At 31.0% G+C, this 72,089-nt stretch overlaps 2 protein-coding genes across 3 annotated transcripts; one reads left to right on the top strand and one right to left on the bottom strand.

Annotated features, from left to right (window-relative positions):
* Positions 1-2,615: 2,615 nt before the first annotated feature.
* Positions 2,616-45,605, bottom strand: LOC100165514 (fibrillin-1). 2 transcript variants are annotated; one of them, XM_001945936.5, is made up of 53 exons: positions 44,695-45,605; positions 34,105-34,187; positions 31,886-32,551; positions 31,594-31,689; positions 29,323-29,517; positions 28,439-28,693; positions 28,126-28,284; positions 27,035-27,223; positions 26,787-26,909; positions 26,551-26,673; positions 25,739-25,990; positions 25,465-25,590; positions 25,156-25,371; positions 24,894-25,093; positions 24,620-24,800; positions 24,337-24,509; positions 24,143-24,278; positions 23,857-24,068; positions 23,646-23,796; positions 23,442-23,567; positions 23,235-23,360; positions 23,029-23,154; positions 22,712-22,793; positions 22,488-22,654; positions 22,227-22,417; positions 21,318-21,452; positions 20,793-20,970; positions 19,856-19,969; positions 19,638-19,772; positions 19,191-19,405; positions 18,900-19,038; positions 18,709-18,822; positions 17,986-18,144; positions 16,242-16,436; positions 16,033-16,161; positions 15,696-15,944; positions 14,506-14,651; positions 13,872-13,980; positions 13,621-13,785; positions 13,214-13,321; positions 12,816-13,108; positions 12,592-12,724; positions 12,094-12,339; positions 11,209-11,436; positions 10,611-10,736; positions 10,202-10,441; positions 7,967-8,235; positions 7,469-7,723; positions 6,655-6,795; positions 6,063-6,218; positions 5,334-5,423; positions 5,094-5,207; positions 2,616-4,045 (listed from the first exon to the last, which is right to left on the bottom strand). In XM_001945936.5, the coding sequence occupies exons 1-53, from the start codon at positions 44,838-44,840 to the stop codon at positions 3,824-3,826; spliced, it is 9,303 nt and encodes a 3,100-aa protein (XP_001945971.2). In that variant the 5' UTR covers positions 44,841-45,605; the 3' UTR covers positions 2,616-3,823. The 2 variants fall into 2 exon arrangements, with proteins under 2 accessions (XP_001945971.2, XP_016661154.1); XM_016805665.2 differs by lacking the exons at positions 28,126-28,284; positions 28,439-28,693; positions 29,323-29,517; ... (2 more) ...; positions 34,105-34,187; positions 44,695-45,605 and having other exon boundaries at positions 3,488-4,045; positions 27,019-27,146.
* A 2,095-nt stretch (positions 45,606-47,700) lies between these two features.
* Positions 47,701-57,088, top strand: LOC100570799. The gene is made up of 3 exons (XM_003245506.4): positions 47,701-47,885; positions 54,528-54,639; positions 56,533-57,088. The coding sequence occupies exons 2-3, from the start codon at positions 54,604-54,606 to the stop codon at positions 56,863-56,865; spliced, it is 369 nt and encodes a 122-aa protein (XP_003245554.1). The 5' UTR covers positions 47,701-47,885; positions 54,528-54,603; the 3' UTR covers positions 56,866-57,088.
* Positions 57,089-72,089: the final 15,001 nt, after the last annotated feature.

Consider the following 72,089-nt stretch of genomic DNA (forward strand, 5'->3'; position numbering starts at 1 on the left):
CTCATTCGTCCGTAGTGGTTGTCCATAGTGGTCCATTATTGTTGAGAATTCATTTTTTGTGCAAACTTTTGCGCTTTTAAGTGCACAGTATGTTACAACCACTCGTGCTGTGCAAGATTATACATCTCGTGTCGTTTTTTTTGTTGCCAATAATGATGCAATGCAACTCATACAAGACCTGTCCTCTACCCTCATAATAATTATGTACCTACACTATTACCTATAGCAAATTCGATTCATAATCAGATTTAAAGTTTAAAAAATGCGTGCAAAAACGTGCAGTTTTAGATAATATATTAGAATACGCGTTTTTAGGAACCGTGTGAAAATACGCTATGAACAGTTAGGTATTACTTATTATTATCGCATGATAATATCACATTATTGTAGATACGACGACACACGTATGCATCATAATATACCTATGGTAGGTGGTATTGTAATAATATTATATTATAATAAACGACAAATCGCAGCAGCCATAAGCATAATACAATAATATATTATTATATCTGCGTGTACCACATATTAATACGACCTACGTATCGTGTCTTACGACAATATAATATTACCTATATAACGCTGCACACGCGCGTATATACGTCTTATAAGCTATATTATAATATACGATATAATAATGGACGGCGGCGTCGGATTTTCGTCATCATTAATCTTACCGTTGTCAATGACCGTTTTATATTATTTCCACTGCAGCGGGCGACGGCTATTTGTCACCCGGACACATTATATATAAACGCACACACACCGTCGGGCCGGTCGCTATCGGTCCGGTACCTGGTATATAATATTATGTACACGGTCGTCGTTAATCACAAAAGTCGCGGGGACGATATGGTGATGATGATGATGATAATAATAATACGTCGTACGGTCAGGACGGTTACACCGAAGGCATTCATGTCCCCAGAACGGTGCACACGATATTGCTTACAACATTTGGACGCGCCGCTGCAGCAGTATATATTGTCTCGTCCGGTATAAAAATCAACGTTATAATAATATTATTGTCATTATACGTATAATAGGTCCGTACGGTAAAGGTATTATAGCCGGTAGCCGGTATAATAGTATAACGAACGGGCGCGGGAAATAAGTAATCCACCCCGAAACTCCCGATCGTTATTAATTATCATTTAATAACGCCCGTGTGATCGTATTCTATTATTATTATCATTATCATGCGTGTAACCGACGACGATGCCGCCGCTGCCGTGTTTACCTGGCAGGGTGGAAAAATTCTCAGCCGCCGAAATATCATCCTGCACGGGGAGGATGATGCCCGGACGGTGGACTTTACTAGATACAAAAATGTCACTCAACGACGCCGTAAACTATCTAGCTTAGTTTTGAAATTCGATCGGAAATCCTATCAACAAAAAATTCAAAATTAATTAAAATGTATAGTATAAAAGCCTAAGACCGGTGTCGCCAGCACATAGATATATTTTACAATAGCAATTTTAAGGATATTTTTTTATTTTTTATTTACTTTAGCGGTACTGTGGTAACGCACCTTTTTTTTGTACGTTGGTAGAACATTATTTTGCTCCTTGTAATTTCCGTATAGACATTTGCTCCATTTCTACTTATCGATTCGTGTGTTACCTGCAGTTTCCTTTGTTTTGTGAAAGTTTTAAGCTAGTTAAGGTTTGCTGTTTTAGAAAAATTCTGTTTTAGAACACGTACCTGAGTTTTAGAATACACACGATGTTTTTGTTCAGCCATATTCTACGAATATAATACCATTACAATTTACAATATTATACGCATTATACATAAATAACAATTATTTTCTATGATTTTGTAAGATATTACACATTATAACATTGTTCAAATTGTCTCACAAAGTTAGAACCAAATTATATATATTATATTAGTCATGAATATCAGTACTCGCATAGAGTTATTACCAGCTTTTTCTTTTGAGCCGTCGTCCACACACACATAATACCATAATGATACCGTCGAGTAAACTTCTTTGCCATACATTTTGTCCGTACCCATTAGTAATTCGATATTTTTAAATGAACACGAAATTTTTCCACTATTCAGAAAATTGGTTTGATGTTTATATACTTATTATAATACATTGCTATATTAATTGTACACTGTGTATTATTATAATAATATTGTTTCACGAAAATGATAATTTATCATTTTTAAATTGATAACCACTTGTTTGGTGTCAACCTTTTTCTTCATGATTTATGGTCAAAAGCTTTTAAACAAATATCGTAGCGAAGTAATATTATACTATCGCGAAATATTAATAACCTGGTAAATCATCGTTATTTTTTTACGATTAAAGTTTAGAGTTAAGTGCAGCGCACTCGGAAAGACTATAATACACATAGTGACATTATATTATACCAAGGTATAGGTATAGTATAAAACGTACGGTTAGGTTCACGTTTGTTTAAACGAAGATATAATAATAATAATTATTAAAATATATTTATAATTTAAGGTGCAATAACGTGTGTATTGCAGAGGACAGGCGAGTACGGACTAGTAATGTATTATCATAGAACAATAATGGTATTATGTCTTGGAACTTTCGCAAGTACCTATTATCGTTAAAAAAAATACAAGAGTTTTCAGTAAAACAATAGAATATTATTATCGCACTGTAATCTAAAATTATGTAAAACTGTAAAAGTGTGTTATGTCAATAAGCAGCTGACATAGGTATTAATAACGTATCTCAACGTACATAATATTAATAATTAAACATGGAAATGTACTATACATATGGTAATTTAAGGTTGGTTTTAATACGTTTTCATCTATAACTACACATAAATGATATAAATATTTTTATTACGCTACAATAATTATCGTACATATTTTATATTGATTACGACTAGTTTACATAAAATTAAACTATTTCTATGATAAAATGTCCTTAAATAATAATATTATGCACTATAGGTACCTAAAATATGTTATAAACGATAAATGTAATGTGGGTAAGACAACTTATAAAATATTACAATTACTATTATATGTTTAGTGTTAACGAAGACATTTATATACCTATAAAATAATATTATAATAGAATTTAATAATAAATTATAATAACACATACAATGGAAGTAACACAACGATTGAACACGAAATGAACGAAATTGTTACGATGATATACAAATTATATATACATTACGCATATTTTATAATATAATTATATGACTATGAATAATTACGATGTATCGTTATATATTTTAATAAAATTCAGAAATTTAAAATTATTCTAGGTAATCGACAAATTTTAGCCATTTTAAGTGCCTAACCGATATAATATAATATATATATATATATGTATATACTCTATATTTAAGCTACAGAGACACCTATATTAAAGCTTGTGAGAGATATTTTGATAAGCTTATCCATGGTAATACCCCTCATTTAAATCTAACCAGATAATAACTCAGTAAAATACACACATCAATAACGCTCTCAATCGTTTTTTTTTTTAAATTCGTTATCGTAATAATATAGAAAATAGAGATAGATACGAACTGTGTATCATAGCTAGTTACTTTTGGTTTCAAAAAATACTAGCTATATAATATAAAATATACTGATATCGTTTATGACTTAACGTTGAGCGAATAAATCTATATCGATCGGAATCTATAGTTAAGTGTTATAAATACTATAAGTAGGTAAAATAATATTGTGAATAAATAATGATAGCGCTGCAAGTTATGAATTTAATTAATTTTTTAACTGGTTATTATCTTGTCGGTTTGTATACATATTTCGATTTGAAACAAGTGAATAAAAACATTCGCAGGACTTAGTTTCCGGACACGATCAGTTTGACGTGCAAAATGGGAAGTTTCTGGCGTTCAGTTTGGCCGTCGACCGTGGTACGCTGACCGTCTATGGCCAAGTGATATTTGCCTGGTTTCCTGGGATTCCGCCGGAAGTGCAATCCCCAAATGCCTTTCGAGTTCCGTTTTATCCGAAACTTATTAGTCGAGTCACTAGTCGGCACCACGAAGTAACTGTAATTTTCCTGAAAATGAAAACGTGCGATGTAAATATTTTTATGAAAAAAACCCAATTGAAGTCTCCCGAACAGGTTTGGTGAATTCATCATCTGGTTTTCACATGTGATCTACAACGAAATATGACGTCACAGGTGTTAATTACTACGAGACCAAATGCGATGCCTCTCTTGTCACCCACACTGAGCACACATCGATATGTAAAAAATCCTTATGATAATCTATATGGTATAATATTATGTATCATCTGCAAGCGTCGCAGACTCGGACGTCATCTGATAGGTACGATGTGAACGGTTTTTTTCTTTTCTAAACGACACCTTTTGAATGGAAAGTCGAACCCCTAACCGACTACGTTTGTTATTGTTGTATTGTATATTTTGATTTAGATAATAATTAAGATTGCATCCTCATCTGATTCACTGTCACTGATCGGGGAGACTATTTTATGTTATATTGTAATACAGCCGTTGTCTAGGATTGCATTGCATCGCTTTGTTCGACGAGAGAAAAATTCCCCATTTTCTTGAATTTTGGGTGAGCAAATTACTTGGAGTAGGAGTTATTGATGGAATTATTAAACAGGTCAATAGGTGTATTCCCTGGTTTTTTTTATCGATCAATTTTCTGGAGATAGAAGTTGTGTATACAAGACAATAATTCTCAAAACCTTTTCTGTAAAGTGCTCTATAAATCATTTATTTAAAAAAAAATCATCTTTATGATAAATTATTGCTTCTGTATATCCAACCGTTGACAAAAATACTAATTTTGACACCCCTTAGCCCTTTTCAATTCCTTAGGGATCGTACTTCCAAATATTCCTTCTTAGTGTTTTCCTACAGTTTACTAACTACATTATATATATATTGACCTTTGAGTAACATGTTTATGTTTCTAAACCCAGCAGTTTAAGTTTATATATTATTATGTATAATCGTCGTAGAAGTATTTTATAGCTTATATTTTGCGTCATAATAATTACGGCTAGCCATAATTTGATGATTAATAATATTATAATTATTATGTTAAGAAGCAAAGTATTTCGACACTCACCTTTACCGCTGGAAGCAGTTTCAAAATACGAATGTTTCGTTTAGCATCGGACATTTTCATTCTGATTGTCTTGTGCACTCCGTCGTCCCGGTGGTGTCTGTGCCTGTGTATCTTCTATAAAACAAACGATACATCGTCGTTATCGGTATGTTTTACAATCGCGTACGATGATTATTCAATGATTATAGGTAAAAATTATTTTATTAAAAACTTAATGAAAATAATGTTACGGATACTTACCATTAGGCGATCATCGTTGTTGTCAGACGTAATGATTTCCGTCGATACGTTTGTCGTCCTCCTATGACGAAGTCTACCATCCCCATTTATCTGCATACACCATTACATAATAGACACATTAACGAGTGACTGAGTGAGTACATATATAAAAATATTATATAGGTATAGATAGTGATTATTCCATATTATAACCAGCTGCACCAATTTTTGTCGTCAAGTTAAGTGATTTTTCAAAAAAATAAACAACGTATTTGTATTAGGTACTTGTAGGTATAGGTAGTCAATTTTTGAAAAAAATCTAATTTTATTTAAGAATTTTTATTTTTATTATGTAATGGCAGACCATAATATTTTAATAAATTTAAATCCTGAAGCTGAATATTTTTCTAAAAAATTTTGTGTAAAAATAATATTCTATGGATATCGTTTATAGAAAAGTGTATTCGAGAATATAAAATTAGAGTTATGGTTTATGGTTTAAAGAAACAATGAACGGCCTATAAAAGATGTTTTTGGAAAAACGGAAGTTTATAGAAAAAACTATTGACTTACTAAAAACGGCAGCATAAAAATATTTATTAAATCACAAAGATCGACTGAGACAGTAGTTTAGCACGTCAGTTAAATTATCACTCTGCACTTTTCAGTATATATAATATATTATATATTTATATTCAATCGAAATGTGTTATAACTCGTAATAATAAATCAGTATAATTATTTGCATACCTTGCAGGAGAAACAGCCTTCGGTCGATATTATTTTTCCACCCGAGCTTTTGGGATACAACTCCGGTTCTATAGGAAAAGTAGGGATGTCGCCCAGATCTGGTGGTCCTATGTTGGAGCCAATAGTCAGCGGACTTATGGTAGACAGACAATGACCCTGCAACAACAAATGCGGGGGGTAAAAAAAATTATAATTTTTGGTAACGGATGATATCGGATATATTTTATAATTTACGATATTTTTTAGTTAAATATTATGTGTACCTATTATAATAGTAATTGTACTCGGTCCACTCGAGGTTACATTAAAAACTCGAATTGCCTATAATTTGGTTCAGGCGATTTAAGTGTGCTCGTATATTATCATTTTTTGTGCCACGGATATATTTTTTATGCGTAAAAAATACCCATGGTACACTTTATAAAAACCATTTTAGTTTTTAATAATTAATAATAAAGGTTGATAATAATGATATGGTTTGTCCACGCAGTATATAATATTAAACAACGTCGCGAAACGGAAAACCTTTCCGCGATAACCTCGAAGAACTCTCTGTGCATTATAGTGTACCTAATATTGTATATATATATACCTGACCAATCCTTTGGTAACCGGTGGGACATCCGCAGGAGAAACCACCCTGTCCATGTGGAGTGCAGCCGAACGCGCAAGGACTCCCGTAGCATCCTATGCCGCTGCCGCCGCCTCCGCCACCGCCTCCGATACCACCATGCTGTGAAACATTTAAATATTGATAATAATCATATTGTGCTATATACGGAAAAAGTTATGAGTTGACTTACTGGGCTGACAGCTATATTTGATCGCGTAAAAAAACATATATATAATATAATTATATTATATTATATATTATTAGACGATATGTTAGACCAGGTTAATGTGTATGAACATTTAGAGAACAATCTCTAATGTCCATGGGTACCTATGTGTTATCGATTTTACGGGTGCCAGGGCAACGTCATTGTGATAATATTTACACCAGCCGGATTTAAAATTTGGTTTCCGCCAAAGTGAAAGGGGGTCGGTCAGTATTCTTTTTAAAAGCTGGGTACGAATGTATACAAATCGGATACAAAAAAAAATAAACAATAAATATTATAAAATTAAGATGAGAATGATAACCTACGGAGACGGGATGACTAACCTAGAAAAAGCCCACTTTAGTTATTACGTATATACCTGGAGGTACCTATGACGATTATTTATGTCGAAATTGGCAAAAAATGCGCGGCATTAGAATATTGATTAAGTTTGTTAGAATATTGTCTGTGTAATTATATCCGTTATCCACTACTGAAACGCTTAAATGACGTAATAATTGTATACTTTACAGCTATATGGACATGAAAATCGTATTGCAGACGTATTGCTGACTTATATCGTACCTGCATTGACGACGGTCGGCCGTTACAACCCTGTAAGGCACCGCGCTGAGGGTCAAAGATCTGTCCATTGGCGCACACGCACTGATAGCCGCCTGGCGTGTTGATGCAGTTAAGGTGGGAGTCACAAGGTGAGTCGAGACACTCGTTGATGTCCACGCACTCGCCACGGTAGCCCGACTTCCGGAAACCCTTTGGACATCCGCAATTATTGTTACCGTTCACGCCGGAAGTACCGTTTTGACCGTTTTGAGCACTCTATGAAGACGAACAAAATTGTGTAGTAGAATAACATATTTTTATCATCGAAAATGGCGATGAAACAGCAATTTGTTCTTATTAAAATTAGAACCGTCTGCGAAATTATCGAATTTCACAATCACAGTCTAAGCCACTAAACTTTCCGTTTATAATAATAAATTATAGAGAAATCTTACTGGATTATGATCGATGTGACATACTATTATTTAATATAATAAAATAAAAATTAATCCATGGTACCTGATGATCGTGACACCCGTTGTTGTTATTGTTGTTGTTGTTGTTGTTGTTGTTGTTGTTGTTGTTACCGGGAACATTCTGGTTGCAGTCGAGCCCGAAGCACTCGTTCTGGTGATTTCTTGATTGTAATTGCTTTGGGTCCACGCAGCGAGTACCGGTGCTATCAAGCTTGTAGTGTTTTGGACACAGACACCTGTAACTTCCCAACGTGTTGACGCAATTGCCCGGCGACGGGCATAAGTTGGTTTCTTGCCGACACTCGTCGATGTCTACACGTGAACAAAGTCGTCGATCAAGTTAATCGTAAAATAATATAGTTATTATTATATATGAAAATATAAGTAGGTACTAGGTAGGTATAACATATAGTTTTTGACGTGCCTAAAGATATTTAGAAAAATTATAATACGCGCCTATTGAAAATATATAATAGGTATTACGCGATACGCATCTATCGGTCCATTACCAGCTCCTGCAAACTTACATATAGTTGGCTATGATGCCAACGTCATGTAAAACAAGCATGCATAACCCAGTGGCGTCATTTCAGTTTTTATTAGACTAGGTCAACTTTTCACGGCTTTTCCAAATCAAAATTTTTTTCACTCAGATTCTCGTAGCATAGTGCCATAGTGGTTAAGGGTGGTGGGGGTGTGGTAAATTAGCCGACTTAAGGTTGATATAAATACTAGACTGGGGCATATACCCAAGTTGCCCCATCCCAAATGACGCCACTGGCATAACCATGGTTCCAACTGTGAACTGGCATAATACGATGGGTTATAGACGTGATATTATGTGAGACGCCTCCGAATGTAAAGGGAATAGTATCACAGTAATACCAGTAATACCTAATACATTTAAATTTTAAATAAGACTATTTGATAATACCAAATAAATAAACAATATCATTTTTGAAGAAAATTGTAAAAGCGAGCGCTTTCTACCGGACAATTACAGCTAAAAACAGACTAACACATATTCGGCGAAGAAATGTCGCTAGATGGCGGCACACAATACTGTATTTTACGACATGATGTATTAAAACATAATTATTTCGAAATTATGATAATGCTAAATGGCCAATATTAATGGAAATTATTTTTTAGGCTACCTACACGTCAATAATTTTAGATGAAAATTTATAATTTATATTTTACGAATTTAATTAAGTTGATATTAATTGATTTAATGCTGATGCTCTTCAATAAAGTTCAATAAGTAAATTATCATACAAATTGCCAACCCGGTACCTATAAGTTATAGGTAATAATAATATTATACGGCAATGAATTAATAGTCTAATAAATAAATTAACAATTATTTATAATATTGTAAATTTTCATTTAAAAATGCGTAGGTATTAAAATAGTTATTTTATACCTTTATTTATAGTAATATTCTTTTCCCGAAGAAAAAAAAACTTAGTAAAATTATTATACAAAAAATATTTAATAATTAAAATTCATTATTTTCCTGAATTCAAATTTATAATTATATACATTTCTAAATTGTGTCCTTCAAAATTGTATTGTCTGTTACTAAAAATATGTACTTATATTATAATGAAAAAGTACGTTCAACGTCTACACTTGTTATCAGTGAATATTTCAAATAATTAAACGATTTGATGTTATAGGAAACCAAATGAACATTTCTATTTCCCGCCATTATATCAGAGTAAGTTTATAGTTTTATATATCCTTAATTTTTTTCTAAGACATATTTAAATTTATCTTCGATTATTTTCCTTCAGGACCTGGAATATATTGGCCAATAAATTGTTATTATCGATATAATATTAATAATATCAAGACATTTGTATCGTATGTACCTATCTATAATAGAACGCTTCTCTACTATTAGGAAAAACTAAAATTACCTAAAATTATCTAAGATATGATAGTTTGTATACCTATTTTATCACGTGAAGTATACAAAAATTCCAAAATCGTTGAAAATTGCAAAAAATTGCAATATAAAATTAAATAGGAAAGCAGTGATTTTTACAATTCGTTCGTAGATATTTAATCAAATTTGATTTATCTGATATCAATAAAAAGTTGCAATATCTATTGCCTACACCATGATCTATAATCTATACAAAATCTTAGGTGGCAGCGGTGTACTTTTTTATTTTTTTATAGTGCACTTTTGAGATTTCGTAGCACCTACACAAAGTGTGTCGTAGTGCAAACAAAAATAGCCACTGGTTGTATAATAAGTATGTAGTACCTGCACAGTGATCTCCGATCTGTCGGTAACCCGGTTGGCACCCACACTTGTACGACCCGTGAGTGTTGATGCACAATTGTTGGCAAATGTGTTGGCCAGTAGTGCACTCGTCCAGGTCCCGGCAAGTGGTGTTGTCGGGATTCAACAGGTATCCGGCGGGGCAGCCGCACGCGTAACCGCCTTCCAAATTCTGACACGACATTTCGCACGGCGACGGGTTGAGGAGGCATTCGTTTACATCTGCGACACATCATAATAATACACGGACATAAAGCATAATACGTGCAAGATTATAAACGTTACGATTTACATGTTGCAGGTCATAGTTCCAGTCCAAACCGGACTTGAACAAAAAAATTAATTTTTGACCTGTACCTGCTAGTTACAAGACAACAACGGATTTTCTTACCGTTGCAATGCGTTCCGGTGTGATCGACTTTGAACGCCTTGTTGCAACTACATCTGTACGATCCCAGCGTGTTTATACACCTACCGTTGGTGCACAAGTCTGGTAAAGTCTCGCATTCGTTAATGTCTGTAAAATATAAATCAGATTTATATAGAGCACACTGAAAGTAATAATATACCTATAGACATACATAATATTATTATGCAGCAAGTTCATTAAATTGCTTAAAACTCGTTAAGTTGACACTATAGAAGAAGAGTAAATTACGACTTACGAGGAAATCAGATACAATTGCCATATACTTTCGTCGTCTTCACTAAAATGAAATTTCAAATTTGACGTTTTATAAACGGCAATAAAAATATTTTAATATCAGAAACATATAATATATATTTGTAGGTATTTATACTTGATTTTTAATGAAAAAAGAAACGTTTTGCCTATTATTATTATTATTATCTTATTATAACTCGACTAAAATACAAAGTAATTATTAAGATTTTAACGTACTTTTAATATTGTCATTTGCCAACAATTTTGATACACAGACACCCGCAGTTATAATATTATGTTGTATGTCATCACCACAATAACTCACCTTGACCGTCGATCGTGTAACCAGATTCCAAGCACAGTTGTCTGAACGAATCCGAAGACGGAGACGGACATGGTTGACACTGAGGTCCCCAGGCGGCGGCCATCGAACAACAGCAGTCAGCTTTCGTCACGGATCTGTAGGCCACGGCGCCAGTGACGTTTCCGCCACCCACGTGATTGATACACCTGTTGTTCAGCAAATGTCTGTAGCAAAATCCGACTCTAGAATCTTATACACGGAATCGAAACGTTATTAATCAGCCCAACACACATTGTAATCGTATCACGGGTAAAGGACAATGTTATTATTAAAATTATTTTTATACAGGATGATTCACCAATTATCGCAGCTTTTATCCCGATTTAATGATTTCGTCCTTTAATTGAACGCGTTTATTAAAATTCAGATTTGTTTTTAATTTTACAACCTACGAGTATAATAATATGTTTTAATATAATATTTATGGTATAAAATTACTATATAAATTACTATTTTTTTTTCTATAGGATTTACCATATTATTGTATATATACTTTTTAGATATGGTATTGTGTTCAATAGATCCATAGACTATAGACTATGACAATTATAGCTACATAAAAAAAAAAATCGTATAAAAATAGAAGCTTTTTATTTGGAAAACAGGTTTGTATAAGATTAGACACTCGACACTCTTTAAATGACATTGAAAACGAATTATTTAATAAGGTGCTTAAAATAGTGTAATCATATATTGTATTGAATTTGAAAAATCAGAATCTAAATAAAAGTGAAAGGGTAAAATTGTGGCGAACATTTACTATCACAAGTGAATCGCCCTGTATAATATTATATAAGTAAGTACACACTAGAAATTGTATGCACATATTATTGTAAGTAAACTTACCTATGCACTGCTTTCCATCGTAACTTGTCTTGAACCCATCGTAGCAATCGCATTTGTACGAGCCCGGTTGGTTGACGCAATATCCGTTTTGGCACACGTTCGCGTTTTCAGCACACTCATTGATATCCCTGCATTCGTCCGAGCCGACTTGAGCGTAACCCTCGGGACAGATGCACGCAAAAGACCCGATCAGGTTCTTGCACGCGAATTTGCAATTGTTCGCCGGCGTCAAGCACTCGTCAACGTCTATATATTTAATAATTGTGAGTTGTTTTAAAATATAATATTATCGCGGTAGTATTTTTGAATTTTTGAATAAATTCTAATTCTAATTTTCAAATCAGTAGCATACTAGCATAGTAAAATAATTATTAAAAAGAAAATTAAAAAACGTCATACACATTAATATAGATACAACTCTCAGAACAAAGTCTTTATACATTTAGATATATATATATATATATATGTAGACATATAGGTCTTATTTTTATGATATACCTTGGCAGTGTCTACCGTCCGGCGCTAGGGCGTATCCGTATGGGCATATGCACCTAAACGATCCGGGAACGTTGTGACAACGGAAGGCGCACTGATTGGACATTTCCATACACTCGTTGACGTCTTCGCAGACCTTTGCGGAAGAGAAAAAAAACGAGAGTTTAACTTCGCTAGCTCGAATCGATGAGTAAAAAAGGATTGTAAAAAAACCGTTTGGTCATTACCTGGGTCGGTCCCGGCGCAAATCCGTCGGCACAGATGCATTCGAATCCACCCTGCAGGTTCGTACACGTCCCGTTACCACAAATGTTTACGTTTATCTTGCACTCGTTTTCGTCCATGCATTTTTTTCCAGTCGAATCCAAAACGTATCCGGTTGGGCACTCGCACCTGTAAGATCCATCCGTGTTTATGCATTCACCTCCGTCGCACGGGTTCGTCATGAAATCACATTCGTTCAGGTCTTCGCCCTTGTCCCCGCGACCAACGCCCTCCGGACACAATTTCGCGAACGCATCTATATACATCCGATTATACATTTAAACATAAACAATAATGATAATAATAATAATAATAATAATAATATATGACATTATGTTTAAATAAGAAAATCTATCTTTACCGCTTCCGGGTTTCGGGCACGCCGTGCAGAGCCTACCCCAACCGCCTCCCGCCGAACAACAGCACTCTTTCTCCGTGATCCTCTGTTTTCTGGGAGCCAAACAGTTACCTGTGGAACGCGATACAGTATAATATTATATATATTATTGTTAAATAACCGATGATTCATTCAAACCGAAATCCAGGAACGTAAGCAGACGAAAATACATTTCCGATAGTTTTCGGAAAAATGCTTTACAATAATATTCGTTATGATTTCAACATTATACAAACTTCTTCGTCAAAGCGAAATATTTAAAATGTATGGGATACACATTACTGCAGAGGGTGCTTTTTGATCAACCCCCTTCTGAATGTAATAGATTAATTTCAAGCCGTTACACCGATGTTAATACATATTATACTAACCAGACAAATATTTATCGAAACAGTGGTCTTGTCTGGTGTCTATACATTTCATGCCATTAGAGCTGAGCACGAAACCCTCGGGACAATCGCATATAACGCCGCCGTCTGTGTTCATACAAGTACCTCCATCACATATACCAGGCATTTCTTGACATTCATTGATGTCTTGAATAAAAAAAAAATTTATATAAGTAGATGTTAATAAATGTTGAAATGAAAAACGTAGATATAGTTATATATTTTGTGCTAACCGAGACACGAGTTTTTGGCGGCCGACAGTCGGTATCCGGGTGGACAGGTGCACAAAAACGATCCCATCAGATTTTGACATCTCCCCGGCTGGGGACAAGTATCCGGTATCTGAAATAATTTGACACAGATAAGAAATATATGTCATACAGATCATAATATTATGAAGATTTGTGATATAAAAAATTATTTATGTATAAAGTTTTTAAGTCTCACACCATAATTATTTTTTTGCATTGCATTAGAATATTATGTGGGCAGTATAATAGACTAATAGGTACAGTATCTGCACACTACCTACTATTATAATTCAATGTATGAAAATATATAGTACCTACCTATATATAATTAACATTATATGTCATTATACTATAAGTATAGGTATAGGTACTAATATTATACTTATTATACTATATATAATTAAAATCGTAAATATGGTGTGGTATATCGAAGAACCGAATAAAATAGCTCTACTGCAGGTTATAGTGTTGTAAATATAGGTACTATTGATGAACATATTATCACACGGGTAAACCTTAAAGTCACTATATTAAGTAATAACACACTATATTAGTACTATACAAACAAATAAACTCATATCACTTAAATAGAATAATATTTATGTGAAACAATTACCTCAGTACATTCATCGATATCCCTGCAATGTTGGCCGTCGGTCGAAAGTATATATCCAGAAATGCATTCACAGCTGAACCCACCCATAGTATTCTTACATCGACCATTTCTGCACAGGAACGGCATCATTCTACACTCGTCCACATCTACACGATAATACACAAATATCAACACAGTGTAAATAGAATAATGTATTCTACTGACTACTAATTATTTTTTTTTATTAAAAAATTGTTCAATATATTATTACATTTGTCTTCGATATTGTCATGAACGATTTCCATTTTATATAACAGGTATTATAATAAACACATAATATGGAAAAATTTCATGATATAGGTACCTATAATATAGTAAATTAATATTTTGAAATTCTGTTTTTACGTCAAAACGTTTGGAAATAGATCAATATCGTGTGAGATTACAAGAACCTAAAAATATGGTTCATGACCATTTGCATTGCAATGGCTTACTAGTCAATAATAAATTCTATGCTGAATATTAAACATAATATATGTATTATAATATTACCTATATAATATAATACTAGCTGAATTACCGCTGTTTTGCCCATGTGTAGTTTTTTGTGTATCTCGGTTTGAGTGTATCTCAAATCAGTGTCAGTGAACCTAGCTATTTGTTAAATAATTCGACCTAAATGGGCAATCGAAAGTCGTGGATCAGATGGTATATTGGTATATGCTCTAAACTACTCTCTAAACTTTTCTGAAGTTTCTAAAAACAGTTTTTGAGATTTTCGTCAAAATAAATTTAGTAGTTTTTGTGTATATAACGGCTACAAACATACATTTGGTTTATCAAAAATGGTTTCTTTAACAGCCATGAAAACACGACGATTTGATGCGTGCTTGTACCTAATCCGCCCGAGAAATGACTAATGGCAACCATTTGTAAATAAAAAAAAAATTTAAACTTCCACCGTTTATCACAAAATTCTTAACCCCTTTAAAATTTGAATTTTTAAAAATCTTTTCTGAGTGGGTCTTTACATCATATAAAACGAAACTATTGACCAAATTTCATACTTATAGCATCGGTAGTTCCAGCCGATGATGAATGAGTTAGTCAGTCAGGACGAGCTCTTTTATATACATATACAATATAGATTTGATCTATTTTATAGCATTGAGTATAATATTATAAACAATATTAATCTAGGCATATTATACCTATGCAATCGTTGTTATGACTGAGTTTGAACCCGTCGAAGCAGCTGCACTTGAACGATCCCACAGTATTAAGACAAGTGCCGTTGTTGCACACGTTCTGATGACGACTGCACTCGTCCACGTCCACGCACGTGTCGCGAGCCGCCGTGAGCGTATATCCGTTATGACAGGTGCACTGAAAACTCCCGTCCAAATTTGCGCATTCGCCGTCCCGACATATTCCATCCCGCTCGTAGCACTCGTCCACGTCTGCAGTTTGAGAAACCCGTCAACGTTATAATATTACCAATTTTCGTTTTTTAACTGCATGTCGGCAGACGCAACGACGACGACTTACCCACGCACTCTCTGGCGGTCGACCCGAGCTTGTACCCTTCGGGACACTGACACTCGAACGAACCGGGAGTGTTGACGCACTGAGAGATGCCCCTGCATGGAGCCGGAATGCGCAGACATTCGTTGTCGTCTGAAACAAAAAATTAAAAATGTTCTGTTAAGCGTCTCGCGGAAACCCTCGCCGTTAGCTCAATATAACGCCGCTCGCACCGATGCATTGATGGGAGTTGGCGTCGTACACGTATCCACCGTCGCACGAACAGTGGAAGCTTCCAGGGGTGTTCACGCACGATCCGTGATTGCACATGTTCGGCATCAGCGTGCACTCGTCGATTTCTTCGGTCCGGTTGGTCATCGGGTTCATGATCAAGCCCGGCCTCGACCCGCACAGTAATAGGTATTCCTCTTGAGAAAGACAGGAAAAAAACAAAGCGATAGTGTTAGAAAATTCCGAAGGTGGTGGTCGTACACTGGTTAATCGTAAACATAAATGTATATAAGGAATCGTTGACTTCTTAGCTTGGCGACTTGTCGACGTATTATTACAATAATATGATGTTAATATATTAACGAATTGTGTAGTTGAGATACCTGTATGACTGCCGACTGGTATGTATTATTATCTAAAGTATGTCATACAGTCTGTATGATACAGAGTTGATATTTTAAAAATGTAAAAAATTAATACACTGTACGTCACGTAGCATCAGTTTAAATTCAATGCTTGATCGTGACTAAATCGTTAAACGCATCGCGCATATTTGTATTTAAATATCATTATAATGTATCTATACTTAATGCCTGTATTTATAATTTAGTTGTTTGCTATTTAAGGCCCCTGCAAATGTGTCATTTTTAAGGAGTTCTGTTTAGGCAATTATTTCGTTTCTGCGATTACTGATCGTTTTAGCGTGTGTAGTAAATGATCATTAGTGTGTGTATACTCCCCTACCATCACCCGCGACCCATATCAATTTACAATATATTGTTATTTCTTATCTGGTTTGTGGTCACAGGCACGCAAATGCACAAGTCATGTTATGTCTATATCAAAATATTCAAAACCAATTTATGTACGTGTAATAGCCGTCGCACTGACAAAAATTAAGGTACTTCTAGTGGTTCGATTTAAAAAATGTAAAGATGTTTGTATTGGTAAACAAGTTTACTTTGCATCGGTCGGAGTACTTTTTCAATTTTAGAAAATTCTTGACGAGAATAAATATTTTACATTTTATAAATTTATAAATTTTTAGTATTGAATATATTCAAAAAAAATAAAAAAAAAATAAAAAATATGCTCCGACCGATGCAAAGTAGACTTGTTGACGAATTAAAACATTTTTTAAATCGAACCACTAAAAGTACTTTAATTTTTGTCAGTCGCTAAGGTCGTTTTGGTGAAAAAATAATAGGGTTTGCAGGGGCCTTAAAATATAGGTTTAATCATTTTCCTATGAGCAATTTTAACTGAATCATCTCTCGGTTTGTTAACATTCACGAAAATATTGATTATTTAATGTAAAAAATAATTTGAAATTGAACTTTAAAATAACGAAATTTTCGTTGAACCGATTTAACTCAAGTTTAATAAAATTATATGTTAACTTTCAACTTTGAGATTTAACCATATAAACAACTATCCATATAAATGGATCTTGTATCACTAATTTTTTCAGCACTGAATAATATACACATTTACGATTTATAGGCAATTCACCGATTAGGCAATTTGTTTTGATTAATATTTTTGAAATACGATTCTAAACTCTAAATAAATTGTTTAAATATTGTTTGATTCGTATGATTATCAACTATAATAATATGATACATTCAATTTATATCAAGTTAGTTTATACGTAATATTATGTATTTATGTAAGTTTTTAAGTGTTAAGAGAGCGGATGAGGTCCGTGCCAGAATAATACTGACCAGACATACATATAAGACTTACTGGTACTGGACGCCGGGCAAGGTTGACACGGCAGTCCCCAGGCTTGACCCATCGAACAACAGCAGATCATTCGAGTCTGACTGTTGGACATGGGCACTGAACATTGACCGTTCGTGTAATTCAAAAAGCAGTTGTCTTTCCGCATGTCCACGCATTCCTCTGCAAAACCGCGCAATAATCGGATGAGATAATATTATTATTACTTACTATATCGAACGAAAAACCAAAAAAGTCGAGTCAATTACCGAGTACATGGCGTATCTGGAGTAATATGTATAATATTATTATACACAAGACAATGTTATTTAATAAAAAAGGGTTTGGTGCAAGATCCGGGTATCTCCACTGTTAGAAATTGTTCAGGGCGATCATTTGAAAATTCATTATCTCATTTACTCCCATAGAAAATAATTAACGATATTTATGATAACTCCGAAAATTATAAGCGGTTTTACATGATTGTTGCACCTGGTTGTAGCTACTTCCTTCATAAATACGATTTCATAGAAAAGTCATATTCAAAAAAAGTGGAGATACCCGGTTCTTGCACTGGACCCTTATGGGTTTAAACGTGATTTCCATATAGAAGCGTAAACTCGTCCACATACGCCCTGTATACGGCTAAATACATATTATTATATATTTCGTGTCACAATATGATCGGATCATGACATAACAATTAAATTGATGATAATATAGTATGACAACGGTCAAGCCACGTACTTCCGTTAGGCAGGAGCATGTATCCGTCCGGACAAACGCAATGATATGTGCCGACTTCGTTCGAACAGAATCCCACGCCGCAGATTTCCGGGTTCTCGTTGCACTCATCCACGTCTAAAATAGTCAGGCAAAAACGGCATTAACTATACGAGTGCACAAGGTGCCCGATCAGCGTGTGCTTCTTACGTTACCATAACAGAATGTACTGGTGTTGTCGAGACGGTAACCTTCGTTGCACGAGCACATGTAACTCCCGAACGTGTTGGTACAGTGGCCGTTTGTGCACAGGTTGTCGTGTTCCTCGCACTCATTGACGTCTTCAAGTATCACCTGTTGCAGCGATGATTTAATAATTAATTTCAATGTAAGTATCCGAAATATGTGTTTACGAATAGTCTTTTTATAGGTTATATATATTATATATATAGCTAAGAGTATAATAATATAATATATAGGTATTTAATATTGTTATTATGATTTACCGTGGTCGGATTGGGCCTGTATCCCGTTCCTCCGGGACAGAGAGTCTTGTACTCTTCCGTTTCCACTTCCGGGCACGATTCACACCTGGAGCCCCAGGCCTTACCCACGGAACAGCAACACGTGGCCTTTGACACGGCCGATCCCATCTCGTGATGGCAGAGTCTCTGTCCACCTCGGTCTTCCACTTCCATATAGCAACGTCCTTCTCTCTTATCTACAATTTTCGACACATTTTTTTATTAACTAAGTGTATATAGTTTATAAAGTAAACATTATAATAATTCTAAGACATCGACTTCGGAACGATATCGAAATAATCCCTGCGTATTTACACAATATTTTTAATATTACTTAGTAATAAATAAAATTATCAGTTTATACGTTTTATAGAATTTATTCGTTCATCTGAAAGCAAAATATTTAAGACGAACAATAATATCACAAACCGACACACGCATTTCCGGCCGGAACTAGTTGATAATTGGGTGGGCATTTGCATGTGTAATTGCCTTCGTTATTGATGCATTCACCGTATAGACATGCCTGGGGACTTTCACACTCATTTACGTCGGTGCAATTTCCTATACGTGACATTTTTATAAAATATAATAATATGCTCGATATAATTTTAACTGAAAAAAATAACATTGAAAATAGATATTACCTCCCGTGTTGTCCAATTGGTATCCTCCACTGCACTCGCATCTAAACGTCCCGAATATGTTTTCACAATTACCATACACACACAGGTTATTGAACATGTGACATTCATTTATATCTATTAAAATATATATTTATTCTTTCATAATAATTAAAAAATAATACAATTAATGTATAGGCATATGGATCTAAGACTTATCAGCAGAAGCTTAGCTCTTAAAGGGCGCTGCATTACTATTAAAAAATGTATTGATTATTTTGTTATTGTTGCGATAAATTATATTGTATACATTTAAATATAAAATTCATTTATTTCGGTCTATTTTAAATAGTTCGAATAAAATATGACCATTTTCAAACAATAATGAATTAAATTTTACATATAAAAATTTAATTGTGAGGAATACTGTTATAGTACCTAATTTAAATATTTTTAAACCTTTTTGGAACATTTTATTTTTTATATTTTGATAATTTTTTAATATTTAATACTCATAAACCATTGGAATCAACGCAGCAACTAACAATATATAATCTTATACGTTTTTTTATAAGATATTTTTTTTTTTATAATCCATAGAATTTCTAATGCAAATTGTATGATTATAATATATAATATATAAAACATTATAATTAGCTAACGATACAAGAAAAAAATAAGACGATTGTAAATTGGCAAGACCATATTATAAACAAGACCCTATTCCAGGACTAGATACTGTCTATATTAAGTATACAAATATATTTAATCAAATGTAATAGTTTAAAATGCATAAAGTAATAACTAAGAATATTATGACTACTTTTAATAAACCATGTTATTCCTATAAGTATTCAAATACTATGTAGGTATACTCTAAATACTAAATTATTAAAAGCAAACATTTTTTTTTTAAAAATAGTTTACCTCATCATGCATACAGGCAATGTTAAACTCTTACCATTGCAAGATCTTTCATTTTTATCATCTGGATTAATAAATCCCATTTCACACTCGCATCTAAATGATCCTGGATAATTCAAACAGTGACCGTTCTCACATAGAGTCGAATCTTCAGTACATTCATCAATGTCTATACACGAGTAGCCATCTCCACGGAAACCATCATCACACACACACTAAACATGATCAAATAATTAATATAAATAATTAGTACCTAATTAATTTTTTGAGTCTGAAATATCCAATAATATTTTCAGCGCTTTCGATGTTGTTTTCATAAATCAATATTTTAGATTCTCTATATAACTAATACTATAAACCTTATATCTAGAGTCATTAACTCTATAACTCATCATTTTAGAGATACCTAGATATTTTCGCGAAAATGGGCCAGATTTTCATGTACATTTTCAATATATTTTTATTTTAATACACCTATTACATACTATAAATAATAATTGAACCTATTACAATTCTAAAAACAAATATTAAATTCAATATTATGAAAAATTAAATATAATACCTTAAACGAGCCTTCTTCGTTTATGCATTGTGCATTTTGGTCACAACCACCATTGTTAGTTAAACACTCATTGATATCCATACAGTTGTATCCGTTTCCGGTAAAACCATCTTGACATCGGCAACCATATGACCCCTAAGATAATACATAGAAATTATTAATTAATGCAAATGAAGATTATAATATTCATATTTTTTTGTACTTTTAGATAATGTTTTAATATCGAATGGCATAATGTCCAAAATCATTAAGTATACCGTTGTTATATCAATGTTATAGACTTATAAATAATTAATTTTATCAAAATATATTTATCTATTTAATAAGCCCAATGCTATAAGTAGGAAAATATTTATCACTCAAAAAAGTCAAAATAATATATAGGTATTTTCTCGGTTTTAAATATTGTTCCAAAATGTTGAACAAGTTTAAAAGAATAATGGTAGAAAATGCACAAAAAATTAATTACTTTACTTCCCAATAAAATTACAACATGCTCAAATACATGGGTCTAAAATCCTAAGACCTTAGATCAAAGAAACAAAAATTGTACGACCATTCATAATATATAGGGGCTTCAGCAAAATTTGTACTTTATACAAACATTTAAATTTATATCTCAATATTTAATCAATAATAAATGTATGAATCCAGTGGTGGATCCAAAAATTATTCAAAGGTGGCGGGGGGAGGGGTTAATTAAAATCCAGGTATCCAAATGAATAAATTGATTATCACCAAACAATAAAATATCGTCATTGACGGACAGGGCAAGATAAATATTAAATAATTGCAAATAGCGTAACTTGAATAATAATATTAATTTATAGTTTTATACCTAAAAATTACAATTTTCTAATATAAAATAGTTAAGAATTATGAAATTAATTTAATTATTGTTTTCATTACCGGATTGTTCATACATGCTGCGTTTAAATCACACCTATGGGTACCCATTTCGCATTCGTCTTCGTCAGTACAAGCCGGTCCAGAGTCCAATTTGGCTGAATATCCTTCTTCGCAGCGACAAGTAAATGAACCGATGGTATTACTACAAACCCCATTTCCACACACGTCCTTCTCGTTGCATTCATTAATGTCTATTCAATTACGATATTATAGTTTATTGTTTTTTAAAGCAATCAAATGTAATAGATCTTAATTGATTACCTATACAAGATGAACCATCATCTCCTTTAAGTAAACCTCCTGAACAAGAGCACAGAAAACTGCCTATTGTGTTGTTGCAGTGGCCACCGTTACATATTCTGGGATTATCTTCGCATTCATTTACATCTGCACATGTTCGTTTATCAGCTAACAAATTAAATCCGGCCCTATGCAATAAACAAGTTGTATCAAAAAAATAAACGCGATTCTTATATAATACATACTTGCACGTGCACATGTAACTGCCTGGGACATTGATACATATAGAAGAGCATCCACCATTATTTGTCTCACACTCATCAATATCTAAAAAATAGAAAAAATACTGAAAATATTGCATGGAGTAGAAAAATGAAATATTAAAAAGTATAATATTATTATGGCTATCAATGATTTCAACAATTTATATTGCATTTATTATTAGATACCTAATAAAGCCATTCATCAATAAATTAAAACAAATTATATCCATTGTAACATTTAACGGAGATTTTTAAAACAAGAATGTCTCAATGAGTTTAAAATTGATTATTTTAGTTACCTTCACAATAAAACTTCTGGTCTGTTTGCCTATAACCATCATCACACACGCATTGGTATGTTCCCATCATGTTCTCGCAAACGCCATTTGAACAGATTCCACTGGTCCTTGAACACTCGTCGATATCTGTAATAATATACAATTTGAAATTAATAGTACTCTTCGGTATCTAAGTGCTATTAATTAACGTGTTTTTTCGTACGTACCTTTACAGCTTTGTTTGTCGGCAGAAAGTTCATGTCCAGGAGGGCATTCACATTTATAACTGCCCGGTGTGTTTTGACACGTACCACCACGGCATAGTCCAGGCGTTCTTTCACATTCATCGATATCTAAAAGTGTAATAGTTATAAGTATTTTATTATAGTTATATTATGAGGTGTTTCAAATGTTCAGTAATATTAGTCAATTACCCATGCAAACTTGCATCAGTTGAGATGTTTCATAACCATCTTTGCACTTGCACACAAAACTCCCCGGTATGTTTTGACACTCTCCATCACCACAGACACCGTGCATAATATTGCATTCGTCAATATCTGAACAAAAAATTGTTAATGATATTACGTATTAAATGACAAAATTATAACTTTAAAAGTTAAAATAAACTTTCATACCAACACAACGGATTCCAGATTCGTCCAAAGTGTATCCTTGACTACATTTACATGTAAAACCTCCCATTGTGTTCTTACACCGCCCGTTACTGCATATGCCAGGAAACTCAATACATTCGTTGATATCTTTGCGATCAATAAAACCGGGTCCCTATAGAGGTCGAATGTGTTTATGTAATTGAATAGAAGAGGTTAATAAATATTTACTAACTTTTGGGCATAGTTCGGTGAAGCCAGGAGTACCACGTCTAGGACAAGTTTCACTCCTACCAACAGATCCTTCTATCCCTCCGCCCCAAGCTTTTCCTATAGTAGAACAACAGCAAATACATTTTGGATAAATTCCATCTAGAGCATTGACACCAGCACCGTGTTTAAAATCTGTATAGCACTTCTCTTCTCGTACGTCCAAGCAAACAGTTCCTGTACCAAAAATAAAAGAATATATTTTTATTTTATTTTTTATGCTAATAATTTGTTTATTTGATATTCTTTACCAGTAGTGTCTAATGTCAAACCAGGAGGACACACACAAGTAAATGATCCTTCTGTGTTGACGCATGTACCACCACCTCTACAAATCCCTGGGCTCAGTTCACATTCATTTATATCTCGGCATATTTTACCTACAGACTAAAAAACGTAACTATATAAAATATGTCAATAAAAAAATATAATTAAAATACATTACCACATATCCTTTATTGCAATCACCACCACAGTCTTCTGGCTTGCATGGTTCACAGGGACTACCCCAAGCCAGGCCAATCGAGCAACAGCAATCAGATTTCAAAGTGAGTTGCATGAGGTTGTTCTCACATCTGCCTCCTGTCATACGAGTCCAACACGAACCACGACGATTGTCTACACAGTTTGAAAGATAAGAAAATTATACCATTTTTATGGTGTACAGTCTATATTATATTTTATAATATTATTTGATCAATTGTTGTTTTTTATTTTTTTGTTATTACCTAAACAAACTCGTCCGGTACTATCCAAAATGGTGCCGGGTGGACATTCGCACTCAAAAGAACCAACTGTGTTTATACATTGGCCCGCTACACATGCGTTAAGACCGAGTTCGTCACACTCGTCTACATCCTGACACGCTTGACTTTCAGAGTTCAATACGGTTCCCACGGGACATGTACACTGAAATAAAGTAGGTAGGTATGTTGTACATAATTTTACTAAAGAAGTTATGGTCAGGTTAATTAGTGTTAAGTTAAATTAGGTTTAGAATACCTGAAAACTTCCAGGTGTGTTGCGGCATTGACCACCATTGCATATTGTATCATCCATATCGCATTCGTTAATATCCTTACAAGTCTTACCCGTGTCATCCACCTCGTAACCGGAATTGCATATACACCGATAGTTTCCAATTGTGTTTTCACAAGCACCGTTAGAACACACTGCTGGGTTTTGAGCGCACTCGTTTATGTCTGAAAAAAATTGTTATAGGCATTTAAAGCTCAGGACGTTTAAAAATATAGAAAACACAAACCATCGCCGTTGTATGTCATCCCAGAACCCTGAGGGCAGAGCCCTTTGAACTCCAAGCTATCCGGCGAAGGGCATTTCGAGCATTGTGAACCCCATCCGGGAGTCTGCCCGAGAACGCCGTACGAACAGCAACAACTAGATTTCGTCATGGGCGTGGTTAGGGGTTGCAGACACGAGCCCTGCTGAAAGTTGGCATAACAGAGATCGCGGAGTGTATCTAAACAGAAAGCGTAATTATAAATAATCTACCACAATAGTGTTTAACGGTTCGGGTATATAAATAGCCGACTCATCGTTGTCGACCACATACCCAGACATGTACGACCGTCGAGTCCAAGGTAAAATCCGTCCTGACACTCGCAACGGTAACTTCCAGCAGTATTTATGCACTTGCCGTTTTGACAAGGACCGCCATTATTTGAACACTCGTCGATATCTAAAATATAAGCAAACAAATACATTTAACCGATCGGGAACACCTTTGTACTTGTATACAGGATGGTGTATCATGTGTTATCACATCTTCCAGAATATATACATCCGTCATAAACCTCGAATTTTCCTATTGTATAATATTATTATACCTATACAGTTCTGTCGGTCCGGTGACAATCTGTAGCCGGAGTCACAGAGGCATTTGAACGATCCTTCGGTGTTCGCGCATTTTCCATTTCTACAAAGACCCGGTCTTTTTTCACACTCGTTTATGTCCGTGCAAAACGTTCCATCCGGTGAAACAGTATATCCCGGCTGGCACTCACATATATAGGAACCCGGGGTGTTTCGACACTTGCCGTTTAGGCAAATTTTTGGGTTTTCGTAACACTCGTCAATGTCTGGAAATGAAATGAAACTATAATTTATTAATGCTATAACGATTATTATCTTATCAGTTAATTACGGTATAAATAGGAATACCTTCGATATAATGACGTCGAAACCTAAAAAGTTAAACACTGGGCAATTTTATTTTTCGACAATCGCACAAACGTTATTGCATGGTGATATAACTATCGCGTTTAAACCATTGCAATATTATTATTTATAATATTCTACTTTAGCGGAAATGTTGGCATTTAGGAAATGATGACAATTTCTAATAAGAGAAGGAAATGATATCATTGCCTAGTACATATTATCATTTCCTAACTATATTATGCGATGATACATACACATTACACCGTAACATTACATATTTGGGTCAATTTTAATACAAAGATGATTATACTATTGTGTTTCTCGGCAGGGAAGACGAACATTTTAAATCGTACCTTTTTATAAAACAAACTATTATAATATTATGTCCTATTAATCTTTGTATCAAACCTATTATTCTGTACGTTGGACTACTGCGTCCGTTTTAAATAATAATTAAATAAATACAAATACATTTTACCTATACACGAGTGGCCGGTTTGTGACATGACGAATCCCGACTTGCAGCGGCATTGGAAAGACCCTTGTACGTTCAAACACTTTCCGTTCGCGCACATGCCGTTCTTTTCGCATTCGTTGTGGTCTACAAACGAACATTTTTTGATTAGCGTACAAACAAAAAAAAAAAAACGAAACGACCGGTTTGCGTTTATACTGCATGTCGTAAGTCTGATTACACTCTACAGGAATCCATACCTATACAACGTTTTCCGTCAGAGGCCAAATCGTAACCCGGCGGACAAGAGCATATGAAACTTCCCGGAGTATTGTTACACTGCCCGTTGTTGCAGATCCCCTGTTGCGCGCATTCGTTGATGTCTGCAGTGGCGTGAAAAATGAAACAGAAAACAAACAGAAAAGTCCGTTGAAAATTTAACACGATCTCCGACGACATGCGTGTCCGTGCAGGCACAAGCGTATTATTTACACATAAGATGACTAGCCTTCACACACTTGTGACTCCTCGTGTCTGCTCTTCGTGAACCCGGAAAAACATTCGCACGCGTACCCGTCCACCGTGTCGATGCACTTGCCCCCGGTCCCGCAAATCTCCGGTCTCAAACCGCACTCGTCCACCAAGTTCAGCACCGTTTGATTGGGTTTGCCGCCGAGACAAAGTTTTACGTATTCAGCTGGAAAGCATTACAGTTTAAGACGTTAGAAATAACATCATCATGAGAAATATAATGTATAGATCTAATAACATAATATTATAAGTATGAGTCCAATGGCTATATCAGCGTGTATGTTATCGATATAAAAATGAAAGTTCTTTGGTCTAAAGTTCTTCTTCTAAAACTGACTTCGTTATCGGCTCTGATTGGCAACCAAACGAAATCGTCGAATGACCCTTCGGTAAACATTAAAAGTACTACCACTATACTATTATGAAGGTACAGAGTGTAATAAATAATAATACTATAATTACTATATGATCAAAGCTGCATTTATTGCAATAAGGTTTAGAATTCATAATTAAATAAGAATAATGTCTTTTATGAGCTTCATGTCGTATTAATAATTCGTTACCCGTAAGTTATAACTCAATATAGATACCTGTTCGCAATAGTCATTATAAGCACAACGCCTATTATATTATATAACTAATATAACTAATTGAGAATAAAATACTATAATACAATAACGATTTAAAAAACTAAAAATGTGATTGCTTATAAATAAGGTTGTGTATTGAATCCAATCACTTCATGACGTACGTCTACACATTTACACAACAATTATGTTTTAATTTAAACTAATAAAAAGTGTTAAAGGTTTTGAAATTTTTAAATAATGTCATGCATACTATAAGAATATTGCACAACCCTAGTTGCTAATGAACAGTATCAAGTACAGTATCCTGATCGATGAAATATAATAATAATATAATATACATTATACTCGGTAAGCCGTCAAACTTTATAAAGTTTATTTAGTCCATTACAGGTATTAGTATTAAGTTATAACAATAAATTATGTATTATTTTGACATAAACGTGTCACGTTAACCGATATAATATATTGTTTAGTTTACCCATTCCTTGTAGCGGACAATGTTCACAACTATTTCCCCAGCCCTTTCCCATGTCTTTACCGCAGCAACAGTCTTTCTTGGAGAGTTTCATCGGCAACGGATCCGAACAGTCTTGACTCGACGACGCAAGTCTCGTATAACACTGACCCTGTTGAGTGTCTATACGAAGAAATGTAAAACAAAACGAAAATTAACAATTAATTACTCACTATTTGACTTTTTTTTTTCGTGCCGTCAATAATATTATTATTGAGATTTGATTAACCCGTATGAATAATATTATCGCCACGGGCTTAAAAAACCGCGAGCTCACCTATACATCCTTTTCGGTCGGTGGTGGGCACGAAACCTTGTTTACAGATACAATAATACGAACTGTCGGTGTTCACACAATAACCGTCTTGACAAATATTCGGATCGCCTCTTTTGCATTCGTTTTCATCGTCGCAAACGTTCGTTACTTGATTATGCACTCGACCCTCGGGACACACACACTTGAAGGACCCCACGCTATTTACACACGCTCCACCTTTACAAATTCCCGGAATTGCCTCACACTCGTCAATGTCTGAAAATAAATCAAGCATAAAGTGTGTTTCGTTCTAGATAATTAAATTTCGAACGGAAAACTGTCAATTATAATACATACAATATACATATATAATATAGATGCTCTTATATAGTGTGCTCTGTGCAGGTACTATAGTATAGCTATAGCTGATAACATTATAATACAGACCCTCTCGATTCGACAATTTTTGGTATACTTAAGTATTAATTAATTGTCGACTGAACAGTAAAATATGTTTAATCGAACATTACATTTAATTTGTTTTAATCGTGTTTAATGAATAACTCTAAATAAATAAAATGTTTAAACTTGCCATCGCTTATTTTTAAAGTTTTAGCTACTTATGAAAAAAATATATTAAATAGCTTTACTATTATGTCATGTTATATGAGTAATTACGCCACTTGCAAAAACTAAAATTACGTTCTATTATTTTTTTGAAAACATATGTTCACCTGAAGCGAACATCAATCAAGTCTCTATATTACAGTTTTGTCAATGGTCCAAAGAAATGACATATAGTTGATCGTCGTCCAAATATTATTTGTGGAGAGAATATTGTAATTTGTATGTACTTAAAACCTATTTTATCGAGCATCAAATCGTTTTTCATAATAATCACTTACCTATGCATTGGCTGGAGTGCAAGTTCTTGAGAAAACCTATATCGCAATCGTAGCTCAGCGAACACTGTTCACATGGGTGTCCCCAAGCCAGACCTATTGTCGCGCAACACAATTGTTTGGTGCAAACAACACCCTCGAGTTGTCCTTGACACATATCGTTGATCACCCTGGTGTAACATGGACCGATTCGGTAATCTAAAAACGGTAATGATGGTAGAATAAATATCGATTGTATACAACAACTATGGACGTTTTATAATATATACTACAAAAAACCTAACACGTACGACGTACGTTGTACAATATATAGGTAGGAACATCCAAACTATATTATGGTACTATCGTATCAAGTGATTTCGTATAAAATATCAAAATTAAATTACTCTCAATAAAAGTCTATATTCACTAATTATAGTATTTACAAAATTCAAATATGTATAATATTCTACCTATTGACACTGTACAAGAAAATATGTTATACCGAGGACAAAACACACTGTCTTATCGGCGAATGTTTTTCTGTTTTTCACCACGCATTATTGTTCGTCGGAACTCATTTGCGTACATCATAGTACATTTTCGACCTAATAAACGGTGCGACTCGTTTGTGCACAAGAAAAATACTGTCTATGAAATAGTTTTTCCAAATTATAGAGCTCGTTAGTGCACTGTTTTTATATTTTTTTATTCGCATCATTTTAACATTACACTACAATATGACGTTCACGGCTACAATATAACTATCTGATATCTATACGAAACACAATATTAATATTATGATATTATTATACTTGTTTTAATTTTGAGTTTTTAGTATGTTGTCAGTTTTTGAATCACATAGGGCTGTAGACTGCAGAAACATGGTTTTAATATTGATATAATATAAGTACTAACAAGTATACTATGACAGTCAGTTTCATACGAAATATATTAATATTCATTTTAATATTATAAATTCAAATTGGGTGGAATTAAGTTATAGAGTCGTTAGCATTTTTAAGTTGAATTGGCAACATAATATATTATAAGTCACGTGAATATTACTACAAATACAGTTTAAGTATAACGAACGGAAATTAAGAAAAAACAACCCATATTGTTATCTCGTCCGCTAACAATGCAAAACTGTCTAAATACCTTACGTCTGTAAAAGTGATACGGAAAAATTTTTTTACGAGTCCAGCAGTCCACAATGCACAGAGAAAAATAATTGAATTTATTATTATATTAAAGATATTAATATATTATGTATCAATAATTTAAAATTTAAAATATAATTATTTTGAATGTTTAAGTTTTACGTATTTTATTTTGATGTATCTTTGTGATTGAAGAACACGTCTTGACACTACCATTTATACCCATTACCCATGTACGAAAAACTACCATACATTCGCATATAAATCATATTAGTATAATATGAATAATAAATCAAACTGAAAAAAATCCATCAGGAAACTTGAACACTATAAAATTACGGGCACGGAAAAATGTTCACGACTCTTTTATAAAATAAATATATTGTTAATATCCAACATGTTTTTTTGATCTATTATGAGCTACAGCTAAACAAATTTAAACAAACATACATCTAAATAATGTATTTCATAAAATAAATGAAAAATTGTAAAATAGCCAACGTAAAAAGTAAAAACGCAGATTATATTACAAACTCTAAGTTTGATTGTGGGTAAATGTTCACTAATATTAAAGTTAGCAATATTGTAGATCGTTTTTGTTGAATACGTATTTGCCATGTTTTTCGTGGGTCGGAGAGGGAAAACTAATAATGCGCTGACATTATAATCCTATAACTATAGTCCATATTGTTGACAACCATCTTATTCTCTCAACCATAATATTATTCTTGCATCATTCATGTATTATTGTATTTTTATATTATAATATTATCGTGGAGAGATTTTGTCTTTTATTTATGGCTGTATCGGTACACAATATTCTGTTTCCATTAAAACGTCGTTTCTGTTAAAATAGTTTTTCGGTCAAGTATTATACATGTGCACTGGTGTATTGGGGTGTACCTGTTTAACATAGGTTTATATTATTATACTTTTCACACGCGTGAAACGCTAATTTGGAAAAAGTCCAGGGAGAGTCCAGGGAGTTATAATCCTAAGACAAGCCACCGGTTAAAATAGTCTCACACGTATCGTGTCACAAGTCATGATTATTATCCGGATGCCATCATTAAGCAAGCGGTCACGTACGCGTTTATTTCCACGTAGATTTTATGAACAAATATTTACCTACCGGCTTCGCATCTGCGCCCAGCGTATCCATACACGCACGCACACCGGTCGGGACCGATGCACCGACCGCCGTTTAAACATCCGTCCCGGCAGATCGCTAAAAAAAATAAAAATATAAATTTGGTGAAACGATTAGATAATAATATACCTATTATGGTGTTTACGTCGTTTGTAAAATGGGCGCGTATTTATAGCGGAATTAATAGTTAGTCTAATATAATTCCGAGTAGAACATATTGCAGTGGACTATGGTAAAATATTATATTATTATTATGTGATCAGTGTACACTTACGGTCACCGCAGTTTTCGCCAGTGTAACCCTGTCGACACGTGCAAACCGATCCCTGACAAGTGCCCCCATTCAAACACGGATACTTGCAAGAATTCCGCGACGCCACTGCCAAAGAACTTACGGCAGTCGTAGTGGCGACTCTGCTACTTGAGGTACTGCTAACATCTCCAACGCCTCTGCTAGCATTATCGCCTCTGCCAGCACTATCTCCTCTGCTAGCACTGTCACCTCTGCTAGGAATATCACCCCTGCCAACACTACCGTCTCTGCTAGGAATATCACCCCTGCTAGCACTACCGTCTCTGCTAGCACTACCGTCTCTGCTAGAACTATCCCCAATTTTACTTATGCCTCCACTGCCGTTAGTCCCGCTGTTATTTTCACCACCACTGCCGTTTGGTCCACTATTATTTCCACCACTTCCGCCGGAACTACCGCTACCACTACTCCCACTGCTAGCAGCGATCCCGTTGTTCCCTCCGGTCAAAGGCGGTTTTCCATATCGGTCCGGTACAGACGACTGAGACAATCGTAACTGCTCGTCGTCCTTGTTGTAAGCATCTCTAAGGTCGTCGGGTAAACACGCTGACCTGACGGATCCCTCGTCGCAGAGGCACATGTTGGGCTTGATACACCGACCACCATTGCAGGGCCTATTGCACACGGCTGAAAACGAAATGAACAAAATTGAATCAGTGACATACATTTTATATGTGTGTAATGTGTATATTAGACTATAGGGTGATTCGCACCGTCGCGTCGGCACTCACTGCTCTTTTCCCCTTTTATTTAATTAAGCTTTTATTATTGAGTTTTGAATTTTGAATTAGTTGTATTTAAACATACATTTAGACATTTACATTTGGTATACCTAGTGGTTAGTACCTACCATCATAAGGAGAGTCCGGCAGCGGTAAGCTTTATTTTTTGTTACTATAAATTGTTGGTCAACGATTTTTTTTTTAGTATTTCATATGTACCTATACAAACTATTATAAATCGAAATTTGAACAAGCAGTTTCTGAGCTATTAAACTTTACGTGTTAATGATAATAATCCATATTATTATAAAAATTGGCTTATCTATATATATATATATATATATATAAGAATCTAACTTGATTTTGGAGACGAAGGAAACCGGTTTGTTTGTTTATTTATTATTGTTATTATTATTATTAATTATTTATTTATTTGTTTGCACTTGCATTTTTCCTTTGAAATACATATTATTCATTGAACAAATAATTTATTGTTACATTTTTTTCTACCTTATCTCTATCCTATAATAAAAAGAATAAAATTTACCACTCCAGTGGTTGAATTCAAAATGTAGGATATTTAATTTTCAGAAATTAGCAATAACAATAACTACAATATTATGTAATTATATTATACTATTTGTATAGCCAAAAAAATAGTCATGTTTTTAAATTAAATTATAAAAAAATAATTTCTTCCGGAGGAAAGTCGGGCAACTAGTAAGATATAAGGGCAACGATAATTTAAAAATTATAATAATAATTAATATTAATGTAAAAACATTTTTTAATTCGTAATCCAAGGACAATTTATAAAAGACTTTTTGTTTTATATTTCATATTGAGCCATTATTAAGAAATATTATATCTTTGGTATGTACATAAAACTTAAAATCACAGCTACTAGTAATTTATTTATATGATATTAAAATATAGTAATAAGGTGATTGAAGAAATTTTTTCCAAAAATAAATTTTATGCATTATGTATACTCGTATTATTGTTATTTTTGTAATTTTTTTAAATATAGTGGTCGGGCCGTGGCCTGACCTTAACATATAATATAGAGTTCGGCGCCGCTGAGACTCGTTATATAATACAGAAGATTACATTAGCATTTAGCAGTATTTGAGATAAAACAACGGAAACATTGTTATATATACGTCGATAACGTTCGTTAAGAATACAACACGCGTTTGTAATTAGTTTGAAAAAATTTAATAGTTTATATTATTATGCGATATGTATATTCTATATTATTTTAGATGTAGGTATTAACATGACGATATGTGAATGGTCAGTTATTATTATTATTCTTCTGTTAACGAAGCATTAATATGCTATAAAGTATTATGACCTCAGCCATTTCATGTTTATTAAAAAAGCACTTAACAGTAATTAATAAAACAGTGTACACATATTAACACATAATATTAATATACTGTAATATATACTCACGGACAATACAAAGCCCAGTCGCGTGTTTCAATGACCAGCCAGGACAACAGTAGTTTCTGAACCGCGACCGACACACATTTGGTCTGCAAGAAAATAAAAATTGCAAAATGACTTTAACACATGTGATCTATAAAGCCATATAAGTACATCATACACTGACCACAATATCATGTTTTTATTTAAGACGATACAAAATAGGTTCAAAATAATAAGGTTCGGGTTGTTTATTCGACAGTCGTATACTTATATAATAGGTATATATTGTATTAAATGTAGTCAGTATCGATATGAACAAACTTTGTAAAGTTTTACCAACACATTTTGCCGTCTAATATATAAACATCAATCAGAAATAATATTAACATACATCCATTGGGATTTAATAACTTTTCCAATGTTAGTATGGCATACTAAATCATACCAATTGGCAATAAGTATAATAAACCTAATAATTAATAATACTGAATACTATAATAGTAATTATAATAATACAATTTATGTCAATAATACATAGGAAATAGGCATATATATTTTTTTATAAGTGATTAAGTTCAAATGTCAATAAAATTGAAGACCTATTTTCAAAAATAATGTTATTAATTGATTTTTTATAATCAAAAAATTGTTATTTGTAGGTACTTGGAACATTTTGCAGCCAAGTATATTATTATTTACTAAACAGTATTCTTACAAGGTGACATTTTCAAAATATATTAATTTTAAGCTATTAATTATATAGTAATTTTTCTATGCATTAATAATACACTGCAAATTGTATTGTTTTAATTTGATAATAAAATGAATTCAAATTTTAAATATCCTTAAAAATATGAGATGAGCGTTCGTATCCTCCCAGAATCGTTTATCACATCATATTATATTTTACATTGATTTATCTTTGAATTCAAACATAACACAACGCATTACAATTTACTGTGACTATTACTCAATAACGAGGGACACTCGATACCCATTATACTATACAGCAGAGCTACTTATATATGTCGAGTCTTCGGGGAACCTCTTTCTATGGACTAGTAAAACTTAGGAGTTAAAATCCTTTGAAATCTCAGATCCTTCATTCGCAACACTGTATTATTCTCTGTTATGGATTTGGTTGAATTTTAAACCCTTTCGGCCATCCACGACATTGTTCGTTATTCTGATATACAATACGTTTATTACACGTATTCAGATCTTTCTACTATATAATCACAATGGTAATTGTTTCATAAATTCACCGTAATATTATATTAATTTGAATATCGTTTTAAGTAAACTAAATGTTTGCTTTTAATAATTCAAAATATTTTCCTACGCTAATCTCACAACAATAGGTGTACTTAGTATATATTTTACATTCGAGTATTCCCAAACGAATAAATATTATACTTACAGAATATAATATAAAGAAACACCGTCTCAAACAGTATACGAAGCGTATGTTTGTAATGTAATTGAAAATAATTATTACAGAGACCAATAATTTTCATCATCTACGCCAGTCTTTTTAAAGTGAGCGATAGTGCCCCCTGTGGACGTTGGTAGGCCTCCAGGAGGGTGGTATAAGACCGGAAGACATTTTAGGGGCGTTGAAGAGGACCAGAGTGACGATAAGTGATTAAAAAATATATTCCTTTTATACTCAAATTAAGATTAAATACCTACTACATGTCCACATAATTCCACTTACGTCTGTTTTTAAGCAAATCCAAGCCTGATATTAACAATCTCTCTTAAGAGCATTAGGTTCATCCTTCACTTTATATACGTTTTAATTTAATAAAAATAAAATAATTTAGACAACATGATTAAGATAGCTATGAGATGTGTTGAAATATTTTATTTGTTTTTAGGAACTACTAACTAACTAACTTAATGTCTAATTCACCTATACATTGAATAATGAAATTGGATAATAAGCGTGTACAATTGATCCTTTTGTGAGATTTTAAAAAGAATGTACATTCAGATTTTAAATGATATTATGTACATGATATTGTATACTATAATTAAAATTTAATTGGACTTTAAGTCCATATGTATTTAATAAATAAATAAACAAAGATATATTTAATGAGATACAAATACGATGGGTCTTTCAAACTGTGTGGGACGTGAGTGCATCTCGGTGAATAATATAAATATTATAAATTATAATGCATATTGTATCATAATATAAAAAATGTTAAAGTATACATTGACACGTCCTAAGACTCACGAACGTGTAGCCGTGTAGGTAGTATAACCTATAGGGTAGGTACTAGGTATACATAGGTAGGTACACCACACTCTGGCGGGACAGGTGAAAGTTTTATTTGTATATGTTCTCTAAGAAGACTGAAAAAAAAACCAATTTAATAATAATAATTTTAAAAAATACCATTATGATAACAATAATATCATATTATATTATATCCACGAATGAGACCCAAACCTAATTGGATGGACTCGCGCGCGTCACACTAAAATAATATGGAATCGCACAGAGATTTATAAGTGTTATATAAATTACATAATAATATATTTTAATATATAGAAGCCAAAAGGATATTATAACATTGTATACCTAAATATTAATACCTATCATATACTCGAATGTTAGAATTTATAACGATGATAACCTAACTATTTGTTTTTAGAAATAGATAGTTTACAAAATATAGACTTACATTATATATTTTCCAACAGTTGTCTAAATTGGTTTTAGCGATCGAGGTGAAACAAACGTGGGTAAATTTCGTTGTGCAAATTTTAAAATAGCTTATAATAAATACATAATGACTAAAAAGTTATTGCAGAAAATGACTTTGTTGACACCTCATTTACGGATTCTGACTATATCGTTGAATGGAATAGATACTACAAAAAACGCGAAACCCAATTGAAGAATTAAAATAAATTAACAAATAAAATATCGCCAGAAGTAAAAAAGCGAATGCAATTTATTTTACTATCAAAGTGATGATCTTGTAAATTACGAAAAATTGTATTTTCAAACAATAATAAATTGATAAGATGACCATACACACTGCGATCTAATAATTCATACAGATTTATTCACTTATTCAATACATATTGTACCTATTAACTTATCAGAATAATTCATCTAAAGATCAAGAATCGTATATGTCACGATTTGTATCCACAATCATAGGTGAAAGTATAATAATAAATTATCTTTAATATAAACATTGATATAAAAATGGCATTATACCTATTTTTGGTAAAAGATGTGTTGTGGCCCATTCGATTGTTCGCAAAAAGAGTGACAGCCGGAACCGAAGTTCATGTACCATCATAAGGTCATTTTTCGTTTTTGTGCACGTTTATATAGGGCACTTAATTTGGGATATCAAGGTAATATACTAACATAATTTATCTTTCAGATGGTCACATCCAACGAGACATCCTACTGGATATATTCTGAGATCTTAGATCCAATTGTCATCGAATTTTATAAACTTTTTTGAATGCATTTTTAATAAATCTGCACATATAAAATTCTGAACTTATTTTCGGTAAACCTGTGAAAAATCTTTTGACGTTCAGATCAAAGTATGAGTAAATCTCATATTATAGTTTTCATGGCAAAGGCGTCTAATATGTTATTAGCAATTTATTAGTAGGTACCTTTTATTTTGTGTTTATGTTTATATAAGAATTTTTTCATTATTAGTTTGTTTATAAGTAAAAATTAGTTCTTAGCGTACGTCAAAATATTATTTGTTAAGCTTCAATAATATAATTTTCTATATATACTTTAAGTTAATGTTTTTTATTTTTTTGTTAAGATATCTGGATTTAGAGTAAAATATTATAAAGCAAGGTTAGAACGCATATAAGTTAGTTAGTGAGGTTAGCATTTTCATAATAATTGATCACTAAATTTCATTGATTTATATAATGTAAGAGTGCCTACTAAACTTAAGTATACATAAGAACTTTGCTTCGTTTATCTTAAGATTTTATAGCCATTCAAAGCTTAGTAATTATTTTCCGTCGAACGTAAAATTTTTTATATAGCTTGAATATACGCATATTTACTGTTACATTATTTACATTTCTCCAAAGAAAAAACACGTTAAGTAAAGAAGTTTATATCGCAATTGTCGCCGACGCTTATAATATTTCATACTGCGCAGTGTATAATCATCCGTCCGAGAGCTGTTCAAGACCTTTCAAAACTCGTACACAACTGTTTGGATAATAATATAGTGATATTATAATATATGAATGAATAGGTGCTAGAAAAAACGAATATAATAACTGTGTTCGATACGAATAAAAAACAACGTCTTACGCGAGAAGCGCGAAAACAAACGTTTTTGAACTTTATGGTTTCGTGAGTTTAGCGAGGTATTTACTTAAGAGCGCGGATGATTGTGTGTGTTTGAAAACGGCGTGCCTCTCTATAACGACTACAACTGTACAACAATTACGAGTGTAATCACAAGCTGTTCTGAAACCACGTACGGAAAACGTCTACGATACCAAACGTCGTCGTTATAATATATTCGTCATGTACAATTACAGGGCTAGAAGTAAGTCACTTTTTTAACTAAAAGTCACCTTTTTAAAAATTGAGTCACTTTAAGTCACTTATTTTCAAAATTTACCAAAATTTAAATTACTTTGTACAAGTACAAAAATAAATCTGTTTGTAATTTAAATTTTTATTCTGATTTTATTTTGTTTAAAAAAAGTTGGCATTTTCATTATTATTATCTCAATTAAAATAAAGAAAGTTCCTAAACAATGATCTTGAATATTATTCTGTATTATAGACATTATTAATTTAAATACGTAATATGGATATTAATTATTTGATATTAAAATGTGTGTTTATTACAATCATTATTTGCTTTAATTTCTACACAAATAAGTAAGTTAGAATCAATTAAATTATATGTAGAGATTAAAAAACAAATGTTTAATAACAGTAAGTTGTTATGAAACAAATTTATGTGGGTCACTTTTTGGTCACTTTAATGATTAAATCCAGTCAATTTGTCACTTTTTTAAATATCTTTAGCCACTTCCAGTCCTGTAATTATTACTATGGAGAGGCATATTGTGCTGTACACGCATTTTTAAATCGTATCTACGTTTTTCGTAACGCGTTCGCAGCACCGCACCGTGTGATTAGGTTTAAACGGACGTGCAGTGTACCATAAAATAACACCGTTTTAGTATGATATTATGACTTTTTTTTTTGAAAAATCTATTATCGTAAATCACCAGCGCGAGCACACTCACACATGTTGTTCCACCGGACCTCGATGATATTATAATATATATATATATATATATTGTATGTAATAATTTTACGTAAACTGGTGCGTGGGACGCGTCGAAGATTATCGGGAGACAGACATAATATGCTGTGTTATAATTTGTACGTCGGATTTCGTAAAGTGGCTCCTTTTGAGTCGTATTGAATACAATAATAATATAATGTATTACAGATTTATTATTTTTTTTTTCTTAAACGTTATATTATATTATTCCATTCGGACGACCGCCATTCTGTTTACGGGTGCCTCTTAAGTATAATTTAATATTATTATACGGGTGGATAAAGTAAATTAATGTAAAATAATAATATAATACATATTGATGAGAATAATTATTATATAATGCACTCGTCGATAATACTCCTACCTATAGATATACATAACGCAAAGACGATATTCGTGACGCGATTTGCGGAGGTAACATAATAATATTATATACTGCACAATATATAGTATTATACAATCGTTTATTGTTATTATTACCGCTATATAATGTATGCCTATATAGATATTAAATTATTATAGTTTTTAGTAAAATAGTTTTTCGATCGACGGCACGTGACGTGCGGATAAGATAATTTGTGTTTGTTTTTTCGGAAAATATTCGCACGCTCCAATATTATTATTATTATTATTATTATTATGATTATATTACGTGTGAGAGTAGGACATGATCTTAATAGTTTCCACGTGAAAGTAATACGGACGAATCGTACGAAATATACACTCATATTTCATCAGAGATCACAATGGAAAATTAATTATCCATATAATATTATGTATAAGCGTCGAACGCCCCCCACCCCCCCCCCCCTCGTGCCTGGAGTTATACGTTATTTGGGGCGCTAGGTGGTTCGTTTGAATAGGGTTTATTTGTGTATCATGTAGGTACCTATTACATATTATACAGTGAGTGATACGTATCGGATAATAAGGTGAATCGCATTTCACGTGCAGTGTTTTAAACAATTTTTAATCGTTCGTTTGCGCTTTTTTTTTTTTTAAATAAACAATCTATACCTTAGGGGCACAATAGGCTTATTTGGTTATCATTTACACAATTCAAATAATTAAATATTAACAGGCTACACTTGATATGAGAAGTCATCCACTAATGACACTCACTAAATTTGCGCTTTTAATTTCTAAACATAGGTACAAGGTACCTATACCAAACATGATGAGTATTATAATACGTATAATATCATGTGCGCAATCAATTTGAAAATTCGCGTATGTTATTAAATAAATTATTAACAATGTAAATTAAAAATTATATTAAAATGCAATTTTTGTTCAAAAGAACGATATTTTGTCGATGACTTTGACAATGATATTAATATGATGTAAGTAATATTAATTTGCACAAGTTTTTAAGTTATAACACATTGTAAAAATATTAGCCTTACACATTTTATAACATTATGCATATTAGTACAATATTATACGTCTACGTAGTATGATACAGATATCAAAATACAATTAAATAATAACTATTTAAAAAAAAAAATTACACAACTACCTGTATAAATTATTAGATAATTTAGTTTAATTATATTTAAATTGAAAATGTATAAATTTATTACACAAATTCTAAACCTATAATATTTTGTTTGCTTTTACATTACATTACAAATATGTAGGTATATTGTATTTTGTATAATATAATAGCTATATAAATAAATGATTTGAAATTTCACTATTAAAAACCAATGGAACGAATATTGTGGCGACAAAATGACAATATATTTTACGATTTATAGCTATGTATATAAGTAGTATAATAGCATACGTACTCGTCTACTCACCTACGTATAACATATTTTATATTGTTGCGATAATACTGCGCGTGGCAATATACAGTATACTGTATATAGTTTTTATTACAAAATTAAAAATATAAATTGATACATAAAAATACGATCGTTCGATCTGCGTTTTTTTAATAACAGTGTCTGTTATAAATAATATTGGCGTGCACTGCACTGCACTGTACAATAATAAATAAATAATTTCACCTGACAGACACGAGGAGTGATTAAAAAATAAAAACTCAATTATTGGATATCGACCCGCAACGAGAATAATATAACATAAACGCACGTGTATACGAGGAATATAAAATCATATTATGATTGTATATTTTATAAACGTCTTATTTTCTCCTCACCGGCTGAGCGTGGACCCTGAGGGGTGACGGTTGATATGCACACACAGGCTATTAAACGCCATAAAGCTTTACGCGCTTGTTAAGTGAACCGGAATATTTTGGATGATTTATATAAAATGAGTTCAAGTGGATTTCATGGTAAGTTTATATTATTATGCGTTATTATAATATTGTATGACACATATGTAAGAAAACTGCTTTTGAACACTCCCGAGCTTATATTATAGTACGTATATTGTATAGTACGTACTTGTATATACACTATATAGACGTTATGCAGAGGAGGCAGGACTAATGTTTTCAGCGCGTGTTAAAATAAATAATATATTATACATACTAATATACGATCGATTTTAACTATAGTTGATAAACGCAAGGATTATTTTATAACTATTTATTTTTCTCGGTAAATAAAAAATATACTAAATATGAAATCGGAACATTCAGCTCATATATTAATATATTATATTGTCTTGTTGTAATCTTTAATAGGTATACGTTTCCAAATCAAAAAAGAAATTTTATATATTTAGGTACGTCACAGCTTCAAAGTAAAATAAACATTTTTTGTTTGTTTACACTGTATCTTTTAAAATGTTATTACATACGAGTGTAATACAAACCGGGTGTAATGTCAAATGATTTCTATCAAAAGTTCTTAAGCAATAATTAACTCTTATAAGTAATATTTTTCATTTTATCAACCAGACAAATACTTGACACTTATTATTTGATCCCTGAAACCCCAATTTACAGAAATAATTGTATAGGTACCTAATCTTTTTCCGACTTTCACATCACTTAAATTTAGTATGATGTTTTACCTACAGTGTATAATTGGAATCGTGAAGAAATATTATTAAAATGCATCTATATATATAATTCTGCATTAGTGTAAGTTGTAAACGATTTAATCATTTTAATTGAAAGTTAATTATTTTTAAGAACATTGTTGTAAAATCGATCGAATAATAAAAAAATCGAATTTCAAGAATAAATTAGCATTTTATATAGTCTCGTAGAAGGTCTATATTTTAATGGAACTATTATAGAAGTTTATAATTTTCTCTCCGACTTTCGTTCGAAGATTACGAAGATACCACACAACACTAAACTAATGCTTACCAATAATATACGAATAATAGAATGTGTCAAAATAAATTATTGTCATAAAGTAGGTATATGTTATACAAATAGCGAGACTCAATACTTATAATAATATGTACATATTAGGTATTATACATTTTGTGTATCTATTGTAAAAATGCACTTGGACATCCTAAAACTTATGAGTAAAAATTACAAAAATCCTTTACAAATTGAAAATAATACGTTACCGCCTAATCCCGTGGCAATACAAATAAAGATAAACTACCTACGTGAAATGAATTATTAATTAGATAACTTAAGGCGTCTCTCTAAAAACACTTCTGAAATCTCCAGGAAAAAAACTTAAGTACTTATGGCGTCAAGGCGTGTCAACAACTGTAGCTTACAATTATTGATGCATTTTGTACGTGGGGAACAAAAAAATCAAAAAAAAAAAAAATCACACTGTATTTATCGTCCAATGAAAATACCAATAAAAATGTTTACAATTACTTATCACAGGCGGTACCGTGTACCTAATAGAATTTTACTCATGGCATATTATACATTTGAAGTTTATTTTTCACCCAAAATATTAGCATATTACATCATATAATACCTAAATACAAGTAGGTAATTCTATGATTTACAATGATTGTACATCTGTATGCATTTAATATTGTAATAATGGTCTATCATAAAAATATATTATTATGATTATTTTATAATGTTTTGTAGAATTTAAATAAACAGAATTATAAATGTTTCATTTTCGAAAACCTATTATATAATTATAATTTATTACGTTAAATGAGTATTTTATTTTAAAAATAGATTTTTCGTAGTTATATTTTTTTAAATAAAATATTAAGAAGATCGTGTCAACCATATCTATAAAAAAATTATTATTTAAAAATTAATTAAAGTGTTTATACTCAAATTGATATTATGGACTTATTAATAGAACGACTAGGAAAACATAAACCATTAATAACATAAGCATATTATTAATTAATATGCACAGTAAACTGTATTTAACAGTAAGTATTACTGTTGTAATATTATGTATGTGTAGTAAAAATTATTAGGTTTGACTTCAAAAGTCAAAAGTTACAAGATATGAAATAAGCCCTTCAAATATTTTGTTTATATATTTTTAAACGGAACAATTTTTCGGTTACTTTATTACTTACTATGATATTATACAATAATATTAGTATTTTACATAGTACGAACAACCATAATATTATGTAATAATAATTACGCATATTTTTTTATTTTCTCTCACTAAAACAATGTTGTCAAATTTAAAAAAACATTTTCCGTAGCAACATTGTATTATAATTTATAGTGTTTATTTTTAAAAAAATATACACCATCGAAGTATAGGCGTAGTACTGTACCTTTATATCATAATAATATTTCGTTCGATTTTAATCTCGTTTTAGGCAAAAATAAAAGTAAACAAGGTTATGTTGTCATAAAAAACGAGGAAGTAATATTCGTGCTATAATGAAAAGGCTTGCAATCAGTAATTCGGTGGATCTCTTGTAGTGCCGAAATTTGATGGCAGACTTCTAATTCTATCTCTCTCTCGTTAACTCACTCTCTCCATATATATATAATATATATTGGTCGACCTTTTCTTTCGTAGCGTAGGGCGGACTTTAATTAAATTATCACCTACACAATTTTCTTCATGTGCAGTGTTTTTATATATACCTATATTTTATATAGTCGGTATACGTGTCCTTTCTTATTGTGTTTTACCATGGAATGGTGCAAAAAAAAACATGTTAAGAAGATAAAGTTCCCATCATACACTTATTGCAAGCTTATTATAACTTGTCTCTACAAGACGTATATGATATGGTATTAAATCCAGCGTATACACGCAACGACAATAGAGTGCGCCGGTAAAAGCGTATATAGAAGCGTACCTACAAAAAATAGAGATAGAAAGGACGGACTTTAGGGGAAAGAGTGGGAAGGGGGGGGTGGTGGGAAGTAGCAAATGAAAAAGTCAAAACTTACCCTCCAACAGGTGTTTGACGAGCCGAATCGGTGCCGGGGTCCGCGCTGTTGATGGCCGGTGGTTGAGCGGCCGCGAACACAGCCGCGGCCAGCACGCAGCACGCGCCGACCACGAGTCGGGCGATCGGCGTGCGCGCAGTCATCATTCCGCCGACTTGTCGCAGGATATCTACCCTATGATTTCCCGGGCGGCGCGTGAACAGAATTCGCTCCCGAATCGCACCGGTGCAGCAAACACACGCACACCCGTCGCCGCCGCTGTTATCAAGGCGTCGTGTTGTTATAAAACGATACTATGAATAATATAATATTGCGTCGAAATCGATACCTAGTAATATTATTATTGTTTTATTTATTATTGTGAGCGTTAATATACGTTATTATACGCTGCGATCGCACCGCGACGCGATCAACGACGGACCCGACGGCCGCCCGTCAGCTGAGTCCTCATCGTATACCTATTTCGTTGTCGATCGTTTCGAGTTTCGTTTCCACGCGTATTTGACGTCGGTATGTATCGTAATGATATTATTTATTTGTCGATATACGAGTGTATCTCGCGGATATGACACGGTATAATACGATACGATATTGTAATAAACTACCTACCGTAATAAAAAAAATAATATTTTTCGCGGGTGGAGGATTAAACGGAAAATGTCGATTTGTGGGTACCGATCGTAATGGTTTTTCGAGCGAAAATTATTGTAACTACGAACAACGACGACGTTTTATCGATCCGCACGAATCTCGCGCGCGTTACAATCGAACCGACTGAACTCGGCTGGTCGGTATAGTGCCGCGTGCGCGCTGCCCGACACTGATATGGCTACATTGATATACGACGGCATAACACGTCTATGATACGCTCTACACAGACACACACACAGACACACAAACACGTAAATACAAACACACCCATACGAACACAATTACATTATCCCACCCGGTACGATCGTGTGCGACCACCACCGGTTATAACGCCGCGTTCTATATACGCACCGGGATATATATGACTGTATACAGGGTGATTTTTTTTTTTTACGAAGCACGACAAGCGATATTAGTGTTTTTCCAAAACGTGCGTCTCATAACGCTTATTGTGCTTCCACGAGAAAATTATTTTGATTGCAACTTATAGGTAGTCGCTATATTTTTATCATCGTTTATATTTGCAGCGTATTTTTTATGTATCGTAACGTCCCGAAGTTTTTGCGGAAACCTATCGAATATCGAGCTAATATAAAATATAGATAGTTTATAAACGATTAAAGTTTTGATAAAATAAGCTAAACTTCTGCGAGAACCACACCCCGTGATGGCCCGATAATTATGAACATCGCTCGACCAAACATAAAATATCTGTAAATAAAAAAAAAAACTTTTAATTTCCAATTCTATATATATTACACAGTATCACGCGTCATACCAATGCTTCATAAAAATATGGAAAACACAAAAATAAATAGTAATACAAACCAAACAAAGATTTTAATTACTAATACCTAAGTATACCTACTTATCTATTGCAAGTTCACTGTTACTTTAAAAATTCAAACTTTAAAATTATAACAGTAATAACTATTAATTATGACGTTTGTTAAAACAAATCACCCTGTATATTGTACGTATAAAAATATATACGAATAATTGTATTTATAGTACAACACGTCACCTCAGCCTCCACCGTGAACTGTCTGACATGTCTCGTCGCACGTGCGTAAGGCTTGAGTACCTAATATTAATAATAATAACAATATTAAACCAATTACTAATAAGTACAGCTTGTACTGGCTACATAGTACTATAGGCGTATAGTTACCACTTAACCAGGTTATGACGTGGAAAGGCAACGTTAAGGGCGCGTCTCTTTTTCGTCCCCGCAACACCGTCATAACAAGTTACACGCTTCGCTGGGTTTAAACTACGCAAATACCGTATTCTCAACAACTTCCGACAAATTGAGAAATAATATAACAAATTACTGACTAAATATTATGTTCTTATAGTTTTTAGATGACGATTGTTAATTATTAGAGTTCAGAATAATGGTCAATAAGTCTGAAGGATATATACAGATAAAATGAACACATTAAAATGAATGATATTTTTTACTTGCAGACGACAGATGACCTTAGAAAATTTACGAATTCGGAATCAACACAAATATAATAATATCGTTGATTAGGTATATTGTATACAGAGAGATTCCCTAAACAAACCCATTGCGACATTGTTCACAACTATTAATTCGTCCTTAAATAATATAATTATTGAAATTCAAAATTTTGGAATTATTAAGTACACTATTATTACATTCCATATTTTTAAATACTTAAATAATTGTGTTTAAATACTTCCATTTATATAAACATAAAACATTACTGTAAAATGGGGTAGTTTACATTTGAAAACACGTTTGTACTGCATCAATGTCATAAATAATTTAAGTTGGTACTTACTTAAGTATTTGAAAATATTATTTATGCCATATTACGATATTCAGCCATTCATGTATAGGAGTATCTACTATACGTTATACTAAATTAATTAAAAATTTTAAAAATCAGAATTTGAATAAATTCATATTTAAAGAAAAAATGTTGATGAACAATGAACACGCTTATAGTAAATCATTCTGTATACCTACATGTACAATATATATATAATCATTGATAATATAATATATTATTATAAACATAATTGTATCATATATTAATTTAAATTTTAATAAATACATTAGATGCGAGTAGGACATTATTGTATATTATATATTGGAGGACAAACAAGATAAATGTGTAACTAGGTAGCTTATTCTAACGCCCACTTAATATTACCAAGTTAATACCCACCATTGCCTGCATAAAACATGCCAGAAAAATATATTTTTTTACCAAAACCATATTTAAAAATACTTATAATAATAATAATATAGTATTACTTTATAATAAGCATTTTAATTTAAATAAAAACATGTATCCTGGGTTTGTTGCTGGGCAAAAAATTGAAGTAAAAACTGTAGATAATAGTTTATAGTTTTAATACGATATTGCGTGAATTGCATTAGAATAGTGTTAATTTTGTGCACAAACGCACAATACACGCATTTTTAAAACATTTTATTAATAACATTACACTCGTGTTGCAATTAAAATAACTGGAAGAATACAAACACAATTTTTAATACAACGGTAAGAAAGTACAACAAATAATAAATATTAACATATTATTTTATAAGTAATAATAATAGATAGTAACAAATAATTACACATATTATTATACGAACATTAAAAAAATACCTAACTATTACAAATTATTGTACCTAGTAGTTAAATGTATGTTTTTGGTTTGCTTAAATTAAATTTGAAAAGGTTAATTGTTATTCTTTATACACGTAACCACGATAATAATGTTATCCCAATTACATGTTTGAACTATATAATATTTTCTTCCTAACTACGTACCTATAGATAATACATTATTGCTGATTGAACTATGTAATACATTGTTTAAATAATTATTGTATTAGGTACCTATAATAATCAGTAATACATTATATTATCCGTAAAGTTTATAATGAACACAAAATCTTCTATACACACGAATAACACTTAATTGAGTATTTGAGTATAAATTGAATATATAGATACCTATTTAAATTTAATTAACCCTGTAGTATATGCACCATTTTTTTACACCCGCATAGACATGTCAAATGTAAATAACATTTTTAAACCATTAATATAACAACACGCATTTTATATTCTGTAATAAAACATTACATTTTACGCTTTTGAGAAATGTCATAGATTTTAGACTGTTATCCGTCTAATAATGGTTATCCATCCGATAAAAAAGAAAATATTGCAATTTTTTTTTCATTTTTTGATAATTACGCGTATACTATAATTACAACTATAAAGTTTAAGGTGGATAAAATTACTTCCAATCATATTTTGGTTATGTTAGATCTATGGTGGCCTTTTGCCGCCCACTGGGTTAATGAAACCATACATACTTTATAAACACAAACTATTCTCGATAAGTTTTTAGAACACATTACATTATTATGTTGATTTTGTTTATTGTAAAATGATTTATACGTCCGAGTATAATATTATTATACGTAATAGGTGAATGATGAATTTTTATAACCCAAAAATAATAATAACAATTCCGAATTCAGGTTTCAGATTATATATTATGTGAAATTTCCTTTGAATTCTTAAATATCAAATTTAAACGTTACGTTTTTAGAGTTCATTTTTGAATATAAAATTAAATTAAACTGAAAAATAAATGAGGTACAGTAATATTTTCATAAATATATTCGTTATATATTCGCCACGCATCGCTTAAACAGCTGCATTTAACGTTTAACAGATTACAAAAGTAGGACACAATGAACAACTCATTATAGCAGTTTCCTAAAAATGTCTTTTATGATTATATTTAAATCAAATCCATTATTTAAAACACTATAAATACATTTAAAAAAATATTTTTCATAATTTTAATGCTTGACTTTAATATAAAAATAAAAACCATCCGTTTGAATAAAATTACGTTCAAATTTATTTATAACGATTTTCTTTGCCCGAGGTTCATTTGCATAACCAATATTATTACTATTTTGTAGTTCAAAATTAAAATATTCAATACGCTTGAAAAATTGAAACCTATTTTAAAATGTGAAACTATATTTTTATAATAAGTATACCATAATTACAAATTACGATATATTATTATAAATCAATAAAAAAAAGATTCATTATTTCTAGGAATATTATCATAACACATATACACTCAAATGTCTCAAAATTATAATATAAGTCTAACATTTAGTTATTTAATTAAAGATAACAAAAGTCAAAAACCTATTTTTATAAAGAAAAAAACAAGATGTAATGTATAGGTGATACTTTCCCCGGGGGAAATCCCCCCCCCCTTTATTCTCATGTATTAATAATAATTGATTTACACTAAACGCCAATTTTTATAAATAGTAAAATTATGATAGAGAACCTGATACATAATAATAATTTAATAATTTATACAAGTGCAAACAAAATTAATTGTAAAAAATATAATAAAAATAATAAATTATTGAGTCATATTTGAAATAAAAACTTGAAATTTTAAATGTATACAACAGTTGTGATAAATAATGATTTAAATAATCTAGATTTTTGTTATCATTTTTAATCTGCAAAGAAATCATAGTTTTCGAAGTGCATTACATGAAACAAGTATGCCTTTTTTTACTGGGTTGCATAAACAATTTATTAAATTTAATAGTTCACTAAAAATTTAATGAACCAATCGTGAGCCATTAAATTTTGTTTAAGGGACCATTAGCTCACTATCGATTCATAAAATATATTTGCATGATTATCATACATGCACCGATGGAAGGATAGGAAACATCACGCAGCCGTGCAAAGAGACATTTTGTGTTGGAACATTAAAAAGTAATACCTAATTCTAGAGTTCTTTTGAACAATCGATTTCTGTTTGAAGCCGTTTATAAATCTAAAGAATATCTGTAGACTTCCTATTCTTTCGGCTAACTTCATAATAATAATAATAATATACTACCGGTTGTAATATCCGCGCACAACAGGATGCAATATTGTCGCGACTGTTTTTATTTTCGATTGTTCATGTTTGTTCGGCGCATAATACTTTCATACATTGTTTCCGTGATTACGATATCACACTTTGAATGTATGCCCATGGAACATATATTATAATTATTATTTATCATAACGTCGATGGCCCACTAGCCTTTGATCTCGTTTCGAATCGGAAGTATGCCGACAGGGCAAAACAAGTTGGCACGGACATAACACTACATATTATTATTATGTACACTCACGCTATCGGCTAAATTTAATTTCCATATTATTATAATATTATACTATATTCCTATATTTATACATAACATTGGATAAGATTTTATATTCATAAATCGGATAAATATATATTACATTGTATAACAGTTGAAAAAATTCGATTAATGCTGCATTTAATACTTGACATCGTTATATTTTAATTATACTAATCATTGATGCTTTATAATTCACCGGAATTTAAAATGCAAAATGGTATATTTTGTTCTACATAATTAAAACTAAATTCTGTACATATAGGTAGGTTTAAAATTTAATATTTACGTGCTAGATATATTATTTTGAATTTTCCTTTCAAATGTACGAGTATTAAATGTTATATTATAATATTATATGGTGAAAATAATATTATTAACAAAAATATTAAACATTTTAAAAATGCATCAACGATAGTTGGCCAGTCGCAGGATTTAATCACTTACATTATTATCAACCTTCATTCATCAACTTTAATATTTCAACTATAAAATATTATTGATACAATTTTAAAACCTACCTCATATATTATTGTACCCGATTTGTATTCTCATTGCATAAGAACACATCTGTCTACGTTTACAACCAAATATATTATGAATACGTTTTTTTTGAACAAACGTTCTTAATCTGGTATTTTTTCAATAACTAAAGAACAATAATTATAATAACATAAACATTAAATTCATAATAATGTGTAGGTACCTGAAAATCAACAAATAGTTAATTCGGTTAAGAATTTTTTTTTAAATATATGTACTATTGTATTAAAAATATCCAAAGCAATAATTCAAAGAAATTTTTTTAGATACCTATTTTATCTGAAAATAATAAATACATATTTATTATAAAATTACAACATTTCTAAATGTAAAATCACGTACAAAATTATGAAATATAAATATTCGAGATTCACTCTCATGCGAAGCTTTTAACATTTTTCATAAATAGGTTTAATGGTGAAAACTTAATATAACTTCGCTTATTAAATATTAATAATTTATAGAAACATTGAACTTACACAATTTGTTTCGTCGTTTGAAAATATTTCCAAATTTGAAGAAATCATAATAATTTATACATAATGAAATACTGATTACCTAAATATTTTGTTAGAGTAGGTGCTTATTGCGCTCATTCGTTACATTTTCAAAACAACACAATATCATACTTTTATATTTTGTATTTTTATGTTATGTATACGAACAACGAATAAGAGGTACCTATAACTATCAAATATTGCAGCTGTCATAAAACCTTATCCAACAAAAATTGAATATGATCAAAACATAAAACCATAACCATTTTACATTAAAAAAAAAAAAATCATACCAACTATACCTATAGCCTATATAGGTATTAATCCCATACCGCCAATACTTACAGAAATACATATTTTTCCTGGGTGATACAATTAAAAAAATAAAATGTCACGTACCAACTCAATCGAAATATAAATAAATATTTGTCGACAATTGTATACAAATAAATACATCGACATGCAACAACAGCAAACGTGTATAAAATGAAATCATTATTATTTTGTTTGTATGTTTACACGGGTAGATACTTTGTGTGTTCTTTTATTTACTTTTTCCACATTTATCTGATTTTAATTAAATTTTGAAATTACATTATTTTTTTTATCCGTTAAACAAAAAACACATCACCGGGGACATTCGTGTCACGTTTTTGTAGCCCCAAACTTCTGGTGAAGGATATTTTCTAAGTATACAATTAAAATGGTACATACAATTTCAAATTATATACTTATATACATTAATTTGCAAATTAAAACTCACCAGGTCCATGTTGAATATCTGTCTTAAACAGGTGTTTTTATAATATTGTCATATTGAATGCAACTTATGACAAGAATTGTGTCTGTAAAAAGTTATAAATATGCAGTCTGAAACATCATAAAAACTGTGATGTGTATCAGGACACATTTTTACACGAGGGGTGTATTAGTTTTAGTTGCCTAATTATTATAATATTATTTGATGTTATAAAATAAATTATAGTACCTAGGTATTTCATTCTATTTTTAATCTATTTAACAATTTACGTCCCGTGGTTAAAATGCCACCGAAATTTAACACATCTACAAATAAAGTTACTATACTGAATACGATAACTTATGTACAGGTGGGTAATAAATGGTTACTAATGTTGATTAAACGATTGAATATTGACTCGAATATTGACGATCGTTTCATTTTTATTATAATATAATTCAAGTAGGTATCCACCTATTTAACAAAATAATCAACAATGCCATTTATTATTTACCTATATACGTATCATAATATTATCAACTATTATTAATACATACTAATAATTATAATTTATAATAACAGACTTCCCTAAATTTGAATGAACGATTTACAATGCTTTTAAAAAACTAAAATGTATTCTCAAAGATTTTTCATAAACGTGACGACACATAATAAAATGCGCCAGTCTACATAAGCAGGATAACATTTAAAACTAAATATATTGGCATTTGACAGAGTATACTCTGTTACCTGCCTACTATACACTATTACAGGATATTAAATGCCCTTAAATCTTATAATCCCATGCGTTTTCCTTTACAATGACTGCGACAAAACTTCTATATTGAGCTTAAAATATGCTTTAATCCTCTTAGCCCCTATTATAATGGTTATCTCAAAATTATTTTAGGATTGCACATTTATTAGTATTTATTAATACTCTATATGAAAACCGGCTGTTATATAAAAAAAAGATACTGAAAATAAAGGTCATTTTTAATGCACTCATTCAATAAAAGCATTCACATTTTTTTGTTAATTTATAAGTTCAAAAAAAAATTTTCATTTCAAGAATTTTTAAGTCCATATTTTATAGTATTTTTAGTGCATTACATTCACAGCCCTCTTTATAGATAAAATATTATTATAAAAACGCAAATTTAGAATTTAATGAATTCTATTTTTATGTGATTAGTTTTGACAATACATTTAAGCGAATTATGTTAGTCGAGAATAAGATGAAAAATTCATGCCAATATTTGGTGTCAATGACCATATTATTATTATCGATACGGGAAGTTATAATGTATGATAAATGGTTTATAATATCCAATGACAAACAATTATTATTATTGGTGAAAATGTCTGTTTCTGAAATAATTATCTTATCAGGCAGATCAAACAAGTGGATTCAGACAACTTACTACTTAATGTACGATTTAAATTTACTCTTTGAAGTTGACCTAACAATACAATAATAGATGTAGGTATAATAAATAATAACATACCTTAATAATCATTCACATTTCTCGCACAGGTTTTAACTACATATACATAATATCAACCATGGTAATTAATATTATGTTCTATAATTAATATGTATGTCAATTTATGACGCTAACGAGGGTTGTTTTAGACGGGTGACCTAATGACATAAAAGATAAAATTGGCCAAGTATAGGTGAAAGCAAATAAATCCCTGAAAGACCTTACTATATACACCACAGATTGTATCTGATTTGTTGTAACATTCTCAATTTCAAACGGAGTTTTAGAAGTACCTACAGTATAATATTAATTTAAGATTGAATCAACGTGGTTATTGTGGGTTAACATGGCTGTCTTGAATATTGCATAGTTTGTATTATATTACTATATTATACAGTATATATAATATAATTTATCTGGTGAATAGCTTTACTATATTATGACAACTGCAAATATTTTTGATATTATGTAAAAGATTGTAAAATACAATTAATACTATTGCTTTTTGGTTATTGCATAGGATTTTTCTCTTTAATCGATATTATAATAATCTAGACTGTCTAGAGTTTTCAGTGTATCCATTGATTTTTTTTTTTTTACTCAGTAAACATTTAATGCGATAATAGTATAAGATAATATACGTATACCTACTAAAATTGTTTTATAATATTTTATTTCAGTAAAATCAAGACGTAATCGATATAATCATCTCTCAGAAACTCTCAATCACGTTTTAATAAGAACACAGCTGATATTATGAACAATTTGGGCGACGTGAATCAAGAAGACGAGGTTTGAGGAAACACGCTTATAGCAATTATTAATACTGTTTTCCCAATATTATTGGTATTTGTCGACAATTATTTTCACAGAAATTACGAATAACACTCAACTCCGGACCGTTTTCGTTAATTCCCCTGTGAATAGATAATACCTATGTTTCATGCACATGAGTAGTTTTCAGACAGGTCCCCAAAGCTCGAATTGCTGTTGAGTGTAAATATGTGAAATTACTAATTTTATCAACATAACACCTCGGTAACCTTAATACAATATAGGATTATATTATTGAAATTGAATGAATTCATTTATAGTTATTTAACGTGTTGTAAGTAAACTTAAAAAATAAAGTAATAGTGTAGTGTAGGAATAGAATGTTTTAATAACTGATAAATTAATTTTTCACGTTATTTAAATTTTTTTTTGTGCCAAACTATTTATTAGCTATTATAGAGCGCCGTCTAATTATCAATTGAATCACTTCGTAAACTATGCGTGCTCATTAGTTTTTTTTTTATTCTTACACCCTAGTATTCTTACATAATAAAACTAAATACCTAGGTACCTATAAAAAAATAAAAGCAATAGATGTTACTATTAATTTTAGACGAGAAAATGCTTAGCAATATTTCGTGTCTTATTAATTCTCAACGTGACTAGCTAGATTATATATAATAATATACCTTAATATATAAGTTATATGATAATATGATATTATATATTATAATTCAATTCTTGACAATACAATTTGATCAAACATACCTTTATAATTACCTTTTTTCATTTTCACAAAAACACGAAATTCACATTGAATGTATAGATTTATTCAGATAGATAATATATATTATAACCCATGTGACCAAATATGTATAGAACATTGTTCTTCCTATAGTTATTTAAAAAAAGTTTCAATTTTTTTTTTTCAAACACATTACATCTATATACGCTCCGGGGCAACTTTTGTGCTATTAAAAAACGTTTAAAATCATGCGAAATAACTGTATAATAAACAGATTGTCTGATAGGATATTTTTCATGCTAAAAACTAATTTCTTAGAAAAGAGTATAAAATATGTCAACGTTTTAGAGTGGAGAGAATATTATGGAAATTATTTGTTTACAATACAAACGAATATAATATAATATACCTATTGTTTTATAGTACTTGAATTTCATACGTAATACCTAACAGATAAACAATAATAATAAAAAAAAATTAATAGTAATATTAATAGATACTTACCATAAAAAGATACAATGATAAAATATAGTACACGGACATTTCTGAATCTTGGTAATATGTTTTTTATTAATTATTTTACAATGCAATTTATTATAATTACTTACTTATAAGTAGTTATTATAACTATTATAAGTATAATTATAACAAATATAAGGTTATTTAATTTGTATTGTGAAACGAACTACGAACTGACTTATTGAATATTATTACAGCGTGTAGGTATTATAGGTATACCTATATCAACACTTTAGGTGGCTGCCTTTTATCGTCACAAACTATGCGAACGTTTGTACATAATACTATACCTATATATAATATATATTACCTATATAATATAATATGGATATACAACGGACGCAACAAACATGACGTATACGTGATGCATATTATATTAACGTTTATAAAATAGGTTCTCGTTGTTGTGTTCACAATAAGTTCACAACATTATTCCGATCAGGCGCCGCTGCTGGTGCTACTGCAGTTTTAATCATGTATATATGGGTGGGTGTACCTGAAATATCTGGTGATTTAATTAACAATCTAAATATGAAATAAATTCCATAATATCCCTCTGGTGCACAATATGTACACATTACCTATTGTAGGCGTATATTGGGTATAAAATAATAAGTCCCATATAATATGCGATGTGTATTATACAGATAATGCATATCGTGGAGCTACCGGCGGCGACAGTCGAGTCGACCCTCTCGTCTTTTCTCGGACTGACCACGCTGGCGGGTCATCCGCTAGATGCGGCCGACGCACCCGCGTTGATCATGAAAAAAAATTCGACTTTCAAGGTGCGCCACCGTGGACTTGGCACCCGACGAAGTGTGTACATGGTGGAGGAGACTCGTTACTTCCGTGTCGGCGACTCAGAACTGCGCGTTTGGATTGTTTACGAACGGCTACCACGGTTGCGGTCAAAGGTCGGAAGTGCGCGAATTGCGTACTTGGTCGAAAAGCTAACGTTCCACCAGAAGGGACATTAGTGTCGAAAAAACCAACTACACAGTGCAGGGTTACTAAGGTAGAAGTACGTATGGGTAATTTTTGGAAAAATAACACGGTCACACGTTATGATTGACCGACGACAAATTATTGTAATATACAACGGACATTATAAAATTTTGACCAATCGAAATTATAACATATAAGTAACTTGCACTGTCTATAATATAAATTATAATAATACTATTAAATATATATTGGTCACGATGCGTATAATATTAATTGATACCCTATTGTTATGTACATATCTACATAATATATCATAATATGTATTTATAACCTCCTCGGCCTGGATTTATTGCAAATAATATCATATTATTTTAATTATTACACATTGGACAAACGAAAAGGAAACCGAACCATATACGAATACATACCGTGATAAACTCTATTATATCCACTTCACACTCGTCTCCGTGATCCCTGTCCGTTTAAATTAATAATATTATATGTAAGCTTTGCCAAGAACATTCCGCAGACAATGACTCCAACTATGTAGTGTGCGCCTAACAGCATATTTTACTAATAATATTATACACATTAATACTATGGTAGCTTCAATTGAATCACGCAACTCACCGTGAAGTTCCGTCGGCAAAGCTATAACAGAGATTAGGTAGTTTAATAGAAAATATTTTAATATGCACATTTATAATCCAAATCGGTTTTACACGCTTAACTTAGATTGTCATATATATGTATTTATATAATAAGTAATTTTAAGTTATAAAGTAGTTTTATAGTTCATAAAAAAAAATTGAATGCAAGACGCAAGTCCCATTTTTAGATTTTAAATTTCTTAAATGTATACAACTCTCAAGATAAAATTTAAAAAGAAATTATAAATGTATTTTTAAATAATACTATTGTAAATTAAAATTTTTTCAAAAGATTAAAACTATGTATTCGTTGTTCATTCACAATATTGGAATATACAAGCAATATTATTATATACTTATGTCAGTTTTAAAAACTTTTCTAATGACCTATTTAAAATATATTTCAAAAAATAATTAATTTTGTAATATTAAGTGTTAGTGTGATTTTGACATTTTCTTCTGATTTCATAAAGAAATCTTTTGAACAAAGTCAATTTTTAAAAGAAAATAATTAGTTTAACAACGATAAAAATATATGATGTTACCTTATTCTTTATAGGTAATATGAAAAATTGTTTTCACTGTGATCTGAAAAATTAAATTGTATTTTATAACTTCTGAAATAGGTAGATACTTCTGTATTATATTTTATATAGGATTATAATACAAGATTATTTAATGTAGTGTATAAATTGTATAACTACAGTGTACAAGAGGACTTGAAATCAATAACGTGGTAAGTGCCTAAAAGTTGATATTGAGTTATTCACTTTTTTTAATCCTTAGTTATCTATATCATGTAAAATTTTATTGAAACAATTTTGTTTCTTTAACTACAAGGGCCAGGACCGACCGTAATAATAGTATATTATACTAATTCACATTTCTATGAATGACTTTGAACAATCAATACTATTGGTCTTTTTTTTAAATGTTGTTACTCATATACGATATACTCCATATTAAATTGAAAGTGTTATGTGAACATATGGTATTTAAAATAATAGAGGAAAATCTATTCAAGAGATTAATCAAATGATTCCGTCTTAGATGATACAGACTTACAAAATATTATTAAACATTACGTCAACATCCAATAATATGCATATAACATTATATATTATGCTCTTCGATCGATATTTATTTTGTTTTTCAAAATTGAATTACTTGAATATACCTACCACGATATCGAAGTCATAATAAATAGAACATAATGTTAAATATTATTTTTTCGATAATATATAAAAGATACAAAAAATTTAAAATAAATAAAATATTTTTTACGAAGCAAAAATCATTCTATTGCATTTGTCGAATAAATATTTCGGAGAGAGTTACCTATGTTGTTTTACTGCACATTTGTTTTACCCATTTTTTTTATACTTTGTTTTTACATAAATATTATTATATCTTTTTGTTGATTTTGTTTTGGTATAATATAATCTTACGTTATTTGTTATACCCTATCTTATAAACTATATTGCTCGTATATAAAAAGTTACATAATATTATAGCCCATATAAGTATGCCACATATGATTGGTAACCTATGTGTTTAATTGCTATGCATTAATTGTATTCAAAGTCATCAACCCACATGTATTGGTCTCTCGTATAATATACCTACAGGCCTGTTGAAGAGAAAGCAAACAATTAAAAAAAATACGTAATAGTAATAAAATCGTCAACTGCCTATATATACTTTCACATAATATTATGTTAAGACTTCAAAGCGTCACCAACACGTCATATATTATAGATAACCACCATCATCTTAAGTTTGATTTAAGAAGTAATTATTATTACAATAATTTGAATATTTGAATAGAATTTCGAGTATTAATAATTAATGATAGTATTTATACAATTATAAAATTCTGTTGCAGATAATTGTACTATTTGAACGACGTGGAAATTCCTAATCAATATCCAAACACTTCATTGTAAAAGCATAAATAATATGTAGAGTATATTAATTAATTGTAATGTCTGCAAAAAATCTGTAAAGTGCTCTAGTACTCTGTTTTCACTTTCTTCACGCCATCGTCAATTTTTCAATTTATTACGTTATATTGTAAAGGTAATTAAAAACCATGGGGTTAAGGACTTTAGGTAATGTTAATTTGAAAGACTTATTAATTTTTTATTCACCACAAAAAGTACCCATTCTACAAAATTCAGTTTGACACCATATGTGGGCGTTCAATTAAGTCCCTAAATTTTTGTTAAAATTAGATTTTGAATACTTAGAAATTAGAATTAATCAAAATGCCATTTTTCATTCTTAGAAATTAATTAAATCAAAATCAAAAATTAAAGTTGTTTTTTGTTACTCTATTGCGTAGTAATAAAAAAAATGTATTATGAATAATGATAAAATAAAATGTGTTCTTATTAATGAATGCTCAGTGAAAAATCATATACAAAACGCCAAAAATTATTACAAGAGCCTATATTGACAGAGAACCATAATATTATTATAATTAGTATATTATCGCTTAAATATCAGTAGGTATTATATTATAATATAATATTACAGTAATAACTAATAAATAATGATTACAGTTCTATAGTGTAATTAGTTAGTAGATACCCATGCTATAATTTTTAAGATTAGGTATATACAATAAATGAATGAAATATACGATAGATAGTTAAAATACATAAACGTAATATTATTATAATAGCGTGATGATATTTATTATTATATTTTGTTTATTTATTTATATTTTATTATATATTAATGTCATGCAGAGTATGTAATAATAATACTATTTAGGAGTATAATGTAATTACAATAATTAACAAAGATTTTTAAACATTTGTGTATGTAGTATAATATGCATAAGATTCCGTTAGCGGTTTGCCTCGATAAATCTTAGTCCAAACAGATTCACCAATAACTCAAACACGAATATCGTACACGGTACACTACAATATTGATAGTCATAATGTGTAATAATAATATATACGAAGTCAAAAGCTGCTTATTAGTTATTGTTATGGCTGATAAAAATCGAGTATAATAGTATAATATATTGTACCTACCCATGATATGATAAAACGCGTTTGAGTAAAAAGTAAAAATAAATAAAATATATTCTCTAATTTTCATGAGTATAATACTTGCGAGTATGACCGAGAGGTAAGGTTGCGTACTGGAGAATCTCATTTAATAGATACGATATATTATGTATTATTATTATATACATATAATAAGATTTTTTCCAAGTATATATTTTAAGAGCTTCCCACGCAAATTCTTTCGAGACTGACAGGTTTCAAACGCGTGGGTGCGAGTGCGTGAAAATTTCCACTCCATAACGATGATTAATTTGATAATTCAAATGAACCGAACACGGCCAAAACGATTGAAATCAATAGCACGTGGTATAGGATCAAACAACCATAGTGCAAACGGTTACGCGCACAGAGAAACAATAACAACCGCTTTATAATATGCGTACCTCAAAACCACGGTAACGTACGCAAGCCTATATAGCTAGGTGTGCGATAAAAGGAAATCTGGTTTTATATTATTAACAATATAGGCATTGACGATTAATATTAAATTATAGATACACGATTTTTTTTTTACGTGGGAGCTATGATGAACAAAACAAAAATCACCGAAGGGGTTTTATTTGCTATGGGAAGTTTTAATCTTATGCAAGAATTTGTACAAAACATTTTCATCTATAGAGAAACTTAAAATAAACCGACGACACTTACACAAAGATTGCAGGTCTAGGTAGGTATTAGTACGGTTAGCAAATAATAATAATTTAAATCTAAACCAAAGTTTAAACAGCAATTTTCTTTCCAGAAATATTTAAGTATTGTCTACGCGTAAAATAGGTAACCGCTATACCAACTTTGATCTAAAATGTCGATAATGATAAATTGTTTGTCTTCGTCCAACGATGAATCTATAGTCCAGTAAACATTACACATTTATGTATCTACATTCAGTATAGTGTACGCAGGGGTAGGGACGTAGGGTTCTGCGATTCTAACCCCCCCCTTCCTGAAATAGTGAAATGTCTTCCTTTTACACAAAAAATCTTATTTACCACCATTTCAACACACAAAGTCGTACGATTGTTTGTCATTTTTAATAGATATAAATTAAATTGTTAAATACGACAAAGACGTCAATAATCATAGTTTCAGTTTTTTTTCGGCTGATTTAGAAAATGTCTAAACGTCTGCCATAATCATCGTCCATCGATTATTACCACATTTATTACGACCCGAAGAGGCTCTATAGAGATGACCAGGTGTCCAGGTTAAGCACTCGACTGTTCTAAATGTAGATTTAATGTGAGAGTAACTATAATTTGTTTAACCAATTATATAAAACTGTTTAGCAAAAAATAATATAAATTATTTACTCAGGTAAAACCCTAACCGAACTGTCCGAACTAAAATCCTACATACGCTACTGTTTGTACATTTAATGCTAATTCGAATAAAACACATAATTTAACGAAAATTAAAAAAAATCGTTTAGTAGTATCGATTTCTGAACAGAAAACTATACTAATTAAGTGTGCCACTGCCCACCAGTATCTGAATATACTATATTATATCAAATCTCAAATGATTGTGAATAAATTATAAAATGCTACATAATATTGTCTATTTTGATGGAAATTTATAAAATAATTGACATTATGCGTATATTATGCCAACAAATTAATTTGAAGTATATTTACCGCGGATGGTTCAAATTTAGTCCGACCAATGTTAAAACAAATGTGTTGCAAGTCATAACTAATTGTTATATTGTATGGTTACAATTTTATTGGCAAAAACCATTTTTACGGTAACAATAGCATAGTGCATAATATAATATAGTGGGAAGCATTACGTGATATCAATCTACCTGACATATTATATTATTATATCATTATTTACGCACTGCTGCAGGGATACACCCATATCGGTGACGTAGGACGTGATGAATAGGTTAACGTAGGTACTATGTAGGTATATTTGGGAATGGGGATGGTGACAGTTTTCTGGGGAAACTGGAAAAATGTGTAACGATGTATTTTAAGGACGAATTATTATATTGTAATATTACACTATGCCGTCCAGCCGCCGCCGTGTCCAATATATTATATTGAAAAATACGGATTAATTATTATTATTATTATTTTTTTTAATTAAACATAAAGAGCCAAGAACAATAACTATACATAATAGCTATTTTTTACTTGGTAAATTTGGTTAGATCGTTTTAAATTTTAATTGGATTATATACATATTACACGTCGTATTACTTCGACTTACCATAAACCCGACGACAGTATTTAATAACGGCGGCGTCGGGCGCTGAATTAAACAGCATTATAATTTAAACGCGTGGGACGATTCCACAGTGGTTAAGGCGACGGTTTTGGTATACCGCCACCGCAGCCGACGTTTTAAACTGTTTGCGGCAGTCAACTATCGCGAAAAGTCTCAAAAGAAAATAATATAAATATATCATAATACTATATACACTGAGTGTATAGCCATAATATCCGATCAACGATCTCCATGGCGCGTTGCCGCTCAATCAGGCATGGATCCAGAGCAAAGATCTGGGGAGGGGGCGACTATTTTTTTACACCACTAATACAATTATAATAAAATATTATAATTTTTCTTAATCTAAAAATGTTGTCATAATATTAAGTATAGGTAATCAATGTGATAAATAAATTATTGATTATTTAATATATAAAGCGACTGCAATGCGATAAGAAGTTTAAATTCTGTTTATTTGTTGTTTAATATATAATAATTATATTTATAAAAAAATGTCTGGGGGGGGGGGGGGCTAGGCTCTCCCTTGGACCCGTCCCGGCACTCAATAGTTGGACGCAAAAATCGTAGACCTGAACCTGCAGCTCTTAAAAGCCAAAAGAATACGTTTAATTTTATTTCAATATATAAAAAGCAAAATGTCGTCGCAACAGGTGTTTACACTGCCGCCGACGACGTTTAAAACTCTTTACGGCGGCCACTGCAGAAAAGTCTTAGAAGAATATAATACCAATTATTATACTACATTAATATAATATAATATTATGCGCTGAACATTGTATCTATATAAAAGGTCAACGATCTCTACAGCGCGATGTGGCTCCTCTATAGCTGGACGCGAAAACGGTCGATATATAAACCGCTCGACGAAAGGCGTCGGCATTATAATTATTATTATATATAACCATCGACACAATCAACGGCCGTTGTGTGCGATGTGTTAGTCGGTTCTGTTTCGGACACACGACGACGACGATATCGTTATTATATTACACGCTGTAATTTGGTAAGTTTTTAATTGCCGAAAAGCCATATCATTAGCAAACACTGCCCGCGCCCCTTATATATTGCCGAGTTATTATAATATATCGTCGCATCGGTTATAATAACGTAAAATATATGACACGACGTATAAATAATAATAATATATTACACAATACGACCCGTCTGTATGTCGAGCTGCAAACAACCGGCGGCGGCTTAATAAATCGGATTCGAATGGGTTGAAAAACGGACCATTTCATAACGCGCGCGACATCGGCGGCGGTCGTACGAACGTTTCCGAGTCGCGTAAACCTAACCTACGCGTGGAAGGAGATTTAGATTTTACGGTGCGTGAAACTCCGACGACTTCGGGCCGTTCTTATATAAAATGTCCGGTAAGTTGTCGGTTACCGACTGATAACAGATTTTATTACCGGCAGAATTCGGCCGCGGTTAAGTGTCAGTTAACTTTAACCGGACATTGTAAGAACGGTCCTCAGTTTTCTATAATAATATTGTTTTAATTGTTCATACCAATTGCTATAATAATTAGGCAAACGTGTGTGTCAATCGCGGTGGTAATCAATACGCGACCCTGCCAGATTATATTTTCACCGTATAAAGGCGCATTCACAGCTACGTCGTGTGTCGGGTCGTGCGAGGGCTTGGTTATTATACTATGGTTACGACTGGTAACCGATATGGTTGATAAAAGTTGAGCAGTAGTCAATTCTTGGTATACACGGTTGTAACTTAATTATTACATGGTACCAAAAAAGTAATATCCAATCACAATACGATTTGATCGACACGACACGACAGTGACGACGCAACTGTGAATCCGGCTTAATGTGAAATATAATAATATACTACTTAACCTAGCCTACGGTTAGTGGTAACCTACAACTGGTAATAAATTATACAATACACAATAATATAATATGATCTCTGTTTTTCTCCAAATGGCAACCGCGATGTCAAGGGTTATCTTTAATAATAATAATTATGATCTCACCAAAATCGATATCGACCTGCACGGCAGTTACGGCTGGGATAAAGGCGCCTTCATACCTCACCGTGAGACGTGATTTCTTGACAAATATTCTTGCAGAACTGTCATTGCGGTTGAACCATGTGGTTATCTTTCTAGTATAGTTGACCATTTCTCAACCGTGTTTTTGTTCTAATGCTCTACTTATAATATACCTACCGCTTATACCCTATGGCTGAGTCCAATCATACTCGAACCGTGATGTGTTCACGTGCATACATGATCGCGTTCTGCTGCGTCTTCAGTGTTTATCTATTGTGTTTTTTCAAGAATCTCGTAGACCATAATATAGTGTGCTCTGAAAACGAACAAACTAAAAAATTAGTACACGTACCTGGTTGTAGCCATTTCCTCCATGAATGCGATTTCATGGAAAAGTCGCATTCGTAAAAAGTGGAGAACCTACCCGGTTCTTGCACCGGACCTTCAGTTCGACTATGATCTAAAAATGTACACGTTTAACACATTCATGTGTAACAATATTTACAGTGATCGGGAGTACCACCACAATAATTGTATCGACGTTACAGTAGTACGTTACTTCATTCGTAACGATAACATTGCGTCACTAATTCGGTACTTATACAGCTAATTCGGTATACACAAATGTAGCGAAATACTATATAGCACGCTAGAAATGCGTACGGTTAGCGTAGCGTAAACTTTCATTCGCCGCAACCTACAGGCTCCAACATTTATTATGTTGTATCACAAATGACGAATATTATATCAAAAAAATGTTTCTATTTTATTTCATACGACGGCCATCAACTTTTTTTTTTTTAAATGTTGAGCGACTAACATTGTTTGGTGATCCCCTCATGATATCCTGTGCAGTGATCAAGTGCCAGCACCAAACCACCAATTTTCAGTAGGTAAGATATTTTTATTAGTTTTTTTACGAGACGTACGTGTCGTGCATATACATGAACCTGCTGATGCCATCTGAAAATACAAGAAAATAGTGATGAGCGTAAACAATTAATGAATGAACACTTATCAATAAGACAGTGTTAATTAGTCAAGAAACTTAGAACAAATTTAGCAAAAAATAAGGGCACTACATATTATTTTAAACAATTGCGTAAGAAGTAGTGAGTTACATCCAGAAAAAAATTAACAGTAGCGTGCAACTTTTTTTACTTTTTTTTGCTGTTATTTGGCATGTTATTTGGCAATGTTACAAAAAACATTTGTGTCCCACAGTGGCGGATACGAGGAATGTATTTTTAACGTTATTTTTTATTATAATATTTGGCGAAACAAAAAGAAAATTTAATTTTTGTAAATCAACCCCACCCCTCCCCATGGGTGTCTTCTGGATCCGTTACTGGTGACCCGACCTCCTGATCACTGAATACCTGTATATAGAACTGAGGTTAATTATTAATATAACTATTATACGGTATCTACGATTAAAAGACTGTATTATTTGTATAATATAATTTAGTATTATTGTATACTTACTATTATAATAGTAGGTATGTATAATACTATAGTACTAGCGCTATAATACCACTATGTACAGGCACACAATGTATAGGCATGATAATATAATATTATAATATTACGGAAGTGATGTAACGACTAACGAGTAACGAAGTATCGCATACAACACAATAATTCTGTACATTCACTATCGTTTCGATTTATTTATTATTTTGTTAAACGAATAATATAATAATAATTATAAAAATTATAATATGGAAAACACGAGCTTATGTACACTATAGCTGTAATGACGTTATATTCTAACATATTTTATTTATTATTCTTATTATTTATTTTATTAAGATTATCATTACCACGTCTTTAAATGTATATAATATTATAGATAAAGTCCAAAAGTGGCTAACGTGCACATTATCCAATTTCGAACTTTAGCCGTGAATAAAAACTATTGGTAAATGGATTATGTGTGCATTACCCGGCTAAAGTAACTCTAGACTATTGTTATGGATAATATAAAATATTATTTATACATTCATAATATACATATTTATTTCAATAAAATTAACTAATATAAGTTAAAATTAAATATAAAAATATATTTTATGCTGTTTGGCACCTATTTAGAGCCAATTAGTACACGGCTGATTATATATTTACGTATACAAATTGGTTGATTTACACAATGATTTTAACAAATTACAATCATATTTTAGAAATTTTTTTTAATCTTACGTATATTTATGTATTTAAGACAAAAGTGTGATTTTCAATTGAATATTTAATTTTTTTTTTTTTGGTACATCGAAAGAATGTAGTAGTATTTAGTGTAATAAGTAATAAATGTTATAATAATATAAATTAATTTAAATAATCATAATAATTATGGTTAAGATTATTGTTGAAAATAAATTATCTCTTTTGCATGCAAATTAAAAATACGTTGTTGATTGGCAATTTCGTTTAATATTGAATGAATATTACTTCCACAAGACTCACACATCTTAGGTATTTCTTCATCATACGAAAAAAAAAATAGTAATATAATATTTTGTAAACCGAATTATTTATTATTTTTACTATTTACCTGATTATCATCGACAAAATTGATTTCTTCACTGTTTGCCCCAATATTTTACAGTATGTTTTCTAAATCTTCTTCTTCAGATATATTGTTTATAATTTCTGGTGGAATAATAGATGTTGAAAATCCAATTTTGATATCACTACCAAATATCGCTTGATATGGTGACCATTATATCCAACTATGAAATACTCTATTCTTCATTAATTGTACAAACCTCAAACCCTAGGATCGAGATTTTTAGTTATTTGTTTGCATCTACATAGTTAATTCATCCTGCTTTGCCCTTTCAACACTACCTTGTGATACATGGCAGTGTATCGTGCTATATAGTATTTTCAAATTATCACACATACATTTTAAATCATTAATTTTTTGATTTACGAATTCTCTTCCATTATCAGATTACAGTACCACTGGAGCACCACTCAATACATTTAGCAGTGATCACACAAATATGATTCATAAGCTACAGCTATATTTATTGAATATTAAAACACACGACAAAAACAACTCCTAACCTACGAAAAAAGTGCATTCGTGAAAGACTCATAAATAATGTGACTAATGTGAGAGTCTAATAAAGAACTTAAAGAACCATTTATTAGCACTCATAAACATAAAACCTAAAAAAAATATTTAACATTTTGATTCATACCAAGTTGGTAAATTAAATATGAAAATTGTTGATAAAACTATACATAATTAATAATTATACATATTTGTGTCCGCGGTCAGTATAATTTTTGAATCAATACTGCTGCAAGTACCCAAAATGTGTATTGCACATTTATGTATACCTACTTATTGATAATAAAATAAGAGACATGTTATTTATTACGTTTGTAGCTCAAGTAATAAACTATAGCAGGTACATATTAAATATTATATTCTCAAAAGTTGATGAAACTCACATAGCCGGGTAGTGTGAAAATTGAATTTCGCTATAATAGTTTTTATCGCATTAAATATTTTTCAAAATTAACGGCACATCAATAAGAGTTCTAAAAATAACGATTCCCTTATTATCACTTGACCTTCCCCAAAAATAATATCGAAGGCCCTTGACTTCAATTGATCCATTAATTATTTATTATTATTTATTACTTGCCTCAATATTGTTTGAAATAATAGTGCTGTTTAATAGTATACGTGGGAAAAAAAAACTTGGTCACGCACCTAATAATAATAAACTATTATCTGCCAAACGCTTATGTTTGTTAACATAATTTAACAAAAATACTGTCTATGCGAGATATCTATACAATGTAAATACTATAAACTTGTATAGGTACATATTATTATCATTGACGACCAGATTTGATGAACAATAATTTATGTACACATTAAATTAATATAAACAACACAAAATGTAAAGATTTGATAGACAAAATATTTAAACATCTATAATAAATTGTTAGTTTTTGGTAAGAAAAAAAAACCAACTACGGAAATAGTATGATTCCCGGCGATCTGTATAGGCAAATCTTCGACGACAATGCATTATTATTGTATGTTTAGGTATTCATTTAAATTTTTTCTATTAGTTTTGAAGCATCGACAACTATGGCCATTAGCATTTTGTGAGGAGTTAAAAACCCAGGTGGTCATCCATCTGGGAGCTAGTAACACTGGACTATGCTTGACTTCAACAGACATTAGCGACTTTAGCCAACCGCACCAGTTACATATTCAGTATTATAAAAACCACTAAGCAAAATCCTAAAATTACTTTAATATTAAAAATGTCAAAGTTTATGCATTATATAAGTCTGAGTAATTAATTATTATTTTTGAATTTTTTCAATATTAGATAATATTAATAATATTAGTAATAATTGCATAATAAAATTATTTGAATTATTTCCGTACATTTAGTGGGTAAAAATGTAGTTATTATAGTTTTGTTATGTTGATTTGTTTTATACCAATACTTAATTATTAGTAAGTTAAGAACTTATTTGAACTATTTTTTATAAGTACTATTTTCCTATTCAAGAACGTACTTTTTTAGAATAATATTTTATTAATTAGACTTTAGCTAATAGGTATTTTATTATGATTAAACATAATCGCTTCACAATCTAATATGAAAAATTAAGCTTAGATATATTTTATACTGCATCATAGATTTATTAAAAAAAAAAAGATTAAATTATACATATTATTATTATCTAAGCTTTTAAAAAAATTTGTCTTGGGATACCAATTTAGTAACCCAGTAGGTACTACCAGCAGGTACATAATGTATCACGAAAGAAACTGACTTATTTAATTATTATATTCTCATTTCTCAGGAAAACATTTTCAAAAAATATGTATTAAAACTTAAAAATGAAAATTAATTATCTATTTACTGCATTATTGACGATTAATTGAATTGATTCATTTACTTTAATGACTATTTGAAGATTAATAAAGAAATAACAAAACTCACAAGGTACATACATTTGTATAGAAATCAATAAACCTACATAGAAAATGAAGAAGGATAACTAAACATTTTATCAATCATCGGCTGTTCTATTTTTATATACATCCATGACAACTCTCAATATCGAAAATAACGAAAATCCATAAAATCACATAATATTCAATTATATTCATAAAAGATTTTTATTAATCGTTAAAATGTTTATGTAGAATCAAAAATCGTATAAAAATACAAACGATTTATGGCTTGGTTGTCAACGACCGAGTATAATATGATACGGACGCTTTCATAGCCCGACTACAATATAGTTGTTTCGCAACCTTTTTCAAACATTACATTTAGATTTTAGTACTTTGTTTATAAAATTTTACATCTGAATAATAAAACTTAAATTTGCCCGTGCAGAAAAAATTACATTTCGACGAACACGTTCAAAACGACAATGTTCATTTTTATTTGCAATTTTTTCAATATGTATTTCAGTCGAGATAATACATGTGTGGATTTCTACTAACCACCGCGCAAAATATAACAAACTATTTTTTCTTCCGAAAAATGTAAATATATATAATTAGGGATAGAGATTTGAGATTTTCAAATTAAAACAAATATTATATTTTTCCAATGTACCTTTAAAACTAGTACATATACAATGAAATGCAATAAAAAATCTAAAAACATATTTAAATTCTAGTTGATTATTATCCACCCTTAAATTTGATTTTAAAATATAATAAACATATTCCAAATAACAATTGTACGGATTGAAACATAAAGCCAAAAAAGTAGGATAGTTGATTTATATTTATATTTATATTTTATTTGATCTCAAATAAAATTAAAGCCAATGCCCCGAATTCAAATATGTCTTAAAATTTGCTTTCGAATTACTAGATAGTTTTATCAGTACAATGGACATTGGACATAATAGGATAAGATTATAGGTATTTTTTCGTTAGAAAACAGGCTGATGGTGTCAGACCATCTTCGATAAAAATATTTAAAATGTATCTAAACTATAAAGTTAAAGTTTGTACGCCAGATAGATAATAGGTAAAATGTAAATTATGAATGTTGAGAGACATTTTATAAAACACTATTAACATTATGTAATTAATTTTTAAACCAACAGTCAACAATATACGTGCAATTATTCCGAATTTCCACTTGATTAATAGACAATGGTAACGTTTAGATTAAAAAACCAACAACCGTAAGTTTCTTCTCTTTATAATAAGAATATTAAGTAATTTTCCTTAGATGTAAAATTTTTGTGACGAACAATATCCGTTAAATTAAAATTTGAAAGAAAATGATTGGCGTGGTTATAAAGCAGGATAAGATGATAATGTGATAGTATGATAAATAAAGAATAAAAGAACTCCAGTTATTATTTTAATAATTTAAATAATGTATATTCATTTTTATGTGGCATACTAATATTAGTATACTTTTTCCCATCGATTTATTAGTATTTAAAAGCGAAATTGTTTCAATTTCAAACGTGACAAGGTAACCATAGTACAAAAGTAATTATCATAAAATATAAGAATAATCAATTGTGAAATATTTATGACTAAAATTTAAAGTAGTTAATTACGTAAGAACTGTATTTTTCAATCATATTGATTATCGGTTATTTTTTTTTCTTGTAGCTCGTAATAATACTAGTCTTAATATTAATTTTGAAATATAGTTGTAGGTATGTTTATAAAATAAGTTAATTTTATAAGGTAAATATTTTGTTTTATCTCACGGAAAATGATTAACGCAATATTATAGTAAATACACTATACTACACCTTTCCAATGTTTAAAGATAACAATTTAAAACTATAATTTGTAAATCCAACACTTACACTTAACACCATTTTTTAGTTCGTTTAGGTAAGCCGGTAAGCGTTTAATAAAATTTCGACTTAGGAAACATCCACGTATATTAACATTTCTATAGAAATACGCTCATTCTTCTTTAAAATCTAAGTATTAGGTAAGTCATTTCTTTTTAATAAATCATATTTTAAATTTTAAACACAAAATTATATCTCCTTTTTTAAAAATGTAATTTATAACAAATTGTAGTTAGGTATCAATTATTGCAATTACTGAATTTGCAATATGATTTAAATGATTTAATAAAGAATTTATGATTGCCACTATAGTTTAATAAAACAAGCCGTCAAGACTTAGGCACAAGATAGTCTCTACTCTTTGCATTTACTATGTTAGACGGTACCTATACAGAGATTACGTGTAAACTAATACATTTAAAGTGAAAACAATTAATATA

Source organism: Acyrthosiphon pisum, chromosome A3 (assembly GCF_005508785.2).
Source record: "Acyrthosiphon pisum isolate AL4f chromosome A3, pea_aphid_22Mar2018_4r6ur, whole genome shotgun sequence".
In the NCBI taxonomy this organism is placed as follows: domain Eukaryota; kingdom Metazoa; phylum Arthropoda; class Insecta; order Hemiptera; family Aphididae; genus Acyrthosiphon; species Acyrthosiphon pisum.

Excerpts from the sequence above, each read along its gene's own strand:
- LOC100570799 (XM_003245506.4), top strand. The coding sequence starts at position 54,604 with ATGAACAATTTGGGCGACGTGAATCAAGAAGACGAG. Across the intron at positions 54,640-56,532 it reads ACGTGAATCAAGAAGACGAG|ATAATGCATATCGTGGAGCT; the intron begins GTTTGAGGAAAC and ends TGTATTATACAG.
- LOC100165514 (XM_001945936.5), bottom strand. The coding sequence starts at position 44,840 with ATGATGACTGCGCGCACGCCGATCGCCCGACTCGTGGTCGGCGCGTGC. Across the intron at positions 25,094-25,155 it reads GATGACATACAACGGCGATG|ACATAAACGAGTGCGCTCAA; the intron begins GTTTGTGTTTTC and ends AATTTTTTTCAG. Across the intron at positions 6,219-6,654 it reads GTTACCAAAGGATTGGTCAG|GGTCATTGTCTGTCTACCAT; the intron begins GTATATATATAT and ends TTGTTGTTGCAG.